This window comes from Pocillopora verrucosa, chromosome 5 (genome assembly GCF_036669915.1).
Source record: "Pocillopora verrucosa isolate sample1 chromosome 5, ASM3666991v2, whole genome shotgun sequence".
Taxonomy (NCBI): Eukaryota; Metazoa; Cnidaria; class Anthozoa; order Scleractinia; family Pocilloporidae; genus Pocillopora; species Pocillopora verrucosa.
The window spans coordinates 7,566,075-7,638,163 of record NC_089316.1 but is presented as its reverse complement, the minus strand read 5'-3'; the positions used below and the strand labels follow the sequence as shown (position 1 = coordinate 7,638,163).

The 72,089-nt window shown below is 36.0% G+C and overlaps 1 protein-coding gene across 1 annotated transcript; it reads right to left on the bottom strand.

Annotated features, from left to right (window-relative positions):
- Positions 1-28,726: 28,726 nt before the first annotated feature.
- Positions 28,727-66,642, bottom strand: LOC136280676 (uromodulin-like). The gene is made up of 6 exons (XM_066166318.1): positions 66,487-66,642; positions 66,160-66,319; positions 33,043-33,308; positions 32,795-32,912; positions 31,048-31,182; positions 28,727-30,757 (listed from the first exon to the last, which is right to left on the bottom strand). The coding sequence occupies exons 1-6, from the start codon at positions 66,640-66,642 to the stop codon at positions 30,393-30,395; spliced, it is 1,200 nt and encodes a 399-aa protein (XP_066022415.1). The 3' UTR covers positions 28,727-30,392.
- Between the last annotated feature and the right edge of the window lie 5,447 nt (positions 66,643-72,089).

The following is a 72,089-nucleotide window of genomic DNA, read 5'->3' as shown; positions in this document are numbered from 1 at the left end:
TCTTTTTATTTCAACCACACAGAAATAGAGGAAGAAGTTATTCCTTCATTAAGTATAATCATTTCTTACCTTCAAAGATCCAACGTTCTTTGGTGCCCACCTCTAGTGTTATTGAGCCGAACGCGTTTTCTTTTATTACTGTCTGGTAGCTATGGTTACGATAGAAGCTGTTGGTTTCAAGCCAAGATGATCTTTAATATTAGAAATGAACTTCCCTCTTCCTGTTTGGGCTCCTCGCACAAAAAAAAATAACACACACACAAAAAAACTAAATTGGTAAAATAATAACCGGCAAAGAATTTAACCTAATGGAACGGATTGACTGGAGAATGCGTTTTGGACTATAAAATGTTAGTATTAATTCCTTAAAACTGTCGCCTCTTGCGTCGGGTGCAAAATGCATTATACTTATAGATCTTTTTTGTAATTCATGTCAAGCAAACGTAATGCAAATGAATTTGAGAGAAAAAACGATAGACTTCAGTAAGAACTCAAGGGAAGTCGGGCAAAAATGGTTTTGACTTTCATCAAACTGTAGCGTAATTTTAGTTTGAAAACTTACTCTAAACACAGATAGATACATATTGGGTCGAAGGTACTCGGATTTTCAATTTACCGTAAAATTGTTTCAGTTCTCATTAAGAGTGATATGCCTTTAAAAAATGGCAGAGCAATTTCGAACTTCAATTTAATCAAAGAAATAAAACGTTGGATCAACTTTGTGAGCCACAAATTTAGATCGTAAGTCTCTATTGTTTAAATTGCAATTGTATTAATCCCGATGCACGGATGGTTTAGTCTCTAGAAGTGAAAACTCTCAGGCAACCTTTAGAGCTTATGCACGGACGCAAATTTTTAATGAGTCTTTCTTTATGTTTTTGTTTGTTTCTGAGGCGAGGAACTGTATATAAATTCAAGAAAATGTTCCAGAAAAGAATCGTGAAATTGTTTCGAAGACAGCTTTCAAGACGTGAGATTTGTCTCAGCTAAGAGACTCGCATTTGTCAGGAGACTCAGTTAGCGTGCGTCGCTCTTGAGGCCCTATTTACTATTCAAGTTGTAAGCAGATAGTTAAATGTTGGAATAAAGTTCATGTGGAATTATTTTCCAATGATTAAGATTCATCTTTAATTGGTTGAATGTGTTTCAGTGGCGCCTTAGAACGAAGTAAGCACATGCATAGAAAATATATGGAATTAGCAATCAAGGAAATGCTGAGTATTGTGGTGAAGCTTGCAAGATGTACCTTGCGAAGCATTTTGTATGCTATTGTCTTCATCCTAAATCTTGCATCTTATACTTAACAAAGGGTAAATTATGATTTGCCTGGTTTTTACTCAAGAATTCATGAAATAACCGGTTCGGGAAGTCAAACGCTGCTTGCCATAGCAATGCGACTAACGCTGAAGGAAAACGACTTTTTAGCCATGACGGAAACATTACAGTACTGATGGTCTTAAAATAATGAGGGAACTTTCATTCTCAGGTGAAACTCCTCACAAGTTTAATTGAAGCGTCAATAATTGACGCAAAGAAGATTCTCACAAAAATATGTTAATAAAAATAGATCTTATGTACCGAAAGTCCCGCTCACGAAATCCTGCGGATAATGGTAATCGGTGTGTAGGAGCAGACAGGCTGGCGTAACCTTACCCGCCAAAAAAAAACACTCGCACAGTTAGCTTTCATTTTCCAAAAACACGAATTATTAATTAAGACTGTATCTTGAAATATGTCTGAAATTATAAAATAAGCCACGTTCTTGGATAGATTGTGAGTCTCTTGTTCTAATTCGACGAAATGAATAAGAGAAACTCCTTTTTGAATTTAGAATATCGTGTTTGAAGTTGTTAAGCTGTAACTCCCACTTCACTACAGCGAGCAAAATATTTTCTCGTTTGGCCCTCCTACTTACTCGAAATAATACAGGAACGCAATAATTTGAAGTCCTAAGTTATTAGCCATTTCATCTTCCCCGACATTCATTAACGTCAAAATTGATTAATGACGAGTTCTAATAAGCTCTTTAGTTTGAACAAACAATAAATCTCCCGTAGATGGTGGATATTAAACAACTCAAACTCAAGTTATCCATGCATTAAATATATCACTTTATACCCTCAAAGATCCAACGTTCTTTGGTGCCCAACTTTAGTGTTATTGCGCCAAACGTGCTTTCTTTTATTACTTTCTGGTAGGTATGGTTACGGCTCCAATACGGCTCATTATAATCACATTCCCTTGCTAAATACCGTTAATGTCTACCAAACAAGTTTTCAAGACTAAGGTTCCTTCCCTTAAAAATCGTGCTCGGTAAAATTCATTTTCTTTTTATTTCAACCACACAGAAATAGAGGAAGAAGTTATTCCTCCATTAAGTATAATCATTTCTTACCTTCAAAGATCCAACGTTCTTTGGTGCCCTCCTCTAGTGTTATTGAGCCAAATGCGTATTCTTTTATCGCTGTCTGTAGCTATGGTTACGATAGAAACTGTTGGTTTCAAGCCAAGAGGATCATTTATATTAGAAATGAACTTCCCTCTTCCTGTTTGGGCTCTTTGCACAAAAAGCTAAACTGGTAAAATAATACCAGGTGAAAAAATTTAACCTAATGCAACGGATTGATTTGGAGTAATGCTTCTTGGACTATGAATTTTTATTATTAATTCCTTGAAAGTGTCCCATGTGGGCAGGTGCCAAAGGTGTTATAATTCTATGATTACTGACCCCCGTAAAATCTTATTGTGCTCCCTCTGCATTATATTAGCGATTTCAGTCCAAGAAGGTTATTAGGTCTCCAGTACGGTCCAAGTTTCGAAGGAAAATGAGGGCGAGTTTTTTAGATATTAACAACCTGAATGATTAAATGCACGAAATGACATATATATGACAAAGTCAAGCTCCAGTTTCAATAAACATGTGCTTGACTATTAATTGTTTATTAAAAGAATATAAAGCTGAAGAAGTTCCCTTTAGCCTTTTTTTTCGAACGGTTATCGTAAACAGAGGAAATTCATGTGAATTGAAGCCGAAAAAAAAAATTCTTGTCTTACGTCAATGAGCAGATTTATACCAGTTTTCGAAAGTTTTCTAAACGTACACATCTAGAATGACATTTTTAAATTTTTACTTTTGCTAGTCAACGTAGGTTGTTAGAATCGCTTATCTATGGTGAATATAATCAATTATAAGCTTAGTGCATTAACTGTTGTGAATCAGCAAAATAAAAATAAAGAGTGATGGGAAATAACACGGGCTGAAATAAATTAGTTTTAAACAGAAATAACACCACCCGCATTCAATAATGGATTAAGTGATAGGAACCGACCTTTTTGCATTGAAAATGGGATGTGAACAAAGTAAATAACAGTCAGTTCAGTGCCAATGAAATTATTGAAGCAAATAAAATACGTGGGCACGCGTTTTAATTTCTGCTTATAAATGCATTTGAACATACTCCGATAATGCAATCAAAAGTCAAGTTCCCTCGAGAACTACACTTTCCAATTTACAAGATTGATCCATAGATTCAGTGTTTTTTAAAATTTATTTTATTTTATGTTATTTTTTTGGTTCATTATCAAGGGGAAACACCTTATAAAATTGACCGCGGCGTAAATAATTGACAAAAAGCAATAGTCGCAAAACATGGTAAAAAAATAGATCCGGCTTATGTACCGATATTCCCGCTCACGCAATCATACAGATATTGGTAATCGGTGTGTAGAGCCAGACAGGTTGGCGTAACCTTATCCGCTGAAAAAAGACATTAGCCTTGCACTCACGCAGTTCACTTTCATTTTCCAAAAGCATGAATTCTTAATTTGGACTATATCTTGAGATAAATCAGAAATTATAAAATAAGCCACGTTCTATGATGGATTGTGAGTCTCTTGTTCTAAGTAGACGAAATTAGTAAAGGAAACTCCCTTTTGAATTTCGATTACGGTGTTTATAGTTGTTAAGCTGTGCCACCCACTTAACTACATCGAGCAAAATATTTTCTTGTTTGACCCTCCTACTTACTCTAAACAATTCAGGAACGCAACAAGTTAAAGATGGTTTTCTTACTTGAATGCCTCAGTAATTAGTCATTTTATCTTCCCTCACATTCATTAACGTCCAAATTAATTAATGATGAGTTCTAATAAGCTCTTTAGTTTGAATAAACAATAAATCTCCTGTGAACGGTAGATGTTAAACTACAGAAATCCCATAATTTTTTTTTGAGAAACTTACGACCTATGTCTGGATACATTAGGATTGCTTAAGGTAAACGAGACCTGCAAGTCAACATTTAGTTCCCGACTCATTCTCCTATTGGGAGCCTTGCAAATTAACTTCCATATTTTTCAAGGTTCTTCTATTTCAAATCATCACTTCTGCATATCAGTTTAAGTTGGGCACAGGACAAAACAATTTGTGAAAGGAAATCTTTATAAGTACAGAAAAAAAAACCATAATTTTTGGGAAGTTGTATGTTTCAAATGAAGTAGATTTTTGCCATCAACTCTATTTTCTTTTACCGCAAATTAAACCCAAACAGCGGGCTTTGTCACTGTTTTAAATCCTCTGACATCGCTTTATGAAATTTCCCGTCGTTTCGAGTTTCACAATTTGTGACGAGCTTGGAACCGCCAGCACTGACTTTTTATAATTTGGCACTTTTCTCTCTTTATGTTAATGATGGAACTACAATTTCGAGAAGTAGTGTCATTATGAACATAAAACAAATATCGCTGAGAAAGGTTCAAGAAGTAAACACGTTGTAGAAAACTAAAAATTAAGGATAATGATCTTGTTTATTTCAAATAGCTGAAGCTGTTTTTTCGCCAAAAGTTTGTTATACCCACATTTGGAAGCTCGGTAAATTTCATTTTCGTTTTATTTCAAGTACACAGTAATAGAGGAGTGAGGGGTAGATATCCAATTTATATCATGGAATGAAAGTCAAACTCAAGTTATCCACGCATAAAGTATGATCATTTCTTACCTTCAAAGATCCTGCCGGGTAGCAATGGTTACGATACAAACTGTTGGTTTCAAGTCAAGATGATCATTAATATTAGAAATGTTCTGTTCCTGTTTGGGCTCTTTGCACCAAAAGCTAAATTGGTAAAATAATACCAGGTGAAAAATTGAACCTAATGCAACGGATTGACTGGAGCCATGCGTCTTGGACTATAAATTGTTATTATTAATTTCTTGAAAGTGTCCCCTGTGGTCAGGTGCCAAAGGCGTTATAATTATATAATGACTGACCCCACAAAATCCTATTGTGCTCTCTCACTGCATTATATTAGCGATTTCAGTCCAAGAAGGTAATTAGGTCTCCAGTACGGTCCAAGTTTCTAAGGAAAAGGAGGTCCAGATACTAGGGTATCCTTCAAAGGAGATCATCCCTTTTCAACGTTTTGAGATATTAAGCAGCTGAATGATCGAATGCACGAAATGACATATATGACAAAGTCGAGCACCAGTTTCAATAAACAGATGCTTGACTATTGAGTGTTTATTAAAGGAATGTATAAAGAGATTCCCTGTGGCGTTTTTCTGCAATGGTTATCGTAAACAGAGGAAATTCATGCGAATTGAAGCCCAAAGAAAACGTTCTTGCTCGCGCCAATGAGCAGATTTATATCAGTTTTCGAAAGTTTTCTAAACGTACAAATCTAGGATGACTTAATTTTTTACTTTTGGTAGCCAACGTAGGTTGGTAGAGTTGCTTAGCTATGGTGAATATAATCAACGATTTATTTCCCTCATTTGTTTTCTTGAAACAGCTCAGTTATCTGTTCTGTTTTTAATCATAGCTTTTTTTCTCATTTCGAAGAAAACTCCACCTACATAATTTTTTCTGCTGTTGAAAACTGTTCATCATAGCAACAACGTTTTAAAAACACTAAATAGTATAAACTTGAATTAATTTCAGTCTTGGGTATCCTTGCTGTGAGATTAATTTTGGAAGAACCTAAAATTTGAAACTTGCACGAAACTTCTGTGCAAAGGTTTTGTCAAGGATAATCTCACTCGAGCTATTCTTTATATGACACGTATTAAAGCCTCCACTTTGAAAAATAATACTTAAAAGGATTTAGCGTCAAAGGTTTTTTTCAATTCCACAAAATGGCTAAAAGCTTACGAGACAGGCTACCCTATTTTTATAAACAAATTTTTAAAACAAGAAAACGTGGTCTATTCCAAATGCCAGTATTGTTCTTATATAAAAATTACTTCGCTTAAGTTGGCTAAGAGCGACCCATTTTTCTTCCATGAAAATCATAGAATTCCCGATTGCAAAAAAACAAAATGTTTTTGATAGAATCGATTACCCATCAAAACATAGACTTAGCGTTTATTCATTTTTTTTATCTTTACATTCTCAAGGGTAAATTCCTTACAAGATTGACTGAAGCGTCAATAACTGACGAAAAGCAATTCTCACAAAATGTGGTAATAAAAATAGATCATCTGTAGCGATAGTCCCGCTCACGAAATCCTAAGATTAATGATAAAGGCACTGTGCAGGGCCAGACAGGTTGGCGTAAACTTATCATTTCGTTTGCAGTTTCATAATTATGACGAGTGTGGAACCGACAGCACCGACTTTTTCACAATCTGGCATTTTTCTCCATTTACAGTTATGATGGAAATATAATTTTTACAAAGGGTCTCATTATAAACATAAAGGAACACCACTGAGAAAGGTTCTAGGAGTAAACTCTTTGTGGGAATCTTGTTTATATGAAGTAGCCGAAGCTGCCTTCTCGCCAAATGTTTCACATACTCATATTTGGAACCCTAGTAATTTTTGTTTTGTTTTGTTTTGTTTTGGTGCTTTTTTTTCCAACTACACAGAGATAGAGGAGTTAAGGGTGGATATCAAATCTTATCATGGAATGAAAGTCAAACTCAAGTTATTCATGCATTAAGTACATTATCATTGAATCGATTACAGTATATTTATAGTTAAATTATGCTAATGACATTGGAAAGACAGAATTTTTTTTCTGTCATCCATAATTTTCTAAAGCGTGTTTAGTTTTCCTTGTATGAGTTTTTATCTTATTTTCTACCATCAGTTTATATAGTAATAAAGTTGAAAGACTTAAACGGCTACCCATGCACTAGACGTGTTAATCAACATTGTTTTCGTGCATAAAGCGTCCTAAGTCTAATCAGACAGGTGCTATCAAACAATATTGCGTGATGTGTTGTAGTTAAACAAGGGTTTTCATTGTGAGACATAGACCCTGGGGTTGTTTAGTGCGATTGAAAACGACCTCTCTGCGTCTCTAAGATAATTAACAACTCCTGCAACCTCGACCACTCAACACAGAAATTTTGTTCGATCGGGAGTTAAGAACTTTATTCCTCTATCTTTTATACTACAAAAATAAATTTTTAATTACTTAAACTATCAAAAAACTATCGAAAAAGTAAGCCAGCACGCCGATCGAAATTTCCTCGATTGGCCGACCGAAAACTTTAAATAAATTGACCAAATAATGATGAATTTCACTCTTGAGAAATGTAAGAATATAGATAAAAAAAAACAATTTCAAACTTTGCCATGAGCATATTTCGCAATAATAATAGAATATGTTGGGTTATTTTTCACTTGGTCAAAATATTCCATACAAAGCTGCTTTCTTCCTATCTGCAAGATTTTAGCACATGTTGTTTTGGCTGTGGCAGATAATAGCGGCGTGTTAATTTGGATGTCGATTTCAAATAATCAAAATGTATTCTTAGCACCATGTTTTGTTCTAGCAAATTGCAAGATTCCAGGCTTTATATTCGTGTTATCTTTGAGGTTATATAGAAATTTGCACCAGCTCTAAATTCTTTGAAAAATTTAGTAACACAGATCTTAAGGCGAGCATTTTTCCTTAAATGACTTGTTAGCTTTGATTTCGTTTTAGGTCACAAAATCAAAGAAATTTGCAAAAAAAAATTGAGAATCGCTGTGAATCTGTTTTAGCTACCTGTTTTCTTACTCCGCCTCTGGACACTGGTTTAAAACTTTGAAATACTGAAGCTGGGAATAAAACGTCAATTTTTTTAAAAATATTCTTTATAGATGTTTTCGAATTTGACGGCAATGTGACTTAGTGGCCAGGGTGGGCAATACTTGCAATCTGTTGGTCTTGGGTTCAAACCCCCACCATCCTACTCTCTGGATTTTTTTTTTTTACCCAGTATTCCACTGTGTGGCTCCAATTTGTTTATAGCCAACCTCAGTTACTTCCCCATCTCTTACAACGTATTACACTTATTCATACTACGTATTACCCTTATTTGGTTGACTGATATGGTCAATAATTATGGCGTAAAAATGGATAACACGAAATAGATAACTCGCGTCCCGTATAGCAGCTATCTAATTCTTTGATGTCAGTCTCTCTTTTTCTTTTTTTTTCTTTTTAAGTTTTCAATAAAGTCTACGAGTCCTCGGCTTCTACATTAGCTAAGAATTATCAGCTAAAAGGGTTCGAAGTAAAAACGAAGGAATGGTTAGGGGCTAGCTTTGTTGACTCAGCTGACCTCAACTTAACTAGGCACGTTGCTAGCAGAAAAAGATCATATGTAAATTTCCTTCTGAGTTGAAATTAAACCTTTTGAGGGTGCTTCTTTGTTTACATGTTTTTATGATTGCGACGTGATTGAAAGAAGTTTTCGGCGGACTAAAATGTCCTTGTTTGATTTCTCCTTCCTGTAAGATACAATCGGTGGCTGGTTGATGATATGTGCAAATCTAAGCTGCTGTTGAATGATATGCCAGTGTTTCATGAGAACCTATTTAAGATTCGGTGTGGCCGGGTTATTAGCGGTAACAAACGGTAAAATTTCTTTCGTTGTTTCTTTCTTTCATATCTATCATTCTCACTTGTTATTTTGTTAGTGGCCGTGCTAAATGCATGGTGATCTGCTTGTCCAGAATACCGCTATTTTCGGTTTTTTCCTTTCGTTTTCTGTGTTTTGTTTTGTTTTGTTTTGTTTTGTTTTTTGTTGTTTGTTTTTTTGTTTTTTTATTCTTTCTTTTATACTTTCAGAATATTTGCAACCGTTGTTAAAATTTCTACAGCAGACCGTCCTGTGAACTTCACCATCTTCCATTGCAGGATCAGTACCAACCAACCAGCCTAGCCAGTCTGTACCACATCTGAAAGCTGGCACACGCATTGTTGGCATTTTTGTTCCTGTAGTGCCCACAAAACAATACCATCCCGCAGGGAGTTGGATGTCACATAACACTGGTCCAGATAGCGGTTTCTGGTGAATTCTGTTTCGATTGGCTTCACTCAGGTTATTATAATGATAGCAAAGATCGGCTGCAAAGTGAAATGACGATTGCAAAGGGACTTAGGTTATCAGAATGAATGGTTTAAGATCTTTTTCAACGTCTTATAATTCTGTTAGCTTGCCAATCAGTGGTGAGACCTGTGCTGAACAAGAACAGTGACTATGCATCCCTAATAAGAGACCAAGTAGTCCACGTGTAGGATATCATTTCTCGACGAAGCTAAAACAGTCATAATGGAAATCCAAATTAATTCAGCAAGAATTGATTTGGATTGCAATGGCCACCTGAGAAGCAACAAGTTATATTTCACTCAATACTGCTTTGGAGGGTTAAAAATAGAGAGAGAACGTAGTTAGACTACTGGTGAAATACCTTTCCCAGATGACGTATTGAAAATGTTTTAAAACTTTGTAAGTTGCTCGTCCATTTCTGCGAAACAATATCATGAAATTGACATAAACATAGTAAGATGACCGGTTAAAATTGCTTAGCCCTTTTCTGCTAAGCAATAGCATATCATTCTCGTCAAGCGTCTTACAATACAAACGCCAACCGTAGAAAAATGATTCTTGCACTTCTTTCGTCAATATCAACGTCTCACCTGCAACCATAATTCGATGGTGGCGCGCTACACGTTAACTATTTCTTAATAAACAAGCCGTTTTTAATGAAAGTTAGCATGTCAAACAAAGTTGACAGCTTTCATTCCTGAAGTCCTTGGTGCAAATTATATACACGTTTAAATTTCAAAATTTAAAATTATTAAGACAAATAAAGAAAAGACTAAATAATTCACAGCTTTACTTCTCTTGAAGTGTGTTAGAATCCTCGAGGAAATGTAAACCTTTGCCTAATCAAAATTATTCTGATAAGCAGTTAAAGATAGATAAGAGGTTCTCTTTTTGTTTTTAATATAACTAAGCGATCTTAAGACAATATATTTAATCATTTATTACTCGAGCCAAGTAACTTCACTTTCGGCCTTCTCTCTTGGTCAATAAGTACGGAGTTATTTACCGATTGATAGATAGTTTCTGTTTAAAGTTCTAGGTAATTAATCATTCTTTCAAACCTCGGTCTCAAAAACGTCACGATGAAATAATGATCAGGCTAGTAAGCTGTTTTGTTTGTTGCTTAAGTCACCTGACAAGTGACGACCGTTTTACCTAATGTGTCAATGCCTATATACCTCACAGAAATAGTGCGAGATCCATCGTGGGGTAGCCTACTACATAAATCCGATCCATGATTTGGTAATTAAAGTGAATATTATTATACTAGCACGATTTTGTTGTTTATGATCAAAGGGTCGTAAATGGATGGGCCGATCTGTGAAATATGATTGGCTATAGTGATATTTCATTTGCAACCAAAAATAACTCTAGCTGGCGGAATAGACTGTTTGCCTCATCGTTCAAATTATAGAAACTGGACTATTGGGAAGAAAAAATTGTGTTATCCATGCCTTCGTTATACAGGGTAGAGCAAGACAAAAAAACTACTCAAAGAAATGAAGATCATGTACATCTAAGCTCAAAAGAGATTCAATTAAGGAGGGTTTGCACAACTCTTTTTAGTCTGGAAAGGAAAGAATTTGGGAAAAACATTAATTGAAATCTCGTAAAAAGGGTTGTGGTTATTCATCGTGGTGAAAAACAAGTAAAAGCAAAGTTTTTCGTTTGTCTCACGATGTAGTCACGTGTGATGTAGATCGTGACGTTTCGACTGCATACTGCTAGTCTTCTTCAGGCGATGAAGTCGACTGGTCATGCGTGGTCTTATAATCATGATGCTCTACTGTGATTAGTCGTTTTTTTAAAAGCTCTGATTGGTGCATTTCGATCCTTGCTGTTTCACTCAGTGATTTGCTCCCTCGGCGGTCCGCTGTCGCACGGCTCTCCTGTTGTTGTGTTTTTTGATAGTGGGCATCCACGCTTCTGGAATTTCTATTCCACTATCCCTGTTGATGTTGTTAGGGTGAAGTCTTATGTGAATTGCCTCTTTGACTCTGCGCGTGAAGTAATAAGGGTCACGATCAATAAACTTTACTTCGTTCCAGAGTGGCTTGTGTCTGGTGTTGTGAGCACGCTCTAAAACGGCGGAGGTCTCGGTACGAGCGAGTCAGATGTCTCGATCGTGCTCCTTAATTCTGTCTTGCATAGGTCTTCCAGTCCCTCTGATGTACACCTTTCCGCATCTACAGGGAATCCTGTAAACTACGCCATCTTGTTTAGCCGGGTCGACAGCATCTTTTGGTCGTACTAACTGAGATCTTAGCGTAGTCTCCGACTTGAAAACAGCGCGTACGCCTTGTTATTGTAGGCAACGGCGAAGCTTCTCGGATGGACCTTTGACCTTAGAGTATAACCGTGGTAGCTTTGAACTCGTTGGTGGGTTCGGCACTGTCATTTGGTTTTCCGGTCTTGGTAAGTTTCTGCAAGAAAGAAAAAGGATAGCCATTAGAAAACAGAACAGATGACAGATGTTTTTCTCCTCGGAGATGACGGAGGGTTTTGTTACGAGACGTTTGGCGCGCTCGTAAAGGCACTTAATAATACCGCGTTTTACTGATTGAGGATGGTGTGAATCATACGCTAAGTATTGACCAGTGTGCGTGGGCTTCCTGTATATGCTGGTGGTGAGTCGGCTGTCAGGTTCTCTTGAGACCGCGGTGTCTAGGAAGGCGATTTTTTTGTATTTCCCCATGTTGAGGCAGATGGAAGGCTACTGGTTGTTTAGATGTTGTAAGAAGTCATCCACGTTTTCGTGATCCAGGATGGTAAAGGTATTGTCTACGCATGTTCTTAGAAACTCTCCATGTAGAGAGGACTCCCCATGGCGGCGCTGTCTTTTTGCTCGTAAATCGATCCATTATACTGGAATTATGTGGATCTCAATACGAAGTTCAAAAGGTCAGCGATCTGTGGAGGCGTTAGCGTTGTGCAGTCTACAAGGCTTGGGTCGTTCTCGAATTTCAGCAGTGTAGCTTGTACAGCGGCGTCAATAGGAACGTTGGTAAACAGCGATTCTACGTCGAAAGATACTATGATCTTGTTGTCTAGGATCGTCTCATTGCTGAGGGTGGATAAGAAATGGGCTGAATTGGTCACCGTGTGCTCTGAATTTCCTGTTAAAAGGAAAAACAACATCAATACAAAGCATTCGTGGTTGTTGGTATGCATTCAGTTTCCAAGTGTGACAAGTGATTGCTCCATGATTAAACGGCTGAGGGATCAGTAGTGTGACAGTAGACTGAAAGTGGTTTCTCTCATTATTTATTTTAGAACCCCGGATGTTACTTTTCTAGTGTTTTAGGAAATATATCAAGAATTACTTGGAGAATATGCAGACTGATTTTTGGGTGTAGAGAGTTGATGGAAATTCACTACCATAGCTTATGAGATTTTTCTTGAAAATAAAAAAAAGATTACGTACATTGATTTAAGCAATCCTGACCATTAAATCAAAGCTTAACTGAAGCTAATGACTTGTTTCTAATCATTAGCAATGACGCATGACTTTTGACATCAAAGTTTGATGGAATCATGCGTAATTTATTCCCAAATAACTGCTGCTGGTCCCCAGATTATTAAAACGCTTTGCAGTGACCTTTTTGGAAGTTTTAACTTTGTGGTAGTGATTTACTCGCATTAAAAAAATAAGGCTGACTTTGACATACAGATCTAGTTCTTTGTTCAAGATTTTCATTTATGTGGGAAACTTTCATATCTGGAGTTCAAATTTGATGCTATATCGTGCATTGCAAAACTTCTGACGAGCTACTCGATGAATTTAAAATGATATTTACAACTTGCGTTCACTCACACTAGCTTATATTAATATACACTAGTCCTTTCGTATGAGTTATGTTTTCTGTTTTTAAGGGAAAGACAAAGCTGACAATGTCAGTACAATCAAGAAAAGTGCCATCTCATTTTCGAATTATATCGTGGCGAAAATGGACATAACGTACTTTATGTTGCAAACATGACGTAACAAGCTGTATTGTGTCTCTCTGTGAAACTTATCAGTTACTGCAGTCAACTTCGAATCAATCTGAAAGCGATTCGTGCTAATTAACCCTGCCGGTTTCGAAAAAAATGTGAAATCGGTTTAAATATGTTAAAACGATTTATTTTCTCATTCTGCGCCTGAAGAATTTGAAATAGTGTAGTAGGAATTTAAATAATGCCTCCGTCACTTTCAAGGAATACTTTCACCACTAGCTTCATATTATGACATTGGTCGACAACTGATAAAGACCGCAACTTAATACGGTCAATGATAACTCTTGAGCAAAAGGAGAAAATAAGTGAGCTAAACAACTCGTGTCGTGTATTCTTTTAGGATCGCCTCTCCTCATATCTTGTCATTTACTATGCCGAATGATGTACATTATTGTCTAGGATTTCGCTAATTCAGATTTTTCTTCTTCTTTTATTTTCGTTTATTTTCTCAATTTTTTTTCCGCGTTATTAATTTTGTTAGCAACCAACCTCTTGTAATTATTTCATGTACTAAGGAGATTTGTTTATGTACAATTCTAGGCACTTATCGTTTGAGCATTTGCAACCAGTAGAGCTACCACTAAAGCAGACCATCCTGTTAACTTCACCATCTTACCCAGTAGGATGAGCAGTCATTAACCAGCCTGACTAGTTTGTTCCACATCTGTATGTTGGCATACGCCGGCGTTGGCATTTTTGTTCCAGAAGCTTCCACAAAACGATACCATCCCTCAGGAAGTGAATTGTCACACACCTCTTGATACTGGGGTGTTTCGTAATTGCTCTTTCTATCGGGATCACTCACTCTCTTTGTCTTTCAGCACCAAAAAAAAAAAGTCATGCAATAGGCTAGACGCAAACTAACTCTTGTAAGGAAAGTTTATTCAAAGTTTTTTGAGAGCGGGATATCCAAATTCGTGTTTTCAAACGGCGCATGATAGAAGGCAAAATTTTTTTAGGTACAGCTGTTGTGGTGACCAGTTAGCTTTATTTGGCCAAAAATTCCCTCCTGAACGGCAATAATTTAGACCGAGTCAATCCAAGACCTGTTTGACAAAGTGAAAGTCATGGCCTATTGTCAGACGCACCTTCACAATTAAAACCATCACCGCTAATTAGGGTTACAAGAGCAAATTTATGAGCCACGCGTACTAGTACAAGAGGTATTTGCATGGCATTTGTTCTTTTTAGCTTCATTCATCAATATCTGAAAGAAAACATGCATACTTCTTACGAAATCATGATATTCACGACTTTCAACACAAGACGCTGGAAAATCAATTGAAAGGGAGGGGGGGAAGGATCTGTTTCGTATGGAATTCTCCTTTCTATGAGAACTATGGGAATTTTTACCACTTGTCTGACTACAAACCTCTTGTAACAGAAACGCACACTATGAAGTACTTTTGAAACATTTATTTGTCTTGCAAAAAAAAATCCATTTCTGAAAAAAATTTCTTGAACTCCATAATTAGATAATGCTAGTGACGGTATGCAACTTTTTCTCTTTCTTTCTTTTTTTTTATTTTTCACTATTCCTCTATTTTCTTAAAAATACTGGTGCTTTGCTAGAGGATGTTTAATAAAGGAATACGTAACTCAACCAGTCCCCTGTGGCTCTTTTTGAACGATTATGGAGAAAAGAAGACTTCATGCTAATTTGCATCGACACCAACCATTGTTGTCTGCCATTGAAGTCATTTTCGCTTTGGCAAGTTTTTTTAAATAAGACATTTCCTTCAATCCTACGAAATAGCTGATTTCCAAAATTGCGATCGACAGGATACTGTGTTTTGTCAAGCAAATGTATATCACAGAAAAGTTATTTTACTTCATATAAGGGCATTGTTCTTATATAAACTAGGTTCTCTGCTAAGAGGCTAAGCAGGGCAAAATATGCCTCCTTACGATACATACTAAATTTATAATAGTATGATACGTCGTTGATAGAGAAACATTAGGAATGCAATCAGTCAGAATGAAGTTGTTCTTAGCTTCAGAAGTATTTGGTTGTATGTTGAAGTAATTTCTAAACTTTCAGAATGTGATAAGATAAGACATACACTCAAGTGTTGAATAACATTCTACGTCTAAGAAAGGAGTTTCTAAAAATTTCTTCGTTAACTAGTCATGCCTATTGAATTCGGCATGTAAATATATTAAGTTATATTTGCTCATCGCTTGAACTATTAGCCATCAGCAAAATAGTAGTAAGCCGACATACAAATAGAGAATGAAACATGGGCGTGCGTTGATATGGAATTACTCTTCAATTATTTAACTCGAACGAGTGAGGTGTCGAGGTGCAGCGAACGAGTGAGGTGTCGAGTTGAACACGAGAATTGAAATTTCATATCTACCAGCAACCATGTATTATTTTGTTTATCATATAAACACAATAGCCCTTTACTGAGAAGAAAAGTCAACTTTATTGATGAATGAAAATAACAGGATCGACAATACCCAAATAAAAATCGTAAAGTGCTTTGGCCCTAAGGCTCAAGATGAAAAAATGCGTTGAAACATCACAAAAACAAACAATGGACGTAATTTTCAATAAACAAAATTCTCAGTTATTGACTAGGTCCTTCCCGGTAGAAGAAATAATTCAAGTAAATGGCCAAAATCGACATGTGGCAAATCTTCCTTTTATCGATTTCCGTTCCCAACCGCGAGAAATGCCGTTGAATATGAAACTTTCCGTTTTTCGTTCTGTATTTTGGTTCTCTCCTCCTTCTAGGAAAGTTTGAACGTCACTGTCTGTTTGTTCATGTGATAAAGTAAGACTACACGCATAAGAGTCCAGAGATTATCAGTTTGCAACTCACCTCATCAAACGTCATGAAAGACATAAATACAGTCTAGAATACGAATATAAAAAGCGAAAAATTGTCCATGCTTCCTTAGAAAAAGCAGACTTCAATATGAATGTCTTCTGTTTACCACAAAGTTGGAATCAAATAACAGCATTCAATATCGGATTAAATTGAATACAAACCGAACTGTTTAGATAGAAGATCATTTTTTCCGTCATGGGTCAGATTCTGGGCCTCAGCAAATGAACGAAAGAGTAGTTGCTCAAATGTTGGTGGGGGTCAGGCAGACAAACCAAAAAGGGGAAAAAATGGAGTGAAGGAGAGTCTGTAATTCTTGTTTTGAATACCTCATTCCGCCTACTTAACAATCCTCTCCCCGATGAATTCATTTCGGTGTCAGTATGTTAAAAAGCGCTAATCCTCATCCTCAATATTTTATCCTGTTTTCTGGGCGCTCACCAAGCTGAAGCTTCCTCCTACACCCGTCACGTTTAGAAAAGTCTTTGGGATGAATGCTGGGATATTCGGTCGCAGTTGGCGTGGTTTCCTCGATCTCCAAAAAAAAAGAGATCGGTACCTCTTTGTTTAGTGAAGCCAAAGCAATGCATCGATAGTTCTATGTTTTACCTTTATTTACAAGAAAAAAGAAACGTCTGCCAAATAAGAGTAACCAGAATTATAAACCAACACTCAGATAATGCGTGATAATTTGTTTTGTTTTTTTCTTTTTATTGTGTAGTTTAGTGGCAAACTTGGATAAACAGCAGGCCTTGTCACTTTGAAGAGAAAGTTTAAGGCGTTTATAGAGAAACTAAAAATCATGCGGTGGTTGAGGTGCGCGAATTTGCATCTCATACTCAAAAATTGTTTGCTACGAAGCTTTATTTTATTCATTTATTTATCTTTGCTTATCTTCTTTGAGTATAATATTATTATTATCACTTATTGCCGTCCCTAACACCCTTAAATTACCTGAGTAGTTATGCGAATTTCCTTGCTGAATTAAACCAGACAGCTGAACAGACAAGCTAAACAGTTTTAAATGAACGTCGAAAGTGATTCATCACTGGCCGATTTTCCTTTTTCTCTTACTTACTTTCATATGTTGTTCACAAAGTTTCGCCGTTCATTACTGTACCTTACAGTGATACCTTAAGTCAAAAACCGTCTTGATGTATCGATCTGTTCATTTCTGCCCGGCTGTGGTGTCATGCATCTACCTTAACCTGTCCTTGCTGTCCTTGTTCATTGTTTCATTTGAAAATGTTTCATGCATGATAAATGTAAAGTATTCACATGCAGCTCTAAAATTATATTTAAATGGTTACTCAATTAAAAAATCTGAGGTACAGGATGACCCAACCTATAGCAGTTTCCTTAAACTAGATCATTTATGACTTATCCATATTCCGATAAGTTCCTTACGCTTTTAAAGAATCTCGGTTGTGTTTTGTCCTATTTCCTCACCGTTCAAGTTTCTTCCCGGGCATTAGACACAAATAATTACATATAAATAAGTAGTAACATTTTTTTATGACTCAGAATAGTCTAGGAATATCATTTTAGGCAGCTCTATCCTTTCAGAGCCGTTACATTTTTTTTAAGTTACGGAACAATGACAGTTTTATTTTGTATTTATCACTCTTCTACTGAGTATACATTTAACGTATTTTTACGAACATTTAGCGTATTTTTACGCACATTTAAGAGTCGCATTTTACGAACATTTAACGTATTTTTACGAACATTTAACAGTCGCATTTTACGAACATTTAACAGTCACATTTTACGAACATTTAACAGTCGCATTTTAGGAATATTTTACGTATTTTTACGAACATTTAAGAGTCGCATTTTACGAACATTTAAGAGTCGCATTTTAGGAATATTTACGTATTTTTACGAACATTTAAGAGTCGCATTTTACGAACATTTAACAGTCACATTTTACGAACATTTAACGTATTTTTACGAACATTTAACAGTCGCATTTTACGAACATTTAACAGTCACATTTTACGAACATTTAACAGTCGCATTTTAGGAATATTTTACGTATTTTTACGAACATTTAAGAGTGGCATTTTACGAACATTTAAGAGTCGCATTTTAGGAATATTTTACGTATTTTTACGAACATTTAAGGGATCAATATCAGTATCTGGGCCGAAGGCGCTATGAAACAGAGCCATTTAAATTTACGAAAAAACGGCTTATATAAAACAGTACCAGTAAACAACCCTTATGTAATAATGATAAAATGAATGGCCTTATGTAATAAATACTTTTAAAATGTACGACCTCAAAGTTCGTAAAAAGCGCCCGTTAAATGTTCGTAAAATGCGACTGTTAAATGTTCGTAAAATGCGACTAAATGTTCGTAAAATGCGACTGTTAAATGTTAGGAAAATGCGACAGTTAAATGTTCGTAAAAATACGTTAAATGCTCGTAAAATGCGACTAAAATGTTCGTAAAATGCGACCGTTAAATATTTGTAAAATGCGACTCTTAAATGTTCGTAAAAATACGTAAAATATTCCTAAAATGCGACTCTTAAATGTTCGTAAAATGCGACTCTTAAATGTTCGTAAAAATACGTAAAATATTCCTAAAATGCGACTGTTAAATGTTCGTAAAATGTGACTGTTAAATGTTCGTAAAATGCGACTCTTAAATGTTCGTAAAAATACGTTAAATGTTCATAAAATGCGACTCTTAAATGTCCGTAAAAATACGCTAAATGTTCGTAAAAATACGTTAAATGTTCGTAAAATGCGACCTTTAAATGTTCGTAAAATGCAGCTGTGAAATGTTCGTAAATATACGCCCTTTAAATGTTTATAAAATGCGACGGTTAAAAGTTCGTAAAATGCGACTAAATGTTCGTAAAATGCGACCGTTAAATGTTCGTAAAATGCGACAGTTAAATGTTCGTAAAATACAACAGTTAAATGTTCGTAAAAATACGTTAAATGTTCTTAAAATGCGACTAAAATGTTCGTAAAATGCGACCGTTAAATATTTGTAAAATGCGACTAAATTTCGTAAAATACGCCCGTTAAATGTTCGTAAACTGCGACTTTTAAATGTGCTTAAATTGCGACTGCTACGTGTTCGTAAAATTCGCCCGTTAAGGCCTCGTTCAAACGTCGATCTTTACATGTACCGAACCTAATTGCAATTTGGGTCGACTCGAATAATTAAGAGCGGCAGTTGATTCAAACGTCTATACAAATCTGCCGATCCTAATTGATTCAAACGTCGATCTTTACATGTACTTAATAGAAACGTTAGGTTCGGTACATGTAAAGATCGACTAGGTTTTTTTAGAGTGCGACTACTAAGTGCTTGCAAAGTGCGGCAGTTTCGTTTTTGTAAAATGCACAACCGTAGATTGTTAGTAAAATGTACGCCTTAAGAAGCATCTGGTAGAATGCACGACAACAAAAAGGCCTTCAGATTCACGAGTTTGAATTACTCTTAAAATGCCGAATGTAAAGGGTTCTGGATGTAAGTTGCTGAGAGAAAACAACTGAGGGATTGTCGTTGGATTTAAGATTGCAAACTTTCTTGGGTGGCAATTAAATTAAGTCAAGGGTGGCAATTAAAATATGTCAGTTAAGTGTTTTTAAAATTCACCGCATTCAGTTACTTGTAACCCTAGTATTTAAGACCTCAGGAAGAGAGTTAAGGCGGTCTAAAACATGATAATTTGAGGTCAATGAATTGATTTAGGAATCTTACACTTAGAGTGCCAGGAAATAATGAACAATGGGAAATAATTTGAAGATTGCCTATATTGTTAGGGGGTAGGGTATCAACTGGGTTTGGCCATCATCACTGAATTTCTGAGACACGAAACACTTTTTTCGGCTCGTCTTATCACGCACCCAACACCTGTTTACTTAAAGTGGATGTAATTTAATTATTAGGTCATAGAGAAAGAGATAACAAATTTCATTTTCTTTACGTTTTTAATAACTACAACAAAGAATAAATTTGAAAAAACGACTTTTCTTGGACTGTTTTCTTTTCTTGGACTGTTCTTATTCTGTTCTGAAAGTCACCTGCGAACAAAAGCAGAGTACGAGATTTCAATTCTGAATCAAATCCCCAAACTTACGGTAATAATCGTTCAGGACAAACCCCATGAAGTCGGCACCGTTCGTGCCTTGGTTTCAAGTACCCCATTGTGTTCTCATCCCTAATCGCTTCTGTACCTCGTTGAAATGGTGCTGGCCACCACGTGTTTCTTTTTGTAAATCACTTGTTTAAAGCGAATGCTATGGAAGTACTACTTAAAACCTAACGACTTAGTACTATGGGAAAATCAAAGGGGTTAAACCACCATGCTGAAAAACCAGAAAAAACAAACAAACAAAAAATGAACATGATCGATCTAAAAACAAAAATATCAAAACAAAACTATTGGAGCTAAAGAGAAAAAACCCAAAACTTCCAAATGCAACGAAACTGAAAATTTGGAATTAACATTGATTTTTTGTATCATGCGAACACTTCTTACCGTTCCACTATCATTGAGATCGAGATTTATACAATGCAAACACATCTTACCGTTCCACTATCATCGCTGTCATCTTGAATGCCATATGCCTCTCCCTAAATGTGGCAGCATGTATTTAGAATATGCTGAACACATTTAAAAATAATATGAAAAACAATAATAACATAAAAAAAATTAAATCTCTCTAAAATGAAGTGTCTATAATTCTCTCCAGAGTCATAGACAATTATACTTACTTCATCAAAATTTGTTGCGGGTCCCGCCGGCAGCTGTTGGAATATAAGCATAATGAGAGATATGATGGTCACGTTGACGCCAATGAATTAACTAATTCAAGTAAAACTATCTAGGAGGTCCAATGTTTTCCTGATCAAAGGTGTATTTAAATGTTCGTAATTCCATCAATTTAACCATCAGTTTTTAAAAGATATAAATACATCTAACCTCATTGCGGGTCAGCGCCTGGATTCTTTTTGACGAACCTAGGATTTAATATTGTTCAAAGTTAACAGCCGTCCTCTCCAGCAAGCTCCAAGGAAAGACAGTCCTTTTCCCCTCAGCTTCACGTGTGAAGTAAAACTAAACTTTCGTTGTATTTTTGCCCGACGCAAGCAAAGTTCAAAAGTACTATTAAATCAATTTAGTCGTGTAATTTTAGCTATGCTCTAAAAGGTCCAGACTGTTGAATTAAGGGTTTAGTTATGACTTTACATTCCCCTTACTGTGATCAATTTGCCATATCAACTCTGTTGATAGAACCAGATGATCAAGATTCAATAGGCAAGGAATTGGTAGATTATATCTACTCTCTATTATTTAGCAACTGGCAGGGCGTGAAATTAACTTTTTTTTCTGATAGCCACTTGGCTCCTAAATTCTTCAAAGTGGTAGCCAATTCAAAAAAGTTGGTCGCCATTTTCAAAGACAAACAAAATCTTTCTTTACGCTGTCAGCGTGCTAGAAAGACCCTCAAAAATTAACGTGCTACAAAGTGGACACTAGGATGGATGATATACAACATTCAGGCTCATCTAAATCCAAGATGGCGTCTAGTTATCCATCGAGATGCATGTGCTACGTTTCGGAAACAAACTTAACGAGGAAGTTTTCCGCCGATTTATCTTTGCAAATCTTTTTAATTCACTATATCTCTTGGTAAGGTTATGATGAAACGTTCTAGTCGCCAATTTGGCGACTAACTTTCAGGATTTGGTCGCCAAAGTGAAAAATTTAGGCGCATTGCCGCATGTATTAGGCGCAATTTCACGCCCTGAACTGGTCGTGCATCATTCAAAGCCAATTTTTATTATATATAGAAAAGGTATTTTAGATCAATACAGGGTATGCACCTGACATAGAAAGTGTCCAAAGTGGCTGTGAATATTAGTGCAAAAGTAATTACCCATTCACTGTCTGGTTCGGTGACATCAAGGTCTCCTTCTTCCTCCTCTGCCTATGAACATTTTTGTAAGAATTATGTATTCATCTATGGTTGGCTTGCAATAGATCTAAGTGTTTCAGTTGCCTAGCCTTGAAATGTTTAGTAAGGGAAATTTTATGCAGAGCTATCTTTCTACCGTTACGCTTAGAAAAAGTTGTCACGGGAAATCTAATCTCAAATTTATTTAAATCAGCGATCATTATAAGCATTCTGCAGGGTATTTTCAGAACTTTGCTTTCATAGAATTTTACAATTGGGGAAATATGTGGATTTGGATGAAGATCGAAAGTGAAAACATGTAATAAATTTTTCCTTCCAAAATTTACAGAGTGCTAAGTGAAACGGAATAATCTCCTGTGTAAACCGTGTAACCATCCTCGAATAGGCACTACAATGAAATGTATTCCTAACTTGTCAGATGGCTGAAAAATAATTATTTTACTCAGTACAAGATAGAGTGAAACTTGAAAATTAGGTTAAAGCGCCTAAGAACCGAGTCATGGAATGTCTTGAAAACCGTGTGATAAAATCTCTAACAACCAAGGTTTCTAATGTTTCGGTGAACCGGGATATCCAATTGCTTACAAACAAAGCTTTGAACTACGAAAAACCGAAAAAAAGAAAAAAACCCGAACTAAAAGAGATCATAAAAAGCTGACCCATGGCTCATAAAACCTTTTAGGAGAAACTTGGTTATGTTGTGTCTTGGAAACTAGTTAATCGCAATACCCTAAAAAAATCCTAGGTCACTGGATGCCTCATAACGCATAGCGGTACAGTTGTTCAACGTTCCAAAAAGTAATGAATTAAAGTAAATATTGTTTTCTTTCTTCAACAGCTTCGCTGTCGTTACTGCTGAACAGAAAATCGAGGCTTATATGGAGATTGCTCCCTGGAGGATTCATCTTAAAGAGGGCGACCACTTTGTTGTTTCCTTGACCGGAGGAAAATCGGTGGAGGCAATCACCATAAAAATGGAAATAGTGAAGCCACATGTCGGTAATAGGCGTTAATTAAGGCAGTTGCGGGAACCGGCATTATTCTACTTTTTGCTATTCGCTTGATTATACTTGTAAATAAAAAAAAACCAATAATGTTGCTGTTTATTCACGGGGCCAAATCTTTTGTACATTTATGTTTTGTTCTAGTAATTCATCAATAAATTTTGATGAACATGTTACTTTTGCCTTTGAGTGATTAATCAGTTTGAGTTATTTTAGCCTGTTTCAGGCTCTCACTCACTGGGCGGGCGAGCGATGAACTACTGTTGCGGGTGCATGAACCCGCAATTTCGTTCTTTTGCTCATTTCCATTAACCGAGAGCCTTGCAGAGGTTAGAGTTATTTAGCTCCCTCTCGCTTTGACTAAAGAGCTTTTTGTGTTTTATCGCCACCCATGAACTGTTGCAATCTTAATTCCAACGACAATCTTTCAGCTGTTCTGTCCCTGCAACTTACATCCAGAACCCTTTACATTTGGCATTTTAAGAGTAATTCAAACTCGTGCATCTGAAGGACTTTTTGTAGTCGTGCATTCAACCAGACGCTTCTCAAATCATGCATGTTACGAACAGTCTACGGTCGTGCACTTTAGAGCACTAAACTGTCGCATTTTACGAACGCTTAATGGTCCCATTTTTGAGAACACTTCACGGTCGCATTTTACAAAAACATAACGGGTGCACTTTTGGCAAATTTTAAGAAAACTTTACAGTCACATTTTACGAATTCTAATCAATCGCATTTCATAAACACTTAACGGGCGCATTTTACGAACACTCAACTAGCAAATTTTACGAACACTTAATGGGCACATTTTACGAACACGTAATAGTCGCAAATTAACAACATACGAAATTTTAACGGGCGCTTTTTATGAACAATCAACAGTTGCATTTTAATCGCTTTTTACGAACATTTAAAAATCACTTTTTACGAACATTTAAAGATCGCTTTTCACGAAAATTTAACAGACGCATTTAACAGATAAGACCCAGTTAACAGTCACATTTTACGAACATTTCACAGCTGCATTTTACGAACATTTAACGGTCGTATTTTTACGAACATTTAACACCAACATTTTACGAACATTTAGTCGCATTTTACGAACATTTAACGTATTTTTACGAACATTTAAGAGTCGCATTTTACGAACATTTAACGGTCGTATTTTACGAACATTTAGTCGCATTTTACAAACATTTAACGTATTTTTACGAACATTTAAGAGTCGCATTTTACGAACATTTAACGGTCGCATTTTATGAACATTTAAGAGTCACATTTTACGAACATTTAAGAGTCGCATTTTACGAACATTTAAGAGTCGCATTTACGAACATTTCACAGCTGCATTTTACGAACATTTAACGGTCGTATTTTTACGAACATTTAAGAGTCGCATTTTACGAACTTTTAACCGTGGCATTTAGCAAATATATAACGGGCGTATTTTTACGAACATTTAACACCAACATTTTACGAACATTTAGTCGCATTTTACGAACATTTAACGTATTTTTACGAACATTTAAGAGTCGCATTTTACGAACATTTAACGGTCGTATTTTACGAACATTTAGTCGCATTTTACAAACATTTAAGAGTCGCATTTTACGAACATTTAAGAGTCGCATTTTACGAACATTTAACGGTCGCATTTTACGAACATTTAGTCGCATTTTACGAGCATTTAACGTATTTTTACGAACATTTAACAGTCGCATTTTACGAGCATTTAACAGTCGCATTTTACGAACATTAAACAGCCGCATTTTACGAACATTTAACAGTCGCATTTTACGAACTTTTAACGGGTGCTTTTTACAAACTTAAAGGTCGTACATTTTAAAAACATTTATTACATAAGGCTATTCATTTGACCTTAATTACATAAGGGTTGTTTACTAGTACTGTTTTATATAAGCTGTTTTGTCGTAAATTTAAATGGCTCTGTTACATAGCGCCTTCGGCCCAGATACTGATATTGATCCCATTTAAGAGTCGCATTTTACAAATATTTAACGGTCGCATTTTACGAACATTTTAGTCGCATTTTACGAACATTTAACGTATTTTTACGAACATTTAACTGTCGCATTTTACTAACATTTAACGTATTTTTACGAACATTTAACTGTCGCATTTTACTAACATTTAACAGTCGCATTTTACGAACATTTAATGGGCGCTTTTTACGAACTTTGAGGTGGTACATTTTAAAAGCATTTATTACATAAGGCTATTCATTTGACCATTATTACATAAGGGTTGTTTACTAGTACTGTTTTATATAAGCCATTTTTTCGTAAATTTAAATGGCTCTGTTACATAGCGCCTTCGGCCCAGATACTGATATTGATCCGATATATGGATCAATATCAGTATCTGGGCGGAAGGCGCTTATATTTAGATATATTTAGGTATATTTAGATATATTTAGATATATTTAGATATATTTAGATATATTTAGATATATTTAGATATATTTAGATATATTTAGATATATTTAGATATATTTAGATATATTTAGATATATTTAGATATATTTAGATATATTTATATACATTTATATATGTATATAGTTTATCTATGTTAATGAGACTGGGAAGACAGTAGTTTTTTTCCTTTTTTTTCTTTTCCTGTCATCCAAAAATTTCTAAAACGTGTTTAGGTTGCAGTTTAGTTTACACAATGATGCAAGTTGAAAGACTTGGACGGCTACCCATGCACTAGACATGTTTATCGCCGTTGTTTGTGTGAATTAAACGCTCAAAGTTTGGTCAAACAGGTGCCTGTCAGACAATAATTATTGAGGGACGTTTTATGGTAAATCTGGGGCTGAACCTTGCGGCAGATCCAACATACACCTCCAGGTTACGTAAGATCCAAAAATAGAAACTTCTCTACTCAAAGCGGCCGTGACCAAAAGTTGTGCTTGCAAGGCTTGAAATATTTGCTACTCACCATTCTACTAATAATGTTTTCAATGTGAGACATACACCCTGCGATTGTAATAGGACCTCTCTGCGTCTCTGAGATGATTTGCAACTCTTGGAGTCACGACACTCAACAAAGAAATCGATCGATTTCACAACTTTGTTTCTCTTTCATTTAATTCTCAAAAAAATAGAGTTTGAATTTCTTTAACTATGAAAAAAAAAGTATAAAAAAATGTAAAGCGGTGTGCTGATCAAAATTCCCTCGATTGACCGACTGGAAACTTTAAAGAAGTTCACAGCAATAATAAAGATGAATTTCTCTCTTGAGAAATTAAAAAATAAAAAAAATTTAAAAAAATTGAAAAAATGTCAAACTTTGCCATGAGCATGTTTTGAAATAATGATAGAGGGGTTATTTTTCATTTCTCCAGAACGCTGAATTCAAATCCCCTTTCTTCTTTTCTGCAAAGTTTTAGTAAATGTAGTTTTCGCCTTGGCAATCAATCGCGCCGTATCAATTCGGTTATCGATTCCGAATAATCATTTTTTTCTCTTAGAGCCGTGTTCAGTTCTAGCAAATTGCTAAATTTCAGGCTTTATTTTATTGTTATTTATGAGGTAATAGGAAATTGCGTCAACTCTCAATTTTGTGAAAAATGTAACAACACAGATCTTAGAGCGGAGGCCAAACTCTACCGCCCGAATCTTACCGCTGTGGACCATAGCCTTCCTGGGTGCGAGACGGCGTACCCATAATTACAAATTTACCGAGACACGATCTGCGAGCCTAGGCTACCTGTTCCTGTATCGTTCATTTCTTCTTCGGTTGATAAACCTCCAAAAATGACCTAGGGTCTACCTCAAAATCCTTTTTAAAATCCTTTTATAAATCCTCTCGGAGTATTTTTTTTTTCAAATAATTGTTGGTTTTGATTTCATTTTATGCCATAAAAGCAACGAAAATTTCTCTCAAATTCGCGTAGCCGAGATTCTTGACTGCAAAACAAAAAGGGAAATTAATGACTGGATTATATGGAAATACTACATGAGAACTGCGGATTACGAAATGAATATAAAACATATCTTCGCAGTAGTGAACACTTCTTAAGCAGTGGAGAAAACAAGGCCTGAAAAAATTCAAGCCTAACGAGGTTTGCGCCCATGACTTCTGCCAAACTGATACGGTTTAAAGGCTATCGAACTTGAAAGTTCATATACAAATAAATGTTTTTTTTTACAATCATCAAGGGTCAGCACAATGAAATCAACTTACGCCCCAGTAGGATATGTACACAATTATCTATTTCCAGTTTGCAAATGACAATATTATGACTGTGTATTTCTATGTCGTGCTGTGACGATACGCTGAGATTAGATTTGCAGATCATCGTTCGTGACATGCACGTCACGTGGTGTTATGACATTTGTTGCACGCGATCGTTTAATATTAATCCAACAGCTGGGTATATTTCTATATATTGTTCTCCAAAGAGGTTATATATCGAAAGAATGGTTCTACATTTTTCAAGATTTCTCTTTGTAGACCCCAAAAATTTATGTTTCAATGGAGCAAAAAACTGTCACATTTAAACATCTCCTGGTGAGTAAAATATTACGTGCTTACTTCGGTTATTTTAAGACCAATTGCTTTTAGCGCATAAAGCAGTTTTAATTTTTCGCCGTTGTTGAAAGATGGATGGAAATGTAGGATGCCATTACAATGAGGCGAAAGTTCAGTTAACAATAGGTAATAATCTCTCTCCGTTCTAGAAACAGGAAATTTACGAACGATTCGGTAAGTGGATTTTTTCCTAGCGTACAGTTAATCTCAAAATTGATTTATCTTATATATCATTAACAGCGCTTTCGAATTCATTTTGTTAATAGTGTTACAAAAAGAAAAAGAAAAACAGCGACGAAATCAAAAGATCGCTAAAAGCATTTTTCACGTCACTTCAATAGTGAAAGCTACGGACTGGTGATCAAGAGCGGATATTTTATTTTGTTGAGCAAAATAAAATAAAAGGACAACCAAAGATTAAATAACTCAACTGTAATGATAAAATAATGAACAGGGGCTACTTCCATTACGTTCTGCGGTCATTAAAAAAAAATCGTTTATTGGCTTGAGCTAGCCATGTTGGGTTCTTACATCACAGTTTGTTCTAGCCATGGCTAATTATTGAATACTTAAAAGCAGTGAATGCGTATTTATCAGCATTATGTCTTCATCAATGGAAATTTCGCAGGCATCAAAAACTGACCGCTCTTTTTTACATTTTTCTTTGTTTCAAGGCCATCCCAGGCCGTCATCACATCCAATTACTAGTCTGTGATCACGCTTTCCACTCGTGGTTTCTAATCAAAATTTAAGTGGCTACTGCCTCCTATAGGAGGCGAAGCCACATGTGTTATTCCTTTGTGATAACGCTATCATCACAGGCATGGTCACGGCGTGAAATGCTCTTGTCGTGAACGCATTTTCAAAATTCACCAATTAAATGTTCCTAATTAGCACAGATCACTTTGATCCAAAATTAAAAATCTCTCCTTACTCAAGGTTAAAAGAGATAAGAGATATCGAGGCCTACCAATGGACGTCGCGTCTCGCTCTGAAGAATGAAATCGGTATCAAGCGTGAACAAAGCATCTATTTCATTTAATGTGTACATGTCTTAATTTACATATTTATTTGGTGTCAGGGACAATAGGCAATTTCACGTTTTTTTTTTGTTTTCTTATCAACAACCTGATGGGAACAGAAGGGTTACGGAAGATTGCAAGTAATAAATGTAATTACTTTAAGCTTCTGGAAAGAGCGATGGGCCATTTGATTTTTTATTCATTTCGAACTCCTTCCTCCTCGCCACCGTTTCAGTTAATTACATCGCTAACCCCTAACTACTATCAGCAACTTATATAGGTACCATTAAATGATTAATAACAATTGAGAACTAGCATTGCTTGTGCTATGAGAATTGCCTTGTAAATAAACCAAGGAGTACGTTAAGTTATTTTAAGCAATCCTTACTTCGAAAGCTTATACATGTACGCACTACATGTAATTCACGCTGAACAGTGGTGAGCAGTTTTCAGTTGGGTGTCAAAAGTCATAACTTGATCATTCCTATTCCTCTACTATCTCTAGTTTACGATCATAACATTCAATGTTACTCACGAAAGTTCAATAGTGAAAAATATCGACCTTACATATCAATAGTTAACTAGTTATAAAAGCATTCACGGTGAATTGATCCGTTTTCAGACTTTTCAAGTCATTGCACCCGGCTGTGGTGGAAATTTTATCATGGTTTTGCCGCTATCAAAGCTTTACTACATCATGTACGTTGCATTTAATCTAATGTTCACTTTACGACACTCTGTCGAAAGCGTTCCAGGTAAGATAAATGTAATCATTAAGAGTTATACAATTTCTCTAAAACATAATGATTGATTTCATTATTCTGCTCCATTTACAGAGTTTAAAAAGCTAACCTACAAAATGACTCAACCCATCTCAGTTTCTTCTGAGTAGACCATCTACGATTTACGATGTATTTTTTTTTTAATCTATGAAGAAGCTAGCGAGTGTTGCGTTTAAATTTCTTTGCGGGCACAGAAGATAAATGATTGACTAGGGAATCGTGTGTAACTTCATTCCTATCCCTTAAGTTTCACCCTAACCTTAACCCAAAATACTTAACACTAGCATTTGGGATTTCTTCTCCAATCCATGATTAAAGGTTTCGTAGGATTGGTGCAAGGACATGAGTTTTGTTTCAAACCTAATTTTCATTTTTGTGTGAAACTGCGATTAAAAAAAAAAATCAAGCTCTAGTGCCATATATCACCGCCTCACGCTAGATAGTATTTACCAACAATAGTCCTTGAATAACAGTTTTGCTTTGTCTTCTAAGCAACAATCAGACTGAATATATCATTAGCACTAAGAAAAGCAGCATCTAATCTTTTTAAAAATTAGCTGAAACGAAAATTATTATGCCGTGCTATATTGTGTCCTGTTTAGCAACTTTTAACGTTTTGAGAACAAAGTTTCGTCATATTTTGCTTCTTATTGTGCCGATTGACGTTCCTATATGTCTATTCTCTTCTTTTTTGTTTGTTATTAGTTCCTTTAGCAGAAATTGATTATTTGTGATCATTGCGAAAGAGATGCATCGTAAAATGTAAAACTAAAAGCAGCTTTTATAGTAAAAGTTAACAGGAAATCATAGCGCATAAAATCTACAGAAGAAATTCACTGAATGAGGACCTCGCAAATCCCTGAAGCAGATGTACCTCAGGATCAACTTATGAGTCCTCTTCTTTCTAGAATTTTTTTGCTTCACATTTAGTTCGTGCTACAATAGCGCGAATTACAACCAGGTGGGTGAAAAAATTTGTAGATGAAGTAGGATCCACAGTTTTTTACAGAAATATGTTTAGTGTATTTGCAACCAGTAGGGCGATCACTAAAGCAGACCTTGCTTTTGACTTCACCATCTTCCACTTTAGGATGAGTAGCATCCAACCAACCTGACCAGTCTGCACCACATCTGTTGACTGGCACACGTGTTGTTGGCATTTTTGTTCCTGCAGCTCCCACAAAACGATACCATCCCTCAGCGAGTTTGTTGTCGCAAGACGACAGAGGGCCTGAGTTGCTTTTCTTCCTACTGGCATCACTCAGGTTTTTGTAATGATAGCAAATATCGGCTATAAAGTGAAATAATAATTGCAACAGGGCTTTAGTTATTTGAATCAGTGGTTCAAAATCTTTTCCACTGCCTTATAATTCTGTCTGCTTGCCAATAAAAATACACATGCATCTATTGTAAGAGATCAAGTAGGATATCATGACTCGACGAGGCTAAAACAGTCATAATGGAAATCCAAATTAATTCAGCAGGATCTGGATCGGAGTTGAACGACATTGGCCACCTGAGAGGTAACAGTATCCAACACTGCTTTGACAAGTTACAAAGTTTGTGAAAAACCAAACATACCTTTGCATTTAGAACCATCCCCAATGTATGTGGGATTACAAGAGCAGTGGTATGAGCCCTGGGTATTGATGCAAGAGGCATTCGGATGGCATTTGTTCATTTTAATATCATGACCCTCCTTACATTCGTCAATGTCTAAAAGAGAACAGTTGTACTTTACCTTACAACCAAAATGGAATAAATCATAGTCTCTGCAAGAATGAAGAAACTAAATATCGCAAAATTCAGTACTTGAAATCTTAATAACTCCAATGTTTGTTATATGAAGAGCAAAATTGTATTCATGCAAAATCGGACATCAATGAGAATATGAAGCGATTAGCAGTCGATCGGCCATGTATCATGATACATTAAGAGAATAATGCCAGTGTCTAATTGTGCAGCGCAATGATTACATTTTAGGTTGAATTATTGCATTTTGTTGTAAAGGAGTTTTTCACATTTTCGCTTGAAGTTATTTCAATCTGTCATCGAGCGGTCAGATTTTGTTTAAAATCATACTCATATGACATTTTTAAAAATATTTTGAACTTTCACGAAACTACCTCGCCTTTAAAACGTCTGAGGTTTTGAGCCAAATTTGCGATTTTATTTCATTCTATTGTCTGTAATTATTGCAACCTCCAACCAAATTAAAGATAAAAAAGCAAAACGCATCAAAATTATTCATTGACATTTCGGGAACATGACCTACGAGATCCGTAACATGACTGAAGACATCGTAGAACAGATTATTAAGCACATCATTTCCTTGCTATATGGTACTGAGTAATTTGGCGCCATTTAAAAAAAAACTAAAGCACAAGTGGTCATTTTAGGCATTAAGAGAAAAATAGAATAACCTTTTCCAAAAAGTTCTCCCTCGAATCCAGAAGGGGGGGGGGGGGGGGGGGGGCAAGCAAAGACACTGGATTTCACCCGACAAGTAAATCTACGATCCGGAGAGTAGTACAAGTTCAAGAGGCCACACAGAGGAAATCATTGCAAGGTCTAGAAAATACTACTGTTGAGAGAGAGGATGGTTTTACAGATTTTCCTCCAAATTATAGACGAACTGGATCGTGTGGGAGCAGAAAAGGAAGACTACATACCGTAGTCATTGCAAAAAGGATGATAGTGCCGATTACCGTGGGGTTTTTGCACTGAGTGATGTCGTTGTGACACGAACTTTCAGAAATTATGCAAAAATGGAGGAAATGATTTCGTAACGCAGTTGTTATGCAATCTAGCAATGACGTCCGCCCGTTATGTGAATTTGATATTCTTTCCACAAGAACTCTCCAAAGTTATGAACCAAGACTGTTGAGCAGATAGATGTGACGACTAAATATCATTTGTTCCTGTCACCTAGAAATCCGAGCAACCGCTGTCTTAATTAGACGTGAGAACAGTAATTCAGAATAATGAAACGATTGAAAAACGGGACCGAGAGCCTCTTCGTATCAGCCCAGTTGACAGGGCCGGCCCGGTTTCCAAGATCTCGAAAAGTCAAAACGAAAAACAACAAACAAGCACACAAACCAAAACAAAGCAAAATGAAAATACACAAAAGAGCGAAAGATGAATACATTACACACGCTCAATAAAATATAGTAAGGATTTTTCTTAGATTCCAGGTATTAGCACCTTATACAATGAGAGAAATTTACGCCACTTTCAGCAGCTAAAGAACAGTTGTCATACCGGCATTGAAAATCAGAAAAAAATCTCATAGAGGTTCATTTCAAGTGTTGACTTAGACTCATACCCTTTTCACAATATTCTCCTTCGAATCCAGGAGGACACAAGCATCGATATCCCTTGAGTGTAAATCCAGACTGGCAAGTTGAGTTATTTTTGCAGTAGGAACTCTTGTCACAAGCGTTCTAAAGAAGAAGAAAAATTAAAATGAAACAAGAAACGGAATACCGAATGATCGAATACACGAAAATTTGTATAAATACTAATTATAGTTACTCAAAGGCGATCATTTCGAAAAATCTATTTGTAACTCACCTTCGACCCACGATAATAAAAATTGGTATCAGTTGTCAAGTCACTGTCGTATTTCAGATGCGTGGCGTTATTAAGTTCACAGATGTAAAGTGGTTCCTTATCCTCTGGATCTTTTTTGAAGTTAAGACTGACACAGTCGTCGTTCAAGTAGCACATTAGCTCACAGTCATCCAAGTTATTGACACGTTTCTTTTCAATGGTATGGTTTACCAAACATCTTTCAGCAAAGAAGTAGTAGTCCGGAAACACCATTGCGCGCTCTCGCTCTAAAATAGACATAAACAATAACATAAAAATACCGTTATTTTAGAGTTTGGGGGCTTCTGAGGTACGGAACATTTACGGCAAATATTTCGTGTTTCACATGAATTTGGAAATTTAAGAAGCTCGTACGATTTTAGATGAGTCTATCATATCAATAGAAAAGACGAGCTCATCAAACACTTCGTGAAAATTCCTACTACAAAGGGAGTTAATCGGTGTTTGCATTTTTGATGTAGCTGTCATAAGTGTAATGAACAAAGTTTAAATGCTTTTATAGGGAGCCTTAAATACCTCAAAAACTTTGACCAGGGATCGTCTTAAAGTGCCTTTTTTTATAATTTGGTTTTACACCTTATATAAACAGCTTGACTATTGAGTGTTTATTAAAAAAATGTATAACTGAAGAACTCCCTTGCGGCTCTTTTCTTCGAACGATTATCGTGAACAGAGGGAATTTCATGCAAATTTAAGCCGAGGAAAACCATTCTTGTTTTGCGTCAATGAGCAGATTTGTATTCGTTTTCGAAAGTTTTCTAAACGGACAAATGTAGAATAAAATTTTAATTTTTTTTAATTTTGCAAGCCAATGTAAGTTGTTTGAATTGCTTAGCTATGGTGAATATAATCATCTCTTTATTTTCGTTACTTGTGTTCTGAAAACAACTCATTTATCTGTTCATCGTTTTAATTCATTAATTTTTTTTCTCGCGTCGAATAAAGTCCACCCACATCATTTTTCTGCTGTTGCAAAAACATTGATCACAGCAACAGAGTTACACTGAAAAATATATATTTGCATAAATTTCAGTCTAAGGACTCCTTGCTGTGAGATTGATTACGAAAGAGCACAAAATTGGAAAATTGCACGAACCTTCTGTGCAAAGTTTTGTTAAGGATCATCTCAATGAAGCTATTTGTTCTTTGACAAGTTCGAAAAGTAATATTTAAAAGGATTTTGCGTCAAAGGTTTTATTTTTCAACCCCACTCAATAGTTATATTATATGAAGATGGGCTATTTTGATAGACAAATATCTAAAACCAGTACAAATTGGTCTATTCCAAATGCCAGTATTGTTCTTCTATAAAAATAACCTCGCTTAAGTTGGCTAAGAGTAGCTAGTTCTTCTTCCATGCAAATTATCAAATTCCCGTCTGCAACACAACAACGAAATGTTTTTGATAGAATTTATTATCCGTCCATGTAAATATGAGCTTAGCGTTAGGATTGAAGTGGTTTTGAATGAAGTAGTTCTTCATCGTAGAAGTTCTTGGTTTTTTTTGTAACAACTGCAAATTTCCGATATGGTTTATCATAATAATACGCCTTTGTTAAATACTGTTAACATCTACAAAAGAAGTTTACAAGACTGAGGTTCCTTCCTTTAAAAATCATCTTTGTTAAATTCAGGTTTTTAATTTTGTCATAACGACACGTTAATATGCTCAGTGCATCAACTGTTGTAAATCAGCGAAATAGAAATAAAGACTGACGGAAAATAGGATAGCACGGGCTGAAGTATGAATATAGGGATGGAAAATGATTCGTATTTTGCAACTCACCTTTACCAAACGTCAAGTAAGTCATCGATGAAGTCCAGACTGCGAATATCAGAAACGCTGAAAATTCCATGCCTTCTCAAGACAACGGAGCTCAATATTGATGCTTTTAATATGCCACCAGTTTCGTGTTGACCACCTGCATTTAAAAATGGATTAATTAAGTAATAAAAACCGACCTATTAGTATTAAAAATTGGATGTTAACAAAATTAACAGCTGTCAGTCCTGACCCTGCAAATAACATACGTTGGTACGCGTTTTAAAGTCTGCGAATGAACACGTTCCTACAAAAATATGGTAATAAAAATAAATCTTATGTACCGACAACCCGGCTCACGAAATTCTACGGGATAATGGTAATCGGTGTGTAGGACCAGAGAGGTTGGCGTAACCTTATCCCGTTACGTTAGCCCTGCCCTCGCTCAGTTTGCTTCACTTTACAAAAACATGAATTCTTAATTTGGACTATATCTTGAAATAAATCAGAAATTATAACATAAGCCACGTTCTCTGGTGGATTGTGAGTCTCTTGTTCTAATTCGACGAAATGAACACGGGAAACTCCGTTCTGAATTTCGAATATCATGTTTGCAGTTGTTAAGCTGTACCACCCACTTCACTACATCGAGCAGAATATTTTCATGTTTGGCCCTCCTGCTTACTCGAAATAATATAGGAACGCAATAATTTAAATATGTTTTTCCTATTTGAGGTCCTAAGTAATTATTCCCTTTATCTTCCCTCACTTTCGTTGAACAAACAGAAAATCTCCTGTAAACTGCGGATTTTAAACAACATAAATTCCATAAATTTTCAGAGCGACTTACAACCTACGTCTCGATACATCAGGATTGAATAAAGAGTGCCGAGGCAGAACCCATCAGGCACTTTATAGTAATTGAGCTCGATCCAGTGTAGACAGCTGCTATACTTCCAGAGCCCTAGGAAGACGACGCTCTGAATGTTGTTTTAAGCGTCACCTCCATCTCAAGGATAAAGCAAATTGATATTTGGAAAAAGGGTGCCGTAACTTATAACTGGATTCAGCCAAACATCCAGTATCGGATATGTATAGATAGAAACTGTTGATTTCAAGCCAAGATGATTATTAATATTAGAAATGAACTGCTTTCTTCCTGTTTGGGCCCTGCGCGCCAAAAGATAAACTGGTAAAATGATACTAGGTGAAAAATTTAATTTAATGCAACGGATTGACTGGAGTCATGCGTCTTGGACTATAAATTATTATTACTAATTCCTTGAAAGTGTCCCCTGTGGTCAGGTGCCGAAGGCGTTATAATTATATAATGACTGACCCCCATAAAATCCTATTGTGCTCCCTCTGCATTACATTAGCGAGTTCAGTCGAAGAAGGTAATTAAGAGCCTGTCTCTCTTATTTCCACCCGGTCAATTTTGCGTCAAAAATAATTTTGCCTGAAACTCTGTTAACAGAAAGACTTTAACTAGGAAAGAACTAAATTAGATTTGGTTTGATTCGAAATAATTTTCTGACTGCATTACGGGCCATAATTATTTCCCAGTCCGTAGGGACCGTCGCAACGTCTCGAAAATTGAAAAATAGGCATATTTTGTAACGTTGTAAAATATTTGATTCGCATAGTTAAGCCACAGAATTTATATCAGATTGCTTAAAAACCTTTCTAGTTTGCCAAGAAAGTTAGAATTTGCCCTCTCAACAAATTTGAAAAGGCGAATTTTAGCATATTCTGACCACTAGAAATCGCCATCGGCCGATGGCCGTAAATAACCTTGATTTAGACGCTAAGTTTTGGGATTTGGGACCTGGTTGACGATTCTATCCTACACAGCCGTTAAGTTTAGACATTTATAGGCAAAAATATGCAAAAACCCTTGTACGTTTTCGATTTTTCAAAAGTTATGACCGTTTGAATCAGCACATGTACGAGCATTCGCGATTTTTTCGCCTACACCAAAATCGAACCACTGGAGCAGATTTCGTCATAAATACAGCTTACCCGCTTTGCAGCCCGGCTTCATGGCTCACTTCAGAATTTTTCTAATTACCAAATTGGTGAAATCCATGATAACTTCAACAAATAGCTAGGTATTGCCTTCGAAAAGTAGGCGGCATCCATCGTGATTCGTGGTATCAAAACAAATGCCGGAATTGGCCACATTTCGCGGTGAATCACCCATTTAACATCGCTGCAGAGCTGAATTTTTTCCAAAATCAGAATATAAACTCTCCATGTCTGGAAGCTGAGGGAGAAATGAAGGTTTTAGGCTTCTGAAGTGAAGAAATAATCGCTTAAATTTAGATCCAGTTCGATGTTATACTGTTCTCACAAAGGTCCGCACAAAAGAGAAGACCGCTGATAGCTTGTGCCGTAGGTTGTGCCATATGGTTTTGTTTTGTATCCCAAAGTAATATTTGGGCAGAAAAATTTTGGATGAAAAGAATAAATGCTTTTACCTGGAGTTTGATATCATATAATTAATAAATCAATTTCAAATATCCTGAGCTTGCTTCTCTCGGTTCCGCGTCGATTGTGTCCACAGAACAGCAACCTGTCAATAGCCGGAGAAATCGGCTACCAACGTGTTAAAAACTTGACACATGCTTCGTATGAACAGATGTTATAAGTGTTGCTTTTGGTAAATTTTCAATCGATTTCATCAAAACATTTCACTGACTACTAGATATTATAATATATTACACTATAACAACGCCGTCAGAACTTGGTATCGGAAGTAAAGGTAGTTTGTATCTGTAGAGCATATTCTACACTTTCAGCCACCGTATAAGACATTGGTTACACAAGTCTACTGAGAAACACACTGACAATCACTAATCACGTCTGACAGTTTGTCTATGAGGATCTGTTTTTTGTCTCAATTTTACAGGGATCTCAAAATGACTACAGATGGCTCTCAACAAAACCACACTGAATTTCTGAAGTGTGTTATTGTGGTAACGTTCACAGAGGTCCTACGTATCGTAGCAGATTGGATGTGAGACTTTGATCTCTTTGTTAACTTTGTCTACCAGATCTTATCTCTCGGAATTTTCCTGGACGCATCGGATATCTTCCTCCTCATCCAGTGATATACCGATCACACCCTGATCTTTTCGCCGCATTGCTGCTAGCCGGGAGAAAAAGCTCTGAACTTGGTTCTTTGTCAGCTACTGTTCTCTAGTGAACAAACGTGCATTTGATTCATTTTTCGCATTTCGCATGTCCACTGCAACTTGGGCGGGGTCGGCCTTTCGCCCAGTTCTTTCTCCAAGTGTAAACCGTGCCGTTAGGTATTCTTTTACCTTCTCTGAAAATCTAACGCTGCCCCTTGGTTTACTTACGGCCCATCCTGTTCGTAAAGACGAGTGGGGCGAAGTATCCACGGGAGAAGTGAGTGGTGTACTAGAATCTAACGAACAGCTCGAACACTCGATACCAGCGGTATCTACCGACGAGAACTTAAGGGCCCAGTCCCTATTGATTGCATCATACTGGCTTTAACCTGCTGACTGTATGCTTTCCAACGTACAGGTGCAGCTCCAGCTGCGAAAAGGTTTCGAACACTTCAACACATCCAAACACAGAGCATTCAAATAATGGCGTTGTACTCTCTGTTTCCTTGCTGCCCTTTGAACGACGCTTGACCACACGCTTTTCAGGAGGATCATAAAACCCTTGAGATTCTATGGTTTTAAGGAACGTTTGACCTTGGCGCTTGATATAAATTACGTCATATGGAATGTACTTCCCTTTACCGATGCCATAACATTTCCAAACTCTCAGACCGATATCTCCATATTCGAATCGAAGTTGTGGAAGCTACTAAAATGCTCAATCTTATTTATACAGAGAGTGTTCTTTGATTCGTCTACTATTCTTACTGCAGCTGTTGTTCCCTTCACTGGGTGTTTCGTCAATGCGTATCCTCTGTCCAATGAAAGCTTTAACAACCTCGCTGAAGACTCGCTACAGACTGAAGCCTCTCTGGTTTCGAAAAAGCACTTGCATGCCATACTACACTTGTAGGCCTTCCAAAAAAAATAAAGGGTTAGCGGGTTCACCCGCAATGATTAATGCGGACCTCTGTTATGCGCGATAGTGCAATCGTTCAGCTTTAAATTCCAAAACGCCAAACTTCGACACATAGACTTACAAGTGGAGTTCTATGACTGATTCTTGAAGAGAATGCAGCTGCAATCCAAAGTTTCAACGGGACATTAAGCGCGAAACATGGCTTTAGTTTTCGAGTTTAGTTCGCAACAACGAGTCAAAGAAGAGTATCGACAGATGCCGACCGCTTAATTTTGGAGGTATTTGCTGGAGTTATCATAAAGTCCAGTTCACCAGTTTGGGAAGCGAGGAATATCTGAAATTTCACATAAACCCATGATTTCTCCGGCTATTGACAGGTTGCTGTTCTGTGGACACAATCGACGCGGAACCGAGAGAAGCAAGCTCAGGATATTTGAAATTGATTTATTAATTATATGATATCAAACTCCAGGTAAAAGCATTTATTCTTTTCATCCAAAATTTTTCTGCCCAAATATTACTTTGGGATACAAAACAAAACCATATGGCACAACCTACGGCGCAAGCTATCAGCGGTCTTCTCTTTTGTGCGGACCTTTGTGAGAACAGTATAACATCGAACTGGATCTAAATTTAAGCGATTATTTCTTCACTTCAGAAGCCTAAAACCTTCATTTCTCCCTCAGCTTCCAGACATGGAGAGTTTATATTCTGATTTTGGAATAAATTCAGCTCTGCAGCGATGTTAAATGGGTGATTCACCGCGAAATGTGGCCAATTCCGGCATTTGTTTTGATACCACGAATCACGATGGATGCCGCCTACTTTTCGAAGGCAATACCTAGCTATTTGTTGAAGTTATCATGGATTTCACCAATTTGGTAATTAGAAAAATTCTGAAGTGAGCCATGAAGCCGGGCTGCAAAGCGGGTAAGCTGTATTTATGACGAAATCTGCTCCAGTGGTTCGATTTTGGTGTAGGCGAAAAAATCGCGAATGCTCGTACATGTGCTGATTCAAACGGTCATAACTTTTGAAAAATCGAAAACGTACAAGGGTTTTTGCATATTTTTGCCTATAAATGTCTAAACTTAACGGCTGTGTAGGATAGAATCGTCAACCAGGTCCCAAATCCCAAAACTTAGCGTCTAAATCAAGGTTATTTACGGCCATCGGCCGATGGCGATTTCTAGTGGTCAGAATATGCTAAAATTCGCCTTTTCAAATTTGTTGAGAGGGCAAATTCTAACTTTCTTGGCAAACTAGAAAGGTTTTTAAGCAATCTGATATAAATTCTGTGGCTTAACTATGTGAATCAAATATTTTACAACGTTACAAAATATGCCTATTTTTCAATTTTCGAGACGTTGCGACGGTCCCTACGGACTGGGAAATAATTATGGCCCGTAATGCGGTCAGAAAATTATTTCGAATCAAACCAAATCTAATTTAGTTCTTTCCTAGTTAAAGTCTTTCTGTTAACAGAGTTTCAGGCAAAATTATTTTTGACGCAAAATTGACCGGGTGGAAATAAGAGAGACAGCCTCTTAAGTCTCCTGTACGGTCCAAGTTTCTAAGGAAAATAAGGGCGAGGTACTAGGGTATCCTTCAAAGAAGACCATCCCTGGTCAAACTTTATGACATATTAAGCACCTGAATTATCGAATGCACGGAATTACATATATATGACACAGTTAAGCATCGGTTTCAATAAACAGTTGCTTGACTATCGAGGGTTTATTAATCAAATGTACTACTGAAGAGGTTCCCTGTGGCTTTTTTCTTCGAACGGTTATCGTGAACAGAGGAAATTCATACGAATTGAAACCGAAAGAAAACGTTCTTGTCTTGCGTCAATGGGCAGATTTATATCAGTTCAGTACAAAACCCAGAATGACATATATTTTTTTTACTTTTGCTAGCCAACGTAGGTTGTTAGAATTGCTTAGCTATGGTGAATATAATCATCTCTTTATTTCCGTTACTTGTTTTCTTAAAAAAACTCATTTATCTGTCATCGTTGTTAGTAATTCATTTTTTTTTTCTCATTTCCAAAAAAAATGTCCACATATTGGTTACAGCAACATCGTTTTAAAAACAATGAATGATATAAACTTGAATAATTTCAGTCTAGGGGATCCTTGCTGTGAGATTAATTTTGGAAAAACAAAAAGTTTGAAAATTGCACGAAACTTCTGCGCAAAAGTTTTTTTTAAGGATCATCTCAATCAAGCTATTTGTTATTTGGCAAGTTTAAAAGCCCACACTTCAAAAATTAACTCTTGGGAGACTTTTTTCAATTCCAAAAAATGGCTAAAAGGTGATGAGACCGGCTACCCTTTTTTTATAAACAATGTCTTAAAACCAGAAAGAGTGGTTTGTTCCAAATGCCAGCATTGTTCGTCTATAAAAAATGACTTCGCTTAAGTTGACTGAGAGCGGCCAATTTTTCTTCCATGCAAATTATTGAATTCCCGTCTGTGAACCAACAACGAAATATTTTTGATGAAATCGATTACCCGTCCATGTAAATATGAGCTGAGTGTTAGGATTGAAGTGGTTTTGAATGAAGCAATTCTTCACCGTAGCAGTTCTTTTTTTTTGTAACAAAATACTTCTGCAAATTTCCGATTTGGCGCATTATAATAACACACCTCTGCTAAAGACCATTGATGTCTACAAAACAAGTTTACAAGACTAAGGTTCCTTCCCCTTAAAATCACGCTCGTTAGGCTCATCTTTTTAGTCTTGTCATACGACACCTTATAAGCTCAGTGCTTCAACTGTTGTCAACCATCGAAGTAGAAATAAAGTATGATGGGAAATAAGATAAGACGGGGATAGAAAACGATTCGTAGTTTCCGTTTAAGACAACAACATTATAAACATATACTTAAGAACATTAAGTGAACATGCCTAGATAATGCAGTGAGCCAAGTTCCCTCGGGTTTCTGAGAAACAATATCTTGAAATTTTCAAGATCGATCCTTAGATTCAGCATTTGTTTTTTTTTTTTGTTTTTTTTTCACTCTTAGGGGAAAACCCCTAACAAGATCGACTGAAGCGTCCATAATTGACGAAAAGAAAATTCTCATAAAGTATGGTAATCGGTGTGAAGGACCAGACAGTTTGTCATAACCTTATCCGCCGAAAAGACGTTAACCTTGCACTCGCACAGTTTGCTTTCATTTTCCAAAAACATGAATTCTTAATTTTAAAAGACTTTATCTTGAAATGAATCTGAAATTAAAAAATAAGTCACGCTCTTTGATGGATTGTGAGTCTCTTGTTCTAATTCGAGGAAATTAATGAGGGAAACTCTTTTTTGAATTTCGAATATCGTGTTTGTAGTTGTTAAGCTGTACCACCCACTTCACTACATCGAACAAAATTATTATCATTTTGCCCTCCTAATTATTCGAAATAATACTGGAACGCACAAAACTAAAATAATTTTAGGTCCAAATTGATAAGTTATTTCATCTTCCCTCACATTCATTAACGTCAAAATCAATAAATGATGAGTTCTAAGAAGCTCTTTAGATTGAACAAACAGAAAATCTCTCGTAAACGCCTGATCTTAAGATACAGAAATTCAATAAATTTGCCGAGAAAATTACGACCTATGCCTCGGTGCATCAGGATTGTATGAAGACTGTCAATGGCTCATTATAATAACACACCCTTGCTAAATACCATTAATGTCAACAAAACAAGTTTACAAGACTAAGGTTCCTTCCCTTAAAAATCATGTTCGTTGAGTTCAGGATTTTAGTTTTGTCACAATGACCAGTTATAAGCTCAGAGCATCAACTGTAGTGAATCAGCAAAATAAAAATAAAGAGTGATGGGAAATAACACGAGCTGAAATAAATTATTTTTACACAGAAATAACACCACGTGCATTCGATAATGGGTTAAGTGATAGATACCGACACTTTTCTATTGAATATGGGATGTTAAAAAAATTAATAGCGGTCAATCCAGACCCATTGGAATGATTGAAGCAAATAAAATATGTGGGCACGCGTTTGGGATGTATGGAAAGACTTTGGATTTGGCGAGCTACGATTCTATCGGTGTTTACCTTCAGATTAGACTCAGACATTTTGCCACACAAATTTCCATAATATTAACTTCAATTGCTCCATAACTATAGTCAATGGAGGAAATAACATTATAAACATATTCTTGAGAACATTAGGTAAACATACTCCGTTACTGCATAAAAAGTCAAGTTCCGTCGAGTTTCTGAGAAACTTCAAATTTACAAAATCGATCCATGGATTCAGCGTTTTTGTTTTTGTTTTTTTGTTTTTGTTTTTTTATCTTCAGGGGAAAACATCTCATAAAATTGATCGAAGCGTCAAAAATTGACAAAAAGCAATAATCACAAAACATGGCAATAGAAATATAAAAATCTCATGTACCGACAATCCGGGCTCATGAAATCATACGGATAATGGTAATCTCTGTGTAGGAACAGACAGGTTGGCGTAAACTTATCCGCCGAAAAAAAAAGATTAACCCTGCATTCGCACAGTTTACTTTCATTTTCCAAAAACATGAAGTCTTAATTTAGATTATATCTTGAAATAGATGAGAAATGATAAAATAATCCACGTTCTTTAAAGGATTTTGATAGCACCCACTTAACTACATCGAGCAAAATATTTTCGTGTTTCAACCTTCTACTTACTATAAGCAATACAGGAATGCAACAAGTTAAAGATGGTTTTCCAATTTGAAGTCCTCAGTGACTAGTCATTTTATCTTCCCTCATATTCACTAACGTCAAGATTAATTAATGATGAGTTCTAATAAGCTCTTTAGTATGAAGAAACAGAAAGTCTCCCCTAAAACTACTGAAATTCCATAGATTTGCCCAGAAACTTGCAACCAATGTCTCGATAAATCAAGATTGCATAAAGAGTGCCAAGGCAGAACCCCTGGAATGTCTTATAATGATTGAGCACGATACAGTTGTTATACTTAATCCAGAGCCTTGTTGAGACGATGCTCTGAGTGTTGCTTTAAGCGCAACCTCCACCTCAAGGATAATAGCAAATTGATATTTGGAAAAGGTGTGCTGTAATTTATGATTTGATTCAGCCAAACCATTCAGTATCGGATCTGGCCTCCAAGGCCTTCATTGGAATACCTTCTAAATTATAAAAAAATTTCAGATTTTCCTTCGTTAGACAAAATTGCTAAAGACTTAACGGGACCTGTGAGCCAACAATTAGTTCCCGACTCGTATTTCTGTTTAGGAGCCATGCAAATCAGCTTCCATATTTTTCAAGGTTCTTCCATTTCAAAATCATCAATTTTGGGGGATGAGACAAAGCCATTTTTGAAAGGAGATCTTTATAAGTACAGAGAGAAAAAACAGCCATAGTTTTTGACAATTTGGATATTTCAAATAAAGAAGATTTTTGTCATTAACTCTATATTTTTTTACTGTAATTTGAACCCAAACAGCGGGTCAACATCATAGCATTAAATCCTCTTTCATCGCTCTTTGGAATTTCCTGTCATTTCCAGTTTCACAATTTGTGATGAGCTTGGAACGGCCAGCACTGACTTTTTCATAATTTGGCACTTTTCTCTATTTACGGTAATGATGAAACTACAATTTCGAGAAGGGGTGTAATTATAAACTTAAAGAAATATCACTGAAAAAAGGTTCAAAAAGGAATCCCGTTGTAGGAAACTAAAAATTAAGGATAATGATCTTGTTTATTTCAAATAGCTGAAGCTGTTTTCACGCCAAATGTTTTTTATACCCATATTTGGAAGCTCGGTAAATTTCATTTTCGCTTGATTTCAACTACACAGAAATAGAGGATATCCAATTTATATCATGGAATGAAAGTCAAACTCAAGTTATATATGCATTAAGTATGATGGTTTCTTACCTTCAAAGATCCAACGTTCTGTGGTGCCCAACTTTAGTATTATTGAGCCAAACGCGTTTTCTTTTATTACTGTCTGGTAGCTATGGTTACGATAGAATCTGTTGGTTTCAAGCCAAGATGATCATTAATATTAGAGATGAACTTCCCTCTTCCTGTTTGGGTTCTTTGCACCAAAAGGTAAACTAGTGAAATAATACCTGGTGAAAAATTTAACCTAATGCAAAGGATTGACTTGAGTCATGCGTCTTGAACTATAGTTTGTTATTATTAATTCATTGAAAGTGTCCCCTGTGGTCAGGCGCTAATGGCGTTATAATTATATAATTACTGACCCCCGTAAAATCCTATTGTGCTCCCTCTGCATTATATCAGCGATTTCAGTCCAAGAAGGTAATTAGGTCTCTAGTACGGTCCAAGTTTCTAAGGAAAATGAGGGTGAGATACTAGGGTATCCTTCAAAGAAGATCATCCCTGGTCAGAGTTTTTGAGATATTAAGCTCCTGAATGATCGAATGCACGAAATGACATATACATGACAAAATCAAGCACCAGTTTCAATAAAAAGTTTCTTGACTATTGAGTATCTATTAAAGGAATGTATAACTAAAGAGGTTCCTCGTGTCTCTTTTCTTCGAACAGTCATTATGAGCAGGGGAAATTCATGCGAATTGAAGCCGAAAAAAAATAAACAGTCTTATCTTGCGTTAATGAGCAGATTTATATTAGTTTTGAAAAGTTTTCTAAATGTATCAATCTAGAATGAAATTTTTAAATTCTTACTTGTGCTAGCCAACGTAGGTTGTTAGAGTTACTTAGCTATGGTGAATATGATCAACTCTTTATTTCCGTCATTTGTTTTCTAAAAAGAACTCGTTTACCTTTCCATCGTTTTTAGTTCTTCATTTATTTTTTGTCATTTCGGAAAACGTCAACCTACATAATTTTTCTACTGTTGAATAATAATGATCACAGCAACAGCGTTTTAAACGCTGAATAATATATACTTGGATAAATTTCAGTCTAGGGTATCCTTGCTGTGAGATTAATGTTTGAAGAACAAAAAAATTGAAAATTGCGTGAAGCTTCTGTGCAAAAGTTTTTAAGGATCATCTGAATCAAGCTATTTGTTATTTGGCAAGTTTTAAAGCCTCCACTTCGAAAATTATCACTTGGAAGATTTTTTCGATTCCACAAAATGGCTAAAAACTTATGAGACCGGCTACCCTATTTTTATAAACAATTTCTTAAAACCAGAAAGAGTGGTTTGTTCCAAATTCCAGAATTGTTCGTCTATAAAAATGACTACGCTTAAGTTGGCTAAGAGCGAAATAGAAATAAAGAGTGATGGGAAATAAGATAACACGAGCTGAAGTATGAATATGGGGATAGAAAACGATTCGTAGTTTGCGTCTAAGACAATAACATTATAAACATATTCTTAAGAACAATAGGTGAACATGCCTAGATAATGCAGTCACATAAAAAACCAAGTTCCCTCGGGTTTCTGAGAAACAACACCTTAAAATTTTCAAGATTGATAGATTCAGCGTTTTTTTTTGTTTTTTTGTTTTTTTGTTGTTTTTTTTCACTCTTAGGGGAACGCTCTTTTCAAGATTGACTCAAGCGTCGATATTGACGAAAAGAAAATTCTCATTAAATATGGTAATCGGTGTGAAGGACCAAACAGGTTGGAGTAACCTTATCCGCCGAAAAGATGTTAACCCTGCCCTTGCACAGTTCGCTTTAATTTTCCAAAAACACGAATTCTTTATTTACACTTCATCTTGAAATAAATCTAAAATTATGAAATAAGTCACGTTCTCTGATGGACCACCTACTTCACTACGTCGTGCAAAACATTTTCTCGTTTGGCCCTCCTAATTATTCGAAATAATACAGGAACGCAAAATACCATTAATGTCTACAAACAGCGGGCTTCGTCACTGCATTAAATCCTCTCTCATCGCTCTTTGGAATTTCCTGTCGTTTCCAGTTTCGCAATTTGTGGCGAGCTTGGAACGGCTTTTTCATAATTTGGCACTTTTCTCCATTTACGGTAATGATGGAACTACGGTTTCGAATAGGGGTGTAATTATAAACTTAAAGAAATATCACTGAGAAAAGATTCAAAAAGGAATCCCGTTGAGTTCTAATAAGCTCTTTAGTTTCAATAAACAATAAATCTCCCGTAAACGGTGGATGTTAAACTACAAAAATCCCATCATTTTTTTGGAGAAACTTACAACCTATGTCTCGATACATTAGGATTGCATAAAAAGTGTCGAGGCAGAACCCATCAGATATCTCATATGGATTGAGCATGATCCAGTGATGACAGCCGCTATACTTAATCCAGGGCCTTAATGAGACGAAATTCTGAATGTTGTTGTTAATCGCAACCTTGATCTTAAGGATAATAGCAAATTGATATTTAGAAAGGGTGTGCCGTAATTTAGGATTGGATTCAGCCGAACCATCTAGTATTGTATAATTGATAATAGATAAAATTGCTGCAGACTTAAGGTAAGCGAGACCTGCAGGTCAACATTTAGTTCCCGACTCATTCCTATTGGGAGCCTTGCAAATTAACTTCAATATTTTTCAAGGTTCTTCTATTTCAAATCATCACTTCTGTCATAATATGAACGGGATTCAAACGAGCTGCATATCAGTTTAAAATGGGGACAGGACAAAACAATTTGTGAAAAGAAATATTTATAAGCACAGAAAAAAAACCTATAATTTTTGGGAAGTTGTAAATTTCAAATGAAGAAGACTTTTGTCATCAACTCTAATTTTCTTTACCGCAAATTGAACCCAAACAGCGGGCTTTGTCACTGTTTTAAATCTTCTGTCATCGCTCTATGGAATTTCCCGTCGTTTCGAGTTTCACAATTTGTGACGAGCTTGGAATCGCCAGCACTGACTTTTTATAATTTGGCACTTTTCTCTATTTACGTTAATGATGAAACTACAACTTCGAGAAGTAGTGTCATTATAAACATAAAACAAATATCGCTGAGTAAAGGTTCAAGAAGTAAATACGTTGTAGAAAGCTAAAAATTAAGGATAATGATCTTGTTTATTTCGAATACCTGAAGCTGTTTTTTCGCCAAAAGTTTGTTATACCCACATTTTGAAGCTCGGTAAAATTCATTTTCTTTTTATTTCAACCACAGAGAAATAGAGGAGTTAAGGATGGATATCAAATCTTGTCATGGGATAAAAGTCAAACTCAAGTTATTCCTTCATTAAATACAATCATTTCTCACCTTCAAAGATCCAACGTTCTTTGGTGCCCAACTCTTGTGTTATTGAGCCAAACGCGTTTTCTTTTATTACTGTCTGGTAGCTATGGTTACGATAGAAGCTGTTGGTTTCAAGCCAAGATGATCATTAATATTAGAAATGAACTTCCCTCTTCCTGTTTAGGCTCTTCGCACAAAAAAAGAAAAAAAAAAGACACACACACAAAATGTTAGTATTAATTCCTTAAAACTGTCGCCTCTTGCGTCGGGTGCAAAAGGCATTATACTTATAGATCCTTTTTGTAATTCATGTCAAACAAACGTAATGCCGATGAATTTGAGCGAAAAAACGATAGACTTCAGTAAGAACTCAAGGGAAGTCCGGCAAAAATGGTTTTGACTTTCATTAAACTGTAGCGTAATTTTCGTTTCAAAACTTACTCTGGCCACGGAGAAGTCTTAGACCAAATACTGACGATTCGTGTTGGAAATGATTTTTCTGTCAAAGTTTATATCCATTTTGCGCGAAAGCCGCAATGACCATAATTCACGGACTTCAAGCACACACAACACAGACGATTTGCTCGAACCTCAAAGTCTTTCAGCTACAATACAAATTCAAGTTGACAGTGAGGACAAACAGATTAAAGAAAATGCGATGAAATTTTAAATTGATATGCCAAATACAGCGAATGTAAAGCTAAATATATCTGAGCTTGAAAGTTTTTAATCAGTCATCGACAGTGAAGTTGAAATAGATTAATGGCGCTGCAAATATGACTATTTTTCTTTTTCATGATACGCAGGTTCTTGTAATTTTATTGCGTTCTTTCAACATTACTCATATTTATTATGAATTGTCCACTATCTTGTCTTAAGAAAATTTAAATCAATACGTAATAAAAAAAAAATATAAGGCTCGAAATTATTGCAAAATTTCCGGCTATTTTTGTCAAATCGTTCGCTCTACTCCCAGAGCTTTGTCACCACAAGTTAGACAAAAAGCACAATGTTTTCCGTCCGTAAGATGAAACCATCGCAACAATCTGTACACGAGGAAACATTTAGACGGCTTCGCGCGCTGTTTAGCAGTTTCAAAACATAGTTCAAGCGCACTTTTACCAGAATAAACAATTCATATTTTCCTTATCATTTAACATTGTAAATTTTTTGTTCAAGATGACAGACAAGGCAAATATACCAGAAGCTATTAATGTCTTTCTATGAGACACAAAATTAGTTCAGTAATAAATTATCTCTTATGTTTTTTCCAGCTTGCCTGATTCTTCTGTGGAAAACGCGAATTTGTTTTGTTTTGTTTTGCTTTTACTTTTCAATTGAAGAAATTTAAAATTAAAAAATATATATATTTATATACATATTCGGTCGAAGGTACTCGAATTTTCAATTTACACTTAAAACTGTTTAAGTTCTCATTACGAGTGATATGCCATTAAAATATGGCAGAGCAATTTCGAACTTCAATTTAATCAAAGAAATAAAACGTTGGATCAATTGCGTGAGCCACAAATTTAGTTCGTAAGTCTCTATTAAATTGCGATTGTATTAATCCCGCTGCAAGGGTGGTTTAGTCTCTAAACGTGAAAACTCTCAGACAATATTTAAAGCTTTCTTTATGTTTTTGTTTGTTTCTGAGGCGATGAACTGTATATTAATTCATGAAAATGTTCCAGAAAAGAATTGTGAAAGGATATCTCAAGGATAACAGCAAGTTGATATTTGGAAAAGGTGTGCCGTAATTTTAATTTATGATTGGATTCAGCCACACTATTCAGTATCGGGTCTGGCCTCCAAGGCCTTCATTGGAAGACCTTTTAAATTATAAAACATTTTCAGGTTTTCCTCCGCTAGATAAAATTGCTGCAGACTTAGGTTAAAGAGATTTGTGAGCCAACATTTTGTTCCCGACTCATTTTCTGATTGGGAGCTATGCAAGTCAACTACCATACTTTTCAAGGTTCTCCTATTTCAAAATCGTCACTTCTTCCATAATATGAACGGAATTCAAACGAGCTGCACATCAGTCTAAGTTTGGGGATAAGACAAAACAATTTGCGAAAGGAAATCTTTATAAGAACAGAAAAATAACTGCCACAGTTTTTGACAAGTTGGATATTTCAAATGAAGAAGATACTTGTCATCAACTCCATTTCTTTTTACTGTAAACTAAACCCAAACAGCGGGCTTCGTCACCGCGTGAAATCCTATCTCATCGCCTTATAGAATTTCCTGTCGTTTGCAGTTTAACAATTTGTGACGAGCTAGGAACCGCACTGACTTTTTATAATTTGGCACTTTTCTCTATTTACGGGAATGATGGAACAACAATTTCGACGAGTGGTGTCATTTTAAACAAAATAATATCGCTGAGAAAAGGTTCAAGAATAAAACCCGTTGTAGGACACTAAAAATTTAGGATGATGATCTTATTTATTTCAAATAGCTGAAGCTGTTTTCCCGCCAAAAGTTTGTTATATCCACATTTGAAAGTCAAACTCAAGTTATCCATGCATTAAGTATGATCACTTCCTACATTCAAAGATCCAACGTTCTTTGGCGCCCAACTTAAGCGTTATTGAGCCAAACGCGTTTTCCTTTCATACTCTCTGGTAGCCATGGTTACGATAGAAACTGCTGGTTTCAAGCCAAGATGATCATTAATATTAGAAATGAACTTCCCTCTTCCTGTTTGGGCTCTTTGCACCAAAAGCTTAATTGGTAAAATAATACCAGGTAAAAAATTTAACCGAATGCGACGGATTGGGTTCGACTCCGGTTAAAAATGGCGAGTCTTTAGTCGCGTTACAATACTCTTTCTTTTCTTTTCCCTTATCCTTCTGTCTTTTATCAACCTTCCACGTTAGTTTTCTTCATGGAGCGAAGTAACTTATGTATGGAGCGAAGTAACTTATGTATGGAGCGAAGTAACTTATGTATGGAGCGAAGTAACTTATGTATGGAGCGAAGTAACTTATGTATGGAGCGAAGTAACTTATGTATGGAGCGAAGTAACTTATGTATGGAGCGAAGTAACTTATGTATGGAGCGAAGTAACTTATGTATGGAGCGAAGTAACTTATTTGATGGAGCGAACTAACTTTCGAGTGGAGCGATCTGACTTCGGTATGGAGCGATCTGACTTGGAGCGATCTAACCATGGAGCGATCTAACCGTAATTCGACTAGAGTAATGCATCTTGGACTATAAAATGTACTTATTCATTCTTTGAAAGTGTCTCCTGTGGTCAGGTGCCAAGGGCGTTATAATCATATAATTACTGACCCCCGTAAAATCCTATTGTGTTCCCTCTGCATTATTTTAGCGATTTCTGTCGAAGAAGGTAAATAAGTCTCCAGTACGGTCCAAGTTTCTAAGGAAAATGAGGGCGAGATACTAGGGTGTCCTTCAAAGAAGATCATCCCTGGTCAAGGTTTATGAGATACTAAGCACCTAAATGATCGAATGCACGGAATTGCATATATGTGACAAAGTTAAGCGCTAGTTTCAATAAACAGCTGCTTGACTATTGAGGGTTGATTGAAGAAATGTATTAGTGAAGAGGTTCCCTGTGGCTTTTTTCTTCGAACGGTTATCGTGAACAGAGGAAATTCATGCGAATTAAAGCCGAAAAAAACGTTCTTGTCTTGCATTAATGAGCAGATTTATATGATTTTGCGAAAGTCTTCGAAACGTACAAACCCAGAATGACATTTTAAAATTTTTACTTTTGCTAGCCAACGTAGATTGGTAGAATTGCTTAGCTATGGTGAATATAATCATCTCTTTATTTCAGCCATTTGTTTTCTTATAAAAACTAATTTATCTGTTCATCGTTTTTAGTGATTGATTTTTTTTCCATTACGAAAAAATCGTCCACCTACATCATTTTTCTGCTGTTGAAAAATATTGATCGCAGAAACACCGTTTTAAAAACACTGAATAATATATAATTGAATAAATTTCAGTCAATAGTATCCTTGCTGTGAGAGTAATTTTGGAAAAACAAAAAGTTTGAAAAATTCCACGACGCTTCTGTGCAAAAGATTTTTAAGGATCATCTCGATCAAGCTATTTGTTATTTGGCAAGTTTTAAAGCCTGCACTTCAAAAACTAAACTTAGAAGGTTTTTTTCAAAACCCTAAAATGACTAAAAGCTAATTAGACCCTATTTTCATAAACAAATTCTTAAAACCAGAAAGAGTGATTTGTTCCAAATGCCAGCATTGTTCGTCTATAAAAATGACTTCGCTTAAATTGGCTAAGAGCGGCCAAATTTTCTTCCATGGAAATTATCGAATTCCCGTCTGCGAAACAACAGCGAGATATTTTTGGTAGAATTGATTACCCGTCCATGTAAATATGAGCTGAGCGTTAGCATTGAAGTGGTTTTGAGTGAAGCAATTCTTCACCAAAGCAGTTCTTAGTTTAGTTGAGGGTCTCCTCACACAAGGTCCTTGGAGTCACTATCAGCGACACTCTTGGGTGGAATGAGCACGTGCGTGAGATTGTCTCCAAAGCCTCAAAACGTCTTTACATCTTAAGAGTGCTCAAGCGGTCCGGAATTCCACCCGAAGACCTTATTAACATATTTTATGCCTTGGTACGATCGGTCCTCGAATACGCCTGCGTCACTTGGTCTACTAGCCTACCAATTTACCTCAAGGACATGATCGAAAGAGTTCAGAAAAGAGCTCTGCGTATATTATTTCCGGCGCTGAGCTACAAAGACGCCATTGTGGCTGCAAACTCCACTCGCTTAAATGTGAGAAGAGACGAACTCTGCAAGAAAGTTTGGGACGGTATCTGTGTGCCTGGGTCACGGCTGTACCACCTTATTCCACCAAAGCGCGCCGATTGCCACGTTTATGAGTTGCGCAACAAAAACCATGTATCACTCTTTAAATGCCGGACCGAAAGATTTAAAAAATCTTTCTTTCCAACAATGGCGTCTAACGCCCAGTTCTTGTAGTCAAGCAAACCTAAGCGTTTTTCATTGGTATATAACTACTGACTCTTGTAATTCCCAGTCCCCTTAGACTCTTAATTTTAAAGTCAAATGTAAGATTTTCGTATTTTTTAAATATTTAAAGTATACTTGTAAATTCACATGTATTTCACCACTGGGGTGCTATTTTTGAATACTTTTAATAAACCCTTCTATTAGTTTATTTTGTAACAACATACTTCTGCAAATTTCCGATACGGCTCATCATAATAACACTCCCTTGCTAAATACCAGTAATGTCTACAAAACACTTTTATAAGCTCAGTGCTTCAACTGTGTCAATCATCGAAATAGAAATAAAGAGTGATGGGAAATAAGATAACATGAGCTGAATTATGAATATAGGGATATACCACCTGCATTCAATAATGGGTTAAGTAATCGTTACCGAGCCTTTTGTATTGAATATGGGATGTTAACAAAGTTAATAGCGGTCAGTCCAGACCCATTAAAGTGATCACGGAAGCAAATGAAATACGTGGGCACGCGTTTGGGATATATGGAAAGACTCTGGATTTGGCTACGAATTTATCGGTGTTTTCCTACAGATAAGACTCAGAAATTTTGCCTCACAAATCTCCTTAACATTAACTTTAATTGCTCCATAACTAAAGTCAATGGAGTGTGTTTAAGAAAATAATATTACAAACATATTCTTGAGAACATCAGGTGAACACAATCCGTTAATGCAGTCACATAAAAAGTCAAGTTTCCTCGAGTTTCTGAGAAACAATACGTTCAAATTTACAAGATCGATCCATAGATTCAGCGTTTTTTTTACGGGACCTGTGAGCCAACAATTAGTTCCCGACTCGCTTTTCTGATTAGAAGCCATGCAAACCAACTTCCATATTTTTCAAGGTTCTTCTATTGCAAAATCATCAATTTTTGGGGGATAAGACAAAACCATTTTTGAAAGGAAATCTTCATAAGTACGGAGAGAAAAACATCCACAGTTTTTGACAACTCTATATTTTTTTACTGTAATTTGAACCCAAACAGCGGGCTCCGTCACTACATTAAATCCTCTCTCATCGCTCCTTAGAATCTCCTGTCGTTTCCAGTTTCGTAATGTGTGACGAGCTTGGAACGGCCAGCACTGACTTTTTCATAATTTGGCACTTTTCTCTATTTACGGTAATGGGGAACTACGGTTTCGAAAAGGGGTGTAATTATAAACTTAAAGAAATATCACTGAGAAAAGGTTCAAAAAGGAATCCCGTTGAGTTCTAATAAGCTCTTTAGTTTGAATAAACAATAAATCTCCCGTAAACGGTGGATGTTAAACTACAGAAATCCCATCATTTTTTTGGAGAAACCTACAACCTCGTGTCTCGATATATTAGGATTGCATAAAAAGTGTCGAGGCAGAACCCATCAAACATCTTATATTGATTGAGCATGATCCAGTGTAGACAGCCGCTATACTTAATCCAGGTCCTTAATGAGACGAAATTCTGAATGTTGTTGTTAATCGCAACCTTGATCTTAAGGATAATAGCAAATTGATATTTAGAAAGGGTGTGCCGTAATTTAGGATTGGATTCAGCCGAACCATCCAGTATTGTATTTGGCTTCTAAGGCGTTCATTGGAATATCTTTTAAATTATAATTGATAATAGATAAAATTGCTGCAGACTTAAGGTAAACGAGACCTGCAAATCAACATTTAGTTCCCGACTCATTCCTATTGGGAGCCTTGGAAATTAACTTTCATATTTTTCAAGGTTCTTCTATTTCAAATCATTACTTCTGTCATAATATGAATGGGATTCAAACGAGCTGCATATCAGTTTAAGTTGGGAACAGTACAAAACAATTTGTGAAAGGAAATCTTTATAAGTACAGAAAAAAAACCCATAATTTTTGGGAAGTTGTATATTTCAAATGAAGAAGATTTTTGTCATCAACTCTATTTTTCTTTGCCGCAAATTGAACCCAAACAGCGGGCTTTGTCACTGTTTTAAATCTTCTGTCATCGCTCTATGGAATTTCCCGTCGTTTCGAGTTTCACGATTTGTAACCTGGAACCGCCAGCACTGACTTTTTATAATTTGGCACTTTTCTCTATTTACGTTAATGATGGAACTACAATTTCAAGAAGTAGTGTCATTATAAACATAAAACAAATTTTGCTGAGAAAAGGTTCGAGAAGTAAACACGTTGTAGAAAACTAAAAATTAAGGATAATGATCTTGTTTATTTCGAATACCTGAAGCTGCTTTTTCGCCAAAAGTTTTTTATACCCACATTTGGAAGCTCGGTAAATGTCATTTTCTTTTTATTTCAACCACACAGAAATAGAGGAGTTAAGGATGGATATCAAATCTTGTCATGGGATAAAAGTCAAACGCAAGTTATTCCTTCATTAAGTACAATCATTTCTTACCTTCAAAGATCCAACGTTCCTTGGTGCCCAACTTTAGTGTTATTGAGCCAAACGTGTTTTCTTTTATTACTGTCTGGTAGCTATGGTTACGATAGAAGCTGTTGGTTTCAAGCCAAGATGATCATTAATATTAGAAATGAACTTCCCTCTTCCTGTTTGGGTTCTTTGCACCAAAATGATCTTTGCCCCTGAATGACCGAATGCACGAAATGGCATATACATGACAAAATCAAGGACCAGTGTCAATAAACAGTTGCTTGACTATTGAATATTTATTAAAGGAATGTATCACTGAAGAGGTTTCTTGTGTCTCTCTTCTTCAAACGGTCATCATGAGCGGGGGAAATTCACGCGAATTGAATCTTTGGTGCCCAACGTTAGTGTTATTGAGCCAAACGTGTTTTCTTTTATTACTGTCTGGTAGCTATGGTTACGATAGAAGCTGTTGGTTTCAAGCCAAGATGATCATTAATATTAGAAATGAACTTCCCTCTTCCTGTTTGGGTTCTTTGCATCAAAATGATCTTTGCCCCCTGAATGATCGAATGCACGAAATGGCATATACATGACAAAATCAAGGACCAGTGTCAATAAACAGTTGCTAGACTATTGAGTATTTATTAAAGGAATGCATCACTGAAGAGGTTTCCTTGTGTCTCTCTTCTTCGAACGGTCATCATGAGCGGGGGAAATTCGTGCGAATTGAATCCGAAAAAAATAAACATACTTGTCTTGCGTTAATGAGCAGATTTATATTAGTTTAGAAAACTTTTCTAAACGTATAAATCTAGAATGAAAATTTTAAATTCTTACTTGTGTTAACCAATGTAGGTTGTTAGAGTTGCTTAGCTATGGTGATTATAATCAAGTCTCTATTTCCGACATTTGTTTTCTAAAAAGAATTCGTTTATCTTTCCATCGTTTTTAGTTATTCATTTACTTTTTCTCATTTCGGAAAACGTCCACCTACATAATTTTTCTAATTTTTCTAATTTTTGAATAATAATGATCACAGCAACAGCGTTTTAAAACACTGAATAATATATACTTGAATAAATTTCAGTCTGTGAAATTAATTTTGGAAGAACAAAAAACTTAAAAATTGCACCAAGCTTCTGTGCAAAAGTTTTTTAAGGATCATCTGAATTAAGCTATTTGTCATTTGGCAAGTTTTAAAGCCTCCGCTTAAAAAATTAACACTTGGAAGATTTTTTTCAATTCCACATAATGGCTAAAAGCTTATGAGACAGGCTACCCTATTTTTATAAACAATTTCTTGAAACCAGAAACAGTGGTTTGTTCTAAATGCCAGCACTGTTCGTCTATAAAAAATGACTTCGCTTAAGTTACTTAAGAGCGGCCAATTATTCTTCCATGCAAATTATCGAATTCCCGACTGCGAAACAACAACGAAATATTTTTGATAGAATTGATTACCCGTCCATGTAAATATGAGCTGACCGTTAGGATTGAAGTCGTTTTATTATTTTGTAACAACACACTTTTAAAATTTCCACCATGGCCCATCATAATAACACACCTTTCAATACCATTCAATGTCTACAAACAAGTTTACAAGTTTGAGGTTCCTTCCCTTTAAAGATCTTTTTTGTTGAGTTCAGGTTTTTAGTTTTGTCATAGCGACACGTTGTAAGCTCAGTGAGTCAACTGTTGTGAATCAGCGAAATAGAAATAAAGAATGATGGGAAATAAGATTACACGGGCTAAAGTATGAACATAGGGATAGCAAATGATTTGCATTTTGCAACTCGATTACCTTTACCAAACGTCAAGTAAGTCATCGATGAAGTCCAGACTGCGAATATAAGAAACGCTGAAAATTCCATGCTTCCTCAAGACAACGGAGCTCTATATTGATTCTCTCAGTATTTTACAAATTTCGAGTGGACCACCTGCATTCAGTCATGGATTAAGTAATAGAAACCGACATTTTTGTATTGAAAATGGGACGTTAACAAAGTTAACAGCAGTTGGTCAGACCCAATGAAGTTATTGAAGCAAATGAAATACGTGGGCACGCATTTTAATGTCTGGGAGTAAACAAGTTTTGAATGAATTTCTTTTATCGTGTTTGTAATTGTTAAGCAGTACCACCCAATTCACTACATCGAGCAAAATATTTTCACGTTTGGCCCTCTTCCTTACTCTAAAGAATACAGGTACAATAATTGAAAGATGGTTTTCCTTTTTGGAGTCCTCAGTAACTTTCTCTTCCTTTGCATTCACTGACGGCAACGTTAATTAATGATGAGTTCTAATAAGCTCTTTAGTTTGAAGAAACAGAAAATCTCCCGTAAAAGGGGAATCTTGAAACTTTTGAGATACCATAAATTTGCCGAGCAACTTAAGACCCGATAAACTAGGATTGCTGAAAGTGTCGAGGCAGAACCCATCAGATACCTTATAATGATTGAGCACGATCCAGTGTAGACAGCTGCTATCCTTTATCCAAGGCCTAAGTGAGACGACGCTCTGAATGTTGTTTTAAGGGTAACTTTGATCTCAAGGATAATAGCGCATTGGATGATTGATATTTGAAAAAGGTGTGTCGTAATTTATGATTGGATTCGGCCAAACCATCCAGTATTAGATTCGACTTTCAAGGCCTTCATTGGAATGTCTTTTAAATTATAAAATATTTTCAGGTCTTCCTCTGTTAGTTAAAAATTGGTGCAAACTTAAGGTTAACGAGATCTGTGAGCCATGCGAATCAACTTCCATACTTTTTCCATAATTTGAACGGAATTCAAACGAGCCGCATATCAGTCTAAGTCGAGGATAAGGATAAGACAAAACAATTTGTGAACGTAAATCTTTATAATTACAAAACAAAAACAACCATAGTTTTCGGCAAGTTGGATATTTCAAATGCAGAAGATTGTTTTCGCCACCGTTATTTTTCTTTATTATAAATTGAACCCAAACAGCAGGCTTCGTCATTGTATTAAATCCTCTATCGTTGTTTTATGGAATATCCTGTCGTTTCCATTTTTACAAGTTTTGAGGAGCTTGGAACCGCCAGCTCTGACATTTTATAATGTAGTACTTTTCGCTGTTTACGGTGATGATGGAGATACAAGGGGTGTCATTAAAAACATAAAAAAATATCGCTGAGAAAAGCTTCAAGAAGTAAACCCGTTGTAGGAAACTAGAAATCAAGGATAATGATCTTGTTTATTTCAAGTTGCTGACGCTGTTTTCTCGCCAAATGTTGGTGATATCCACATTTGAAATCTCGGTATACTTCATTTTCGTTTTATTTCAACTACGCAGAAATAGAGGAGTTAAGGGAGGATATCAAATCTTCTCATGAGATGAAATTCATTAAGTACGATCATTTCTTACCTTCGAAGATCCAACGTTCTTTTGTGTCCAACTCTAGTGTTATTGAGCCAAACATATTTTCTTTTATTCTTTGGTAGCTATGGTTACGATAGAAACTGTTGGTTTCAAACAGAGATGATCACTAATTTTTAGAAATGAACTTCCCTCTTCCTGTTTGGGCTGTTTGCATAGAAAGCTAAATTGGTTAAACAATATCGGACGAATAATTTAACCTAATAACGGATTGGCTAGAGTAACGGGGTGAATAGAGTAGATTGACTATAGTAATTGGTGAATTTTATATATTCGGTTACAATATATATTGAGACTGATAAGACAGAAGTTTTGTCAGACGTTTTAAGTCATCCATAATTGTCTGAAACGGGTTTATTTTCCTTGTATGAGTCTTTAGATTATTTTCTACCATCAGTTTGTGCTATAATACCAGTTGTAATACTTAAACAGCTTCACATGCTCTAGACTTGTTTACCAACATTATTTGCGTGCTTGAAGCGTCTAAGGCGTCAAACAGGTGCTATCAGACTATATTGCGTGATGTATCCGAGGCTGCACACTGCGATATGATCATCTGCTCAAAATTTCCTAGATTGACCGACCGGAAACTTTAAAGAAGTTTTCAAAATATTGATGAATTTCTCTCTTAAAAAAAATTACAAAAAAAACTTAAACCTTTACCATGAGCATGTTATGCAATAATAACAGAGTATGTTGGGTTGTTTTTCATTTTATCAAATTGCTCCATTCAAAGCACCTTTCTTCTTTTCTGCAAAATTTTAGTATGCATCGTTTTCGCTGTGGCAAACAATACACCGTACAGAAGCCCGTTACCCGGAGCCTCAATAACAATTATAGCCTTGAGTTAACTCCGTCTCGTATCTTTTTACTCAGTTTAATTTTTTGGATTTTTTAAATTTTTTTTGTTTTTACTATCATGTTCAGCTCTAGCAAATTGCAATATTTCAGGCTTTATTTATTTATTCCAGGCTTTATTTTCCTTTTATCTATGAGGGAACAGAAATTTGTCTCAACTTTAAATTCTGTGAAAAACGTGGCAATACAGATCTTAGGGCGGGGGCCAAACTGACCACATAAACCTTACCGCTGTGAACCATAGTGTTCTCCGAGTGCGAGAGAGAGAACCCAAATTAGCACATTTACCATGGCGCAACAGCAAGCGTGGACTCGTTTCGGAGTATTTAGTAAAAGGAATTGTTACTTTTGATTTCGTTTTAGGCCATAAAACCTTAGAAATTTCTCTCAAGTTTTCGCAGCCGAGATTCTTGACTACAAAGCAAAAATGACTGTGGATATATAAAAATCTTATATGTGAACTGCGGATTAGGAAATAAATATGACAGCAATCTTCAAAGCATTGAACACTTCTTAAGTAGTAGCGAAAATAAGGTCGGAAAAATTTCAGGCCTTGCGGGGTTTGAACCTATGAGCTGTGCAATCCCGAGCTTATATGATTTTCATATATCCACTGTCATTTATTCGTAACTTCACGGTTTGTAATAGTGTAGTTCGGGTGAGTGTACTCCTAAAAAAGGACTGTTGTCGGTAGTGGTGACTGACGTTTCGACTACCTAAGCGGAAGTCGTCATCAGAGTCAAGTGAATAGTTCTAAGTCTAGTTTGTATAAAACTGATTGGTCAGTTTTGCCGTGATGTTATTGGCTGTAAGACTTTAGTGGCGTAAGTCGAACGTGATTGGTCGGTCTCGATCCTCTAGTAAAGTTAGGTTGTTCTGTTCTGTTCGTTTGTGATGTTAATGTCGTGAATGAGTCGATTATATGGTGCCGTTAGTGGTTGACACATACCGATAGAGGACATTGTGGACTTACTAAACCTTTGCCTTACGTCAAGTTACTTTCGGTACAACGGTAAACACTACAAACAGCTACACTGCACAGCTATGGGTCTCCAGTTTTTCTTGTTGTAGTAGAAGTTGTGATGCAGAACATCTAGGAAAGCGCCCTCGTGGTGTTCTTAGCGACCACGAAATCCCAGTTGTTCCGTCAAATTCTTGAATTTGATATTGGTCAAGACCTTTCCATTAAAATCACCCAAGTGACCTTTTTCCGACAGGACTGACTCTTCTTCAGATGTGATTGGCTGAGCTTTTTTCTGGGAATAAGATGCGATTTAAAGCAAAAAAATTGGTGCGATTCATGAATAAATTGCATCAATTAGAGCGAATCAGATTACATAGACCACCAGTGATTTCAAAATGGGTGTAATAAAAACATGATATCGTAACAGAATAACTGAGATCCTACAAGCATCCCAATAGATCAGTTCCTATCGTTTTATGCACTGGTAAACCCATAGAAAATTTGAACATACTGAGTTTTATGTTAAGTTTACTTTATAGAAGCAATAGACGGTACTCTCTTAGGGATAACCTACGTTTTAACCGAAAAGTCTTTAAATCACTCGTGATTTACACGTGTTCTCCCAACATCATGCTTGGGTTTTTACGCTGGTAAACTGATAGAAGGTGTGGTCTACTGCTTATACAAACAGCTAAGTGCAGGAAACAATTTTCGTTTCATAATTAGTTTACCTCACAATTCCGTATAGTGGATCAAACGTTCACAAATACATATTGGTATGACAGCTTTCCGGAATTTTTTCAAAGTATACGTTTTTGCTACAAGAAAAAAATGATGCGACTTATCTGGTTGAAAAATTTACGTAATTCCTATAATTCGAACACGAATTAATGCGAAGAAATCAAATTATCCTGCAAAAATTTATTTTGTTGTCGTGATTTTTCAAAAACGAAGAAGGTATCCATATGTTTTATTTATCCCCCAAGAGTATTTCAGTTTTAAAAATATAAAATTAATCCGAAGAAATGAAATCATCCTTCCAAAGCTGATTTTACTGTTATGATATTTCATAAACCAAGAAGTTATCCAATTTTTTTAGTTATCCCCGAAAGTTTTTTAACTTTAATACTCTGTCCATTTTGGCACGAACACACATGCAGCGTGTCGTACCAGAAGGATCCAGCACTCTTCGATTCGTTTAAGATACCGCACCAAGTTGTTGTTGTGGTCAGTAATACGGTTTGGGCTCTCGAACTTGCAAGTTTATCCAAAAATAAATTCTTTTTACGGCCCTCACGGGTCAGCACAATAAAATTTACTTACGCCCCAGCAGGAAAGGTAGAAAATTATCCATTGTGCTGCGACGACAAGCTGAGATCATTGTTTGCGACATGAACGTCAGGCGGCTTTGTAACAGTTGTTGCACGCAATGGGTTAAAAACAATCCAGGGGTTGGATTAAGAATGGTTCTACTGTTTTCAAGATTTTTCATGGAAGACCCCAAATATTTATGTTTCAATGGAGCAAACAATCTGTCTCATAGTAAACATCTCTTGGTGAGTTAAATGCGACGGAAACTCAACAAACATAATTGAAATGTTTGTTCTAAGCGTTTTCTTCGGTTACCTTTGAGACCAATTGCTTTTAGCGCATAAAGCTGTTTTTTACATTTCTTCGTTCTGGAAAGATGGATTGAAATGTAGGGTGCTATAAAATTGAGGCGAAGGTTTTGTTAACAATAAGTAATGCGTCTCTCAGTTCTGGAAACAAGAAGTTTACGGATGATCCGGTAAGTGAATTTTTTCACAGTTTACAGTATATCTGAAAATTGATTTACTTAATACATCAATAAGAGAACTATAAAATTAATTTTTTTTTTAAAGGAGCAGTCTCTAGTACACAAGGGGCGTGCTCATCACACATAAACAACTTGGTATCTTGCGGTTTCCCAGGCAGCGTCCACATCTAATTATCAGTCTGCGATCACGCTTTCCACTCTTGATGTCTAACCACAATTTTTGTGGCTACTGCCTCCTATAGGAGGCAAGGCCACATATGTTATTTTTCTTTGAGACCAGATTATCATCAGAGGCTTCCCAGGCCGTGACCACATCTAATTACCAGTCTGTGATCACGCTTTCCAGTCGTGATTTCTAATCTCAATCTGTGTGAGTAGTGCCTCCTATAGGAAGCGAAGTCACATATGTTATTCCTTTGTGATCACGCTATCATCACAGGCATAATCACGGCGTGAAATGTTCTTCCCGTAGAACTGAATCTTTTCGGTCGCTAATTTTCCAAATTCATCAATTAAATGCACCTAATCAACATCTGGAACTGTGCACATCTCCCATATCTTGACCAAAAATTAAAAATACTCCCTTGCTGGTGGAAAGTTAAGACACGAAAAAAAGGTCCAAAGAGTTATCCAGGCCTACTAGTGAACGTCACGCTTTGTAGTGAAGAATAAACTCGGAATCAAGTATGATCAAAGCATTTATTTCATTTAATGTGTATAATTCTTAATTTAATTTTTTCTTTGGTGACAGGGACACTTAGAACAACAAGCAGTCTCACTTTTTCAACAGCCTGAAAGGAATAGGATGGTTATGGAAGAATGCAGTTAATAAAAGTAATTATTCTGAGCTCCTGAAAAGAGAAATGGGCCATTTTATTCTAACCCTTAACTAATATCAGCAACTGATATAAGTACCATTAAGTCATTAATTGCAATTGAACACTAGCATTGCTTGTGTTATGAGCACTGCCTTGTAAAGAAATCAAGAAGTACGTAAAGTTATATTAAGCAGTCCTTACTGCGAAATGAATAAAGGGGTAAGTTTCTAAAGAAACTGTGGTGCTGCGTCGGTGGGAGAGTATAGCAGGTAATTTAGTGTTAACAACTGGGTTGAAAACGTAAATTAGCCACCGTAAAGAGTAAAGAAGCTGACGTTTCGAGCGTTAGCCCTTCGTCAGAGCTATTAGAGGAATTGTGGGTTGTGTGTGGATTTATATGTAGAAAGTGGAGCTACGCCATTGGTGGGAATATGGTGACGAGAAAACAGGAATGAATTAGTTGAATGAAAAGCGCTCGTTGATTCCGTGGGGATTAAGGATGCCGATTTGAAATATAAATTTTTGTTCTAGTGTTTTACGGCTTTCCGAACTGCCTAGATGTAAGGAAAGGCCGCAAACTGCCATATGCTGTTTAGAATGATAACGAAGATTAAATTGTCTAGCGACTGGCTTGGATGCGTCCTTGTCATTTATTTCCACATCGCGAAGGTGTTCTCGGAAACGGTCACCCAGTCGTCTTCCTGTCTCGCCGATGTATAACTTATTGCAATAAGTGCAAGTTATGCAGTAAATAACATTGGCGGAGGTACACGTAAAGTGATCAATGATCTTAATGGATCTTTTGGGTCCCAATATTTTCTCTACGTTATGAATGAAAGGACAAGTTTTGCATCGTGAGCGAGCGCATTTAAAAGTTCCAGATTGGTCATTGGTTTGAAATAAACTGCGAAAAGCTTATACATGTTCGCACTTCATGTAATTCAAGCTGGTTAATAGTTTTCAGTTGAGTGTCAAAAGTCCTAACTAATTCCCGTTCCTCTATTATCTGTAGTTTTTCCCGCTATCAGACCTTTATTAAATCATATACGTTGTATTTAACTAGTGTTCACTTTACGACACTCAGTTGAAAATGCTTCAGGTAAGATAAATGTATTTATAAAGAGTTGTACAATTTCTCTAAAACTTAATGATTGATTTCACTATTCTCCTATATTTACACAGTTTAACAGCTGACCTACAAAATGATTCAACCTATTTCAGTGTCCTTTGAGTAGATTATCTTCGATTAACGTTAAATCTTATTTAGGTTTATTAAGAAGTAGCAAGATTTGATCTCATTCGCTTTGTATTTAACTTTCTTCTCGGACACGGAAGATAAATAATTGACTACTGAGGGAGTCGTGTATAACTTCATTCCTATCCCTTAACTCTTACCCTATCCTTAACCCAAAATACTGAACACTGGCATTTGGGAATTCTTTTCCAGGCCATGATTAATGGTTTTATAGGGTTGGAACAAGGGTAATATATTTCTTTTAAAACCCCTCAACTTAGAAATATTTTCATTTTAGTGTGACGTAAAGTTATATTAAGCAGTCCTTACTGCGAAAGCTAATACATCTTCGCACTTCATGTAATTCAAGCTGGTGAATACTTTTCAGTGGAGTGTCAAAAGTCCTAACTTATTGCTGTTCCTCTATTATCTGTAGTTTTTCCCGCTATCAGACCTTCACTAAATCATATACGTTGTATTTAATCTAGTGTTCACTTTACGACACTCAGTTAAAAATGCTTCAGGTAAGATAAATGTATTTATAAAGAGTTGTACAATTTCTCTAAAACTTAATGATTGATTTCACTATTCTCCTCTATTTACACAGTTTAACAGCTGACCTTCATTGTCCTTTGAGAAGATTATCTACGATTTACGTTAAATTTTATTTAGGTTTATTAAGAAGTAGCAAAAGTTTATCTCATTTGCTATGCATTTAACTTTCTTCTCGAACGCGGAAGATAAATAATTGACTACTGAGGAAGTCGTGTATAACTTCATTCCTATCCCTTAACTCTTACCCTATCCTTAACCCAAAACACTGAACACTGGCATTTGGGAATTCTTTTTCACGCCATGATTAATGGTTTTATAGGGTTGGAACAAGGGTAATATATTTCTTTTAAAACCCCTCAACTTAGAAAGATTTTCATTTTAGTGCGAAACTGCAATAAAAAAAGTTCAACTATAACGCCATACCTTATTTAGTCCTTACATAATCGTGTTGCTTTGTTTTTAAAGCATCTATCAGACTGAACATATCATTAGCACAAACAAAAGCGACATCTCAATTTCAAAATAAACTGAAGCTAAAATCATCATACCGTGCAAGATATTGCGTCCTGTATTGCAGCCTCTAACGTTTTGAGACACGAGCTTCGTCATATTTTGCTAGTTTTCATACTGATTGATGTTCTTGCTTGTCTAGGATTTCACTATTTAAGCATTTCCTTTTCTACTCCTTTCTTTTTTGTTTGTTATTACTTCTTTAACCAGTGACTGATTATTTGTGATTATTATTACGAAAGAGATGCTTTGTATAATGTGAAATTCGAAGCATTTTTAATTGCAAGTTAACAGGACATCATCGGCGTATAACCTCTATAGAAGAAATTCTATGGAAGATTTCGCAAAATCCCTGAAGTACGTGTACCTGAAAATCATTTTATGAGTTCCCTTATTTCTTGAATTTTTTGCTTCACATTCAATCTGTACCACAGTAGCGTGAGTAACAAGCAGGTGGGTAAAGTTTGTAGATGATATAGGATCCACAATTTTTGACTGAAATTCGGATTGCATATTTGCAACCGTCAGAACGATCACTAAATCAGACCTTCCTTTTAACTTTACCATCTTCCACTGTAGTATGAGCATCATCCAACCAACCTGACCAGTCTGCACCACATCTGTATGCTGGCACACGCAATTTTGGTATTTTTGACCCGGCAGCTCCCACCAAACGATAATATCCCCGAGGGAGTTGGCACGGGAAATTCTTATCACAACCATTCTGAAGATGAAAAAACACTAAAATGATAACTGAGAAAGGTCGAGGGTTTGAGTGAAAGAAGAAAATAAATACAGTATGATCAAATGCACGATAATTTGCATAAACATTCATAATTATTTCCATATTATTCAAAGGCGACGATTTCGAAAAACCGATTTGTAACTCACCTTCGAGCCACGATAATAAAAATCGGCATCAGTTGTCAAGTCATTGTCATATCTCGGATGCGTGGCGTTATTTAGTTCACAGATGTGAACTGGTTCATTATTCTCCGGATCAGTTTTGAAGGTAGAACTCACGCAGTTGTCGTTCAGGTAGCACATTAATTCACAGTCATCCAAGTTCTTGACACGTCATTCTTCGATAATATGGTTCCCCAAACGTCTTTCAGTAATGGAGTGGTAGTCTGGGAACAGCATTTTGCGATCTCGCTCGGAAAAATACATAACAGTAATTTTAGTGATGATAACAATAATAATAATAATATGTTTTCTCCACTAATAAATAGTAAGGTCAAACTTTTAAAAACTTTGGAGAATCCCTCGGTGGAAAAAAGCCTAACCCTAACATGAACTAAAACTTTGATGAGAGGTCCTTAATTTTAGATTGTTTCATGAAGAAATACATAATTGAAAAAAATTCCCTAGGACTATTTTTTTATTGAACAGTTATCATCCTCATGCTAATTTCCATTGAGACCAACCATTCTTGTCTGACATTATGCAGTATATCATTCGAAATGTATCAATTTAGGGTCAAACCTTTTTTTCAACTTGCATTTTCTCCGGCGAAGGGAGGCGTTAAACAATTGTCTTATAGTCTTTCCTCTTTTCTATGATTTTTTTTTTATTATGGTTATACATTTATCCCCTATTTACATTTTATAGCTCCCCTCATGTAAAAGTCAACATAGTTTACATGTCGAAAAAAAACATTACTTGAATCAATTTTTGTAAGCCTTGGAGAATTTTGGTGAAACCATCAAATAATAGAAAGTAGAAATGAACTATAGGGCTAGGTCGATATAGGGCTAGGTCGATATGTCGATATTAGTGTTGAAAATATTCCATGATTCGTCAGACAGTGCACTTTAGAATTTATGTTTTCAATGCAACATAAAATTAAGTCGATCGACTACCATTATTCAGTAATGCATTAATCAATAAAAACCGACGCGTTTATATTAAAGACTGGGGTCTAGCAGCGGTAATTTTGGACTCAATAGGACTGCTAATTGAACAATATACGCACGTTTCATGTCTGTGATGTTTGATGTTTTTTTAGGTAAGAATCCCCATTCGTTATTCACAAAAAAATTAGACGAGAGGATTTTTTTTTTACAAATTTCGTTTCGCAACAACATGAATTTAAGTCGCTTGTAATCAAAATAAATGGAGTAGATTTTACATGATATCACTGTGAACATAAAAGGTGACGTGCAAACGCAAGGAAAGCTGTCATTTCGACGGCCATGTTTTTCTTTCCGCCTTATGGATCGATCCACTTTCAGTAATTTTTTGGGGGAGAGCCAGCATGTAAAATACGCGAGTCAGGATCGGAGTCAGCGCGCGAGACCACGGCTAGTAGTCGTGTGCAACTTCACTGAGATTGATTATAATTATTTGCTGTGGAAGCATGATGGAAAATTAAACTTCCCTCCGATACTAATCACGTTAAGTTGGCTACCATGGGACACACGCTCTCGGTTGTCGTAATGGTGAATTAAAGTTTGCAAAAGATGCAGCGTAATCTACTGTTTTAATTTAGCGTAGTCGTTGACTTAGTGCCGTATACACGCAAATAGATTATTAACGAAAGAAATGTGGTAAAATGCAAGATGTCTTATTTCAATCATTTATTCATTCACTCATTAAACTATTTTTTTATCGCAATAACAATTTTAGAGATGGAAAGTTACCAGATTTTCTGTATTTCTTAACATTCTTAACTTATGTGAATAGCAACCGAAAATCCCAACGTTAACTGTCGTACTGAAATGAATTATGGTCTTTCCAATCATATTGAACTAAGATCCCCTTCTCTCTGGGCCGAGTCTAACCAATAACGACCGTAACTGATCAAGTGGTTTCTTCTTTTCTCGAGTTTTCTTCTCTAAGAGGCATAGGTATATTAAGATGAATTATTTGTAAAATTTTGTTACATGTCTCCAAGTATGGTAGGATTATCAAAAAATGTATCCCTGCCCCTCCTCGAAGGGTTCTTTTCTAAGCCCTAATGGTTTTTAAGTAATGGAACGGCAACAGATTTATTTATTTATTTACAGCTCTTCTGTTCAAATGGATGCTACTGCAGTAGAAAGAAAGCATCGAATAATGTTCGATCAGCTCTGTTAAGAAATCTGGCACTGAAACATTGCGGGTTGTTTTTTTGATGACTCTAAAATCTTTCTTATGACTCTTTTTAAGTCATAACACCGTTGCCTACTCGTCTTTGATTGTAACTTTGTTTTAAAAGGAAATATCATGTTCAGATATAGGGATAAATGTAAGAAGTAACAGCGGAAGGTACTGTCATAAGTTATATAAAATTTTAGAATTGGACCGCATTGAAAACTTTATTAACCTACTTTTCGATAACGCATACAGCGTGAATGACACGTCTATTTTCCGAAGTAAGTTCTTTTCTTTGTCATGAGTCCTTATTATCATTGCATATAATTTTTTTTTTAAATGATAGCATTTACCAGGCGACATCAGCGTAAAAATCTACCAAAATATTAAACATCGCGACGCCAAGGCCCTAAAATACAACGATTATGAATCCTATTACTATGGAAACTCTTCTCTGCATATTCAGTCTGTGCCACAGTAGCGCAACGGACACTTGGACGTCTGATAAAGTTTGTAGATATGGTAGGATGAGCAGTTCTTCACAGAAATTTGGGTAGTGTGATAGCAACCTTTAGAGTGATCACTAAACCAGACCTTCCCATAAACTTCACCATCTTTCACAGTAGGATGAGCACCATCTAACCAGCCTGGGAATTTTATACCACATTTGAATATTGACACACGCGTTGTTGGCATTTTTGTTCCTGCAGCTCCCACAAAACGATACCATCCCACAGGGAGTTGGCTGTCACAAAACGTTGATCCATGTAACGGTGTTCTGTGAATTCTATTTAGATTGGCATCACTCAGGTTTTTGTAATGATAACAAGGATCGGCTACACAGTGAAATGATAATTACAAAAGGATTTAAGTTATTAGAAATTATTGATTGCAGTAAGTAAGAGGTCAAGTGATACTTGTGTGGGATGATATCATACTGTTAAACGATAAAAATGGGAATATATCTAATCTAAAAATATTGTAAGGGTTTCCAATATTGGTGTTGGGGGAATGAATGGAAATAATATATTAGCATAGGCCATTCCGTAAACATTGTAATAAGCCAGTTGATCATTTCTTATTCCTTTTTGCGGTCTTATCTTACAAATAGAGTTTGGTCACCTTTTCCTTATTATATTTGATCGTTAATTTTACATGGAGACAGATGTTTTTGCGTAAACTGCGGTTTGCGACTAGTTACCGGTATCCTTTCATCATGTTGTTCAAAAAATAATTAATTACAAAGAAAATGACTCTACCCTATAAAAATTGATCCTGCACAGGAGTTTCCTGGAAATATTCCTTCTTTATACTTTTATCCATTTAATACTCTCGTTTTTAAGCTAAATCCATGTCGAATTCTCCATCAGGAAAATAGTTTTCAGTTTTTAATTTAAAACGTTCGACACCTCTTTTTCTAAGAGGTGATTTAAGGTGTAAACGTACTTTCATCTTCTGCACTAAATTTGTAATTAGATAACCTATAAGAATACCACGTAGTTCTCCTTGAGGCGGTACCTTGGGTACGTCCTTTCTTCTCTGAATTTTGCGTTTACTCTGCTGTTATGCAACAACCTTCAAGGACAATTTTCTTTTAAGATACCCCTTCAAGTATGATTTTGTTACTAAGTTCATTGTAATTTTCATATTATCAATTTTGTTTTTGTTTTGCCTAAACTTGATTGTAAGACCGAGAAATTTAGGTTAGAAAGACATTTCGTAAGGCGTAAACATCGCGAAAGTAACTACTTAGTATGCGAACTCCGTTCTACGCAGCCCAATGTTATTCGCTATTTAAGTGTAAAAATATGACGAAGGTTAGAGATTGACATCTCTGTAAGTGTCACCTTTATAAACGGTGACCCTCATTTTCCTCGAGAGATCAGAGCTATTCCCCGTTGTGACAGCTAGCGTAAAAGTTTAGAATAAAGAAAAAGTCAACAGAACGAGTGTTAGAGTAAATTTTACTCTTCACAATACTATGAGACTAAAAAATCAATATGAGAAATACATTTATTAACCATAGATAGCAGTATCTCAATTCATGTTTTCTTTTTTTTGTTCTAAAACGCATTAAAGGACAGCTTTCGGTAAACTAAAGGTGCAGGTAACGTAGTTCACTTATAACCAAGCAGCAATATGGTCGTTAATGACCACCTGAGTAGGGATGATTCAGATCGAGTCAAACCAATCGGGATCATAATTAATTTAATGGCATGATAGATAACAAAAGTACTTCAATTCTTAACACCATTCCCGATAAGTTGTTGGTTACAAGAACAGTAGTATGAGCCCTGGGTATTAATGCAAGAGGCATTCGGATGGCATTATTTTATATTATAAACATGAGCCTCGCTGCATTCGTCAATATGTGAAAGATAACACGCCTACTAAGTCAAGATAAATATACAACGGTATGCAATATAAGATAGAGAAAACTAAATGTCACAGATTTAGTACTCATAATCTTTGAAAAGCGATGTTTATCATAAAAAGAGCAAAATGTTTTTTTAAAAAAATCGGACATCAGCGACAACGTGAGGATATGAGAAATCAGCCATTTATCCATCTAAATAGCGCTATCATTAAAATAATTTTAGGTTCTAATTATGAATAAAATTGTTATTGTTAAGAGAAATAAATGTACTTTCCAATGTGTAAGATTCATCTTTAATTGGTTGACTGTGTTTCAGTGGCGCCTTAGAACGAAGTAAGCACATGCATAGGAAATATACGGAATTAACAATCAAGGAAATGCTGAGTATCGTGGTGAAGCTTGCAAGATGTTCCTTGCGAAGCATTTTGTATGCTATTGTCTTCATCCTAATTCTTGCATCTTATACTTAAAAAGGGTAAATTATGATTTGCCTGGTTTTTACTCAAGAATTCATGAAATAATCGCTTCGGGAAGTCAAACGCCGCTTGCTATAGCAATGCTACTAACGCTGAAGGAAAACGCCTTTTTGGCCATGACGGAAACATTACAGTACTGATGGTCTTAAAATAATGAGGGAACTTTGAGCGGCAGGCTTGTAACACATCAAGGCGGCGAAACAAAAAATACATTTTATTCGTACCTTGAATTATGCACTGCCTCTAATTCATTTTCTAAGCGCAGGAGTTTATGAAGAAACGGTTGCTGAATTTTTTTTCATTATACCTTTACTTTGAATTATTTGTCTTGAAAACAAACACAAATAATTAAAAAAAAATTAAGAATAAAAATAAAGGAAAAATTGTAGGTTCTGCGTAATTTAACCAGCCCACATAAGCAGAGTATACATGCAAGCTTTTATATAGTAGGGTGTTAGAATGAACCGTAATTATAAGTTCATGATAAAATTTCCTTAACACAGTAGAGGAAAAGTTAAAACAATACTGACCGAAGTATATTGATGTGGTTAAAATTTATTAGTAGA

What these genes read in the sequence shown, in the direction of transcription:
- LOC136280676 (XM_066166318.1), bottom strand. Translation starts at nt 66,642, where the DNA reads ATGTGCTACCTGAACGACAACTGCGTGAGTTCTACCTTCAAAACTGAT. An exon ending in TTTATTATCGTGGGTCGAAG is followed by an intron (nt 32,913 to 33,042) that starts GTGAGTTACAAA and finishes CTTCTTCTTTAG; the next exon opens with AACGCTTGTGACAAGAGTTC. An exon ending in GGATGGTTCTAAATGCAAAG is followed by an intron (nt 30,758 to 31,047) that starts GTATGTTTGGTT and finishes TTCACTTTATAG; the next exon opens with CCGATATTTGCTATCATTAC.